The sequence below is a fragment of the Rhamphochromis sp. 'chilingali' genome, assembly GCF_963969265.1.
Source record: "Rhamphochromis sp. 'chilingali' genome assembly, chromosome: 12".
NCBI classification, from domain to species: domain Eukaryota; kingdom Metazoa; phylum Chordata; class Actinopteri; order Cichliformes; family Cichlidae; genus Rhamphochromis; species Rhamphochromis sp. 'chilingali'.
The window spans coordinates 27,125,762-27,192,393 of record NC_137939.1 but is presented as its reverse complement, the minus strand read 5'-3'; the positions used below and the strand labels follow the sequence as shown (position 1 = coordinate 27,192,393).

General features: G+C 40.7%; 1 protein-coding gene across 1 annotated transcript; it reads left to right on the top strand.

The window, feature by feature from the left end:
* Positions 1-44,318: 44,318 nt before the first annotated feature.
* On the top strand, positions 44,319-57,275 carry samhd1 (SAM domain and HD domain 1). Its single transcript, XM_080898318.1, has 16 exons — positions 44,319-44,680; positions 44,805-44,871; positions 45,869-45,941; positions 47,204-47,364; positions 47,845-47,960; positions 48,195-48,265; positions 49,446-49,604; positions 50,313-50,413; positions 50,527-50,635; positions 50,732-50,823; positions 50,935-51,050; positions 51,786-51,925; positions 53,121-53,216; positions 53,405-53,509; positions 53,654-53,791; positions 57,057-57,275. The coding sequence occupies exons 1-16, from the start codon at positions 44,500-44,502 to the stop codon at positions 57,198-57,200; spliced, it is 1,869 nt and encodes a 622-aa protein (XP_080754444.1). The 5' UTR covers positions 44,319-44,499; the 3' UTR covers positions 57,201-57,275.
* The last annotated feature ends 9,357 nt before the right edge of the window (positions 57,276-66,632 follow it).

Below are 66,632 nucleotides of genomic sequence, written 5' to 3'. Positions count from 1 at the left end.
TTATTTAAAATATATATCAAACCTAGGCAATTATTTACATGTAAATATAAATACAGGTTTCTCTGTAACATTTGATTTTAGGATGTCCCTTTTGACTATGGGATGAAAAATAAGGACCCCCTCAGAAAAGTATATTTCTATCGCAAGTATAACCCAGATAAAGGGGAACCAATCCCCAAATCAAAGGTGAGAACTCCATCCTTTATTTCCATTAACTGTGTGTTCTTTTTCTTGGTATCTCCATAAGACAACGTTGGCTGTTTATTATGTGATTTTATGTTGCTGTCTCTGATGTCAGGTGTCCAGGCTTCTCGTAGATAGTTTTTCTGACGATATGTTCCGGGTTTACTGGAAGAACAATGAAAACCTACAAGGGAAAGAGAGAGAAGAGAAAGAAAAAGAAATCAAAGAAATCTTCAAAAAGTGGTGCAAGGACAATGGCCTTGAGGTACTACTTTATTCTATTTTATTGCATTGATTGGCATTATTGTAGCAAATCTACTTAGCCAGAAAAATGGACAGGACATCAGTTGTAGAAACGATAGTCTTTATATGAGAAAATGTTTCTAGCTAAGCATGAGCACCATCTCAACTGCAACGGATTCTGGGAAATTCTGTCTTCTAATGATAATATGCATAAAGTGCTCTTTATTGGCAGCAAATTAAATCCATAATTAAATTAAATCTCAATAAATCTGTTGCTGGCAATAGAACACTTAAAAAATAACCTAAAACATGCTGTTATCAAATCAAATAGACTGCAGTAGTTGCAACAGGCATTACTATATAATAAGCTAAATGATGCGTGTGCAAGCAGGAAAGCTGCAGTTAAAAACTGTCTATCTTGTTAAAGACCTGAGATCATATTATACGGTGGCCCCTAGAGACAAAGCACATACAAACTCCAAAACACTTGCAAACTCCAAAACACTTGCAAACTCCAAAACACTTGCAAACTCCAAAACACTTGCAAACTCCAAAACACAATGGAAGTGCCCCAGGACGCTAGGGGCAGTGTTGAGCTCGATTTGCAAAATAAACGGCAAATTTGTCTGTATGGGACGGTCTAGTCTCCGTTGTGCTTCCCAGGTTGGCTAGCAACCATGATACTAACCGCTGGAAACGTGTCATACAACTTGGTTTGACAGAAATGAGGAAGAACATATTTTGTTCATTTGTTTGTTTGTTTCTACAAGAGCTTTGTGTGATTTGATAAGTATCTGAGGCTGAGACCACAGGACAGTAAAACATGATTTTTGGGCTTAATTTCTGTACTGAACAGTCATTTAAGATTAGTTAGTAAATAACAATTAGCTAATGTTGTTCATGAGACTAAAGTCATATCACTTTGGTAATGTAAATATAATATGGCCAATATTATAGTTATTATATTAATCATTATTAGCTATTACAGCAGTGAACATGAACTCTGTGTCAAATACTGAGCCTCAGTACAGATTCAAGTTGCAGTTATTTATATGTCTTATCACCTTAAATCTTCACTCAAAGACAAGTATCTTTGACAGTGCATATATAGATGTATCATATATAAGAGACAAATGTTGTTCCTTCAGTATGTTGGCATTACTAAATTTGACTCATTGCTTACCTATATTTATAAAAAGAAAATGTACAAGCTGTGATAACTGTTTCTGATAAAATGAAGAGTAGACTGATATATTAAATATTCCTTTATTGGGTGTGAAAATCAGACCATGTCATAACTGCTTTAAGTCATACAGAATAGATATCAGAGCCTTAAACAGGCTGACTTCTGCTAAATGGGTCAAACTGGGCAGAAAGTATACAAACACATAACATCCTTATAGAATATGATGTAACACTATAGATCAACTTACCTCAGAATATATAAAGCATATAAACAATTACAGCAATATGATGCAACAAACACAGGAGTGCTACTAATCCAAAATACTCAAAGCTTCATAGAACTGTGTTAAGAAATATACTCTAAAACACTTCTTCAGTAAAGACTCAGAGAAGAGAAACACACAGAACTTCTTGCTAGCAAGGGCAGCCTCCAGACTGAGACTCGCACTGAGAAACTGCCCCGGTCTTTATTTATACTTCAGTGGGTGCTTGTGTGTGTGGGGGTCGGGGGGTCCTGCTGATCAAAGGGTCATATAACACGACAGCACAAAAGGAACATCCTTGGTCAGGAAGAGGGTAGTCTCCCCCTCACCCTAGATGGTTCACCCTAGATAACACAGTGAGGAAGTCCAGCAGTTCATCTAAACAGAAGGCACTTAGACTAAAACAGACATAGCTACGTTAAAACAATAAAACAAGGTACGACCTCTTCCTATGCTCCCAGGATGTGGGGGTGGACGTTAGAACACGTTGAAGTGTTACATGCCCCCTAGGATGAGATATTCTTTCAATATGCCACCAACTATATACTTCTACACACAAATGATTACATGCAGCATTCTACCATATGCAAACTTATATCATTAAAAGATTATACTGACTACTAAGTACAATTTTCCTATTAACAAACTGAAACAAACATTTATTTTTAGGTCCATTCTGCTGCTGATACATACTTTAGGTTTCTGAATATTAAACTTGTTGCTGCCTTTCATAGTGTGTAACTTGAAGGCCTTGAGTACTTTCTCCCACACTGAAAACACTGGAATGATAACATTATTTGAACATTACCTAATAAGACTGATTCAGGACAGACAATTAGTTATGTTAAACTTTCCTAGCAGTCCTTCACAAACAGGGAACAGTCTGTCTATTCTCTCCATCTGTCAGCTGCTGCTGGCTCTTCCTCCTTCTCTTCCTCACACACTGCTGAGTTTGTCCTGGTGGATCATCAGGGGTGCAGAGTGTCACAGATGATGTGCAGCAGTGGGTCCCTCAGTCTGTCCTCACTCTGGACACTTGCAGTTGTCACACATGGAAATCAAATGTGTGATAAGCTGCAGGATTCAAACACAAGTGTAACTTATAAATACATGTTCATACTTTTATTACACAATCAGAGAGAAAGAAAAAGAGAGAGAGTGAAGGACAGACAGACAGGTGACAGTCTCAGGTGTATACACTGCTACAAAACAGCACAAAAGAAGGAGGATTGTGTTATTACGAAACAAGAAGAGTTCCCAGATGGTACAGTGGACACATGTGTGACTGCTGTGATTAAAGCATCTTTCTTTCAGCGTAACGAGTGAACCGTCAGCTCGTTCAAACACACGTTAAAGTCCGTTTAGCTCGACACCACCGAACAGAGGCAGCAATATAACATAGCTAACATTAACAGTGCAGTGAATCCTGCTTGTGCCGTGATATTCAGGACTGCAAACCGAGCAGCATCACTGACTTTCAGCTTGTTGTGTTTGTGGATATATGACTGACTTTAATTATTCACAAAATCATCACAATCTCTGTAAGATTAAAGTCAACTATTGAACGGCATATATTTTGAAGTAAAGGCTTTAAAACCAAGTTAGTACAAACATTGCTAATGTCACATAACTTTGCCGACATGTGGCCAACAGTAATGTTTTAATGTTCTTCATTCTAAAAACATTCGCGCATAAATAAGTGACATAATATTCAGTACTTACTTCTGAAAGTTTACTCTTCGGCGGCTCCGCTTCCGCCGTTTTTTTCGGCAAAATTATCCACACCACCACCGCGCTATGAAATCTGGGATATGTTGGGCCATGAAGGCTACACCGACCCATCCTTAAAATTCAGGGAAATTAAGGACACATTTGAGGGCCGCATTTCGAGCAGCCTTTGAATTGGGAAAGCCTTCGTCGTGTCGCTGTGACGTAATCGGCCTTAAAATGCGGCCTTTAAGGCTGCAGACCCTGAATTGGGATACAGTCCAAATCCGGTCATTGGTACTTCCTGGCTTGTGTAGTTACTAGGTAACAAAAGCTCAACACTGCCCCTAGCGTCCTGGAGCACTTCCATTGTGTTTTGGAGTTTGCAAGTGTTTTGGAGTTTGCAAGTGTTTTGGAGTTTGCAAGTGTTTTGGAGTTTTTACGTGCTTTGTCTCTAGGGGCCACCGTAATATTACACTTCATAACTCTGACATCTTGGTGGGACTCATAAGCTTTATTTATATTTTTTATTAAATACAGATTGTAGAAGAGAGATGATGACGATGACACCAACACCAGCGCTACTAGTCAAGCAACTCCAGGAAATGAACTGTCGATCTGAACATGTGAAAGATTCAGATATCATGTTTTTGGGTGACTGTAGGGACTGTAGGGATTTTTATATTTGTAATGTAGCTGGTTTGAATCAATTAATGTAGTTTGGGTATTTTAAATGTTTAAATGTTAAATGTTTTCCATTTCTGATTTAAATCTTTACAATATGATTTAGTCTAGATATGAAATGTTATCAGAATGCACATTTTCAGTAGAATCAAACTAAATACGTCAATACTGGTTTCAGTTCAGGCAGTTTTGGATACTGTTGTGTATTCCTCATTGTGGGAAAATGTTTTATTTATCATATCATCCCTAAATTAATCCCCAGATTTTTTCTTGTTCCAATTTGTTTACTTATAATTTCTGGTAAATTTAAAATAAAGCTCTTTTTCTCTTGTGTTTTGTGTCGTCGTGATCTTTCAACATAACATGTATCACATTGTCCATCCCTCGGGGGCTGCTGCCTGAAAAAGGTAACCAGAATGCAAAACCTCAGCACAGAATTATATCTTCATTATCAATTTTTAAACTATATCATATAGTTAAATTAATTAAAGTCAAAGTAAAAAATTTACACTTTACAAAGTTGCACGTAATCCATTATATTTTTCAGTAATGCAGTAACACCTTACTGTACTAAATTCAGTAGTTACATTAATTTTAATTATTTTGTTAACTGAGGAACTTTAGTAACACAAGTATCTGAACGACAAGTGGATATAAAGGAAAAAACCTCAGACCAACATCCTTTTTCTTCATGTGTACTTGTGCTACAATTAGCTGATTTCAGTTGATTTGTGGGGAAAAAGAAAATGCTGGAGCAGTCTACAGCAGCAATATGGAATTGTTTTTTTTTATTGCACAACTTTTATAATCCCTCTTGACCTCTACGACCACTTTATGAGTAATTTTTTAAACTTGAATATACATACAAATTAGTGATGGGATTTCTGGCTCTTTTTAGAGAAACGTCTCTTTCAGCTCGGCTCACTAAAAACAGCTGGCTCTTTCGGCTCCCAACCGGCTCTTCAGGTTGTTTTGTTGTTTGTTGCTTTAAGTAATTTATTATTAACAATAATATAAAATTATGCACAAAAGGAACTACTAATGTAAAAAAAAAATTTATATATTTATATATTATATATATATATATATATATATATATATATATATATATATATATATATATAACTGAAAAAACTGAAAGAATTATTTTTATTTTACATTTCCGGAAATGGAGAACTGCAGCACGAGCACGCATCCACAGTTCTGAAAAAATCACAAGGTGAATGTTTATATGTTCGGCTACGTCACCCGCTAAGTTTCGATCAAAACAACTCCTTATATGGTAGCAGTTCCTCTTTCTTTGTGTCTTACTTCCTGTGCAGCTCTGCACTAAACTTCCCCTTTTCTTTACTTCTCCTTTCTAAAGTCTGTTGCCAGGGCAACTTGTCAACCTCTGACCTAGTTCTTTGTCACATCTGGGCCTGGTTTATAAAGGCCTCTATTATTAAAATACATAAAATGGTAAATGGCTTATATTTGTATATCGCTTTACTGGTCCCTAGCGCTTTACACTACACTTTGGGGTGGCTGTAGCTCAGGTGGCAGAGCAGGCCACTAATCAGAAAGTCAGTGGTTCGATCCCAGCCAGGAGGCTGCATGCCAAATATCCTTGGGCAAGATACTAACCCCATGTTTGCCCACTGGTGGTGGTCAGAGGGCCCGGTGGCGCCAGTGTCCGGCAGCCTCGCCTCTGTCAGGGCAGCTGTGGCTGCAATGTAGCTTGCCATCACCAGTGTGTGAATGTGTGTGTGAATGACTGAATGTAGTGCAAAGCACGTTGGGGTCCTTAGGGACTGAGTAAAGCGCTATACAAATGCAGGCCATTTACCATTTACACTTCATTCACCCATTCACACACTGGAGATGGCAAGCTACATTGCAGCCACAGCTGCCCTGGGGCGCACTGACAGAGGCGAGGCTGCCGGACATGGTGCCACCGGGCCCTCTGACCACCACCAGTAGGCAACAGGTCATGTCTCTTGCCCAAGGACACAACGACTGAGACTGTCGGAGCCGGGGCTCGAACCGGCAACCTTCTGATTACAAGACGAACTCCCGAGTCTTGAGCCACGATCGCCGAAGAGTACATAAAAATACATAAAACAATATAATGAGCAAATAAGCATTAAGAATATATATTTAAATCCTAAAACTTGTTATCATCTATCGTCCACCTGGGCCTTACACAGAGTTTCTGTCTGATTTCTCAGACTTTTTATCTGATTTAGTGCTCAGCTCAGATAAAATAATTATTGTGGGTGATTTTAACATTCATGTAGATGCTAAAAATGACAGCCTCAACATGGCATTTAATCTGTTATTAGACTCAATTGGCTCCTCTCAAAATGTAAAAGAACCCACCCACCACTTTAATCACACTTCAGATCTTGTTTTAGCATATGGAATAGAAACTGAACATTTAACAGTGTTTCCTGAAAACCCTCTGCTGTCTGATCATTTCCTGATGACATTTACATTTACAATAATTGATTACACAGCAGTGGGGAGTAGACTTTGTCACAGTAGATGTCTTTCTGAAAGTGCTGTAACTAAGTTTAAGAATATAATCCACAAACTGTTATCATCTTCAATGCCCTGTACCGACATAGAGCAGAGCAGCTACCTGAACGCTACCCCAACAGAGGTCGGTTATCTTGTTCCCTTTTTAACAGGAATACATGCCCAGTAAAACAGGGGGAGTGGTCATCTGCTGTGGCCAGCTGGGACGAGGAGAAAGAGACAGGGCTAAAAACATGCTGTGGAGGAGAGCCAGAGATTGATAATAACTAATAATAACTCCAAAGAGAGACCTAAAAACATGGAGGGCCAGCTTCCCATTCTACTTTTACATATTCTAGTAAGCTTAAAGTTTGAGAGTGAAGTGGGGAGATACAGTACTATAGAAGCAGGATGGTAATTAAAAAAACAGATTTAACAAGGAGCCTATGAAGAGAAGTCAATAGGAAAAATATACTCTGTCATTCTAGTCCCTTTCAGCATTCATGTTGCAACATTTTGATGTAGTTGGATGCTTTTTAAGGAGTTACAATGTCAATAACATAACAACATAACAACTTACCTGATAATAACAAATTACAGTGGGCCAGCCTAGAAGTAATGAATGCATGAACTTGTCTTCCAGCAACACTCTGGGACAGGACTTTAGAAATATTGCAGAAATCGAAGAAAGCAGTCCTTAAAAAGTGCATATTAGAGCATATTGGGCCAAGAAACCTCAGTGTTAATGGAGACCAAGGTAATGCCATTCAGAGCATTCCTTTAGGTTGACTGACAGGTGTGTGTTGTGTGGCTTCATGGATGGATGAGAGAGAGGATTTCATCAGCATGGCAGAGGTATGTTGTGTCTTTTGTGGTATTACCTGAAGGAGGCATGTGTTATGTAAACAGAAATAAAATCATGTGAAACTCAATGGTTAGTCTTGTGTGTGTGGGAGGATTCTTCGAATAACATTTATGGTCAACAGTATCGAACATAGAGATCAATCCACAGCATATAAATGTGAAATCTGCCTCAAATAGTGTTTAAGAACAAACAGGATCTTAAGAGAAGCCAACAGAACCCCAATAGTGAACTGTATGAAGAGGCAGTAACCCACCTAGTAGTCGCCCTAAAGCTCTCTGGTTCTGTGGCTGTAATTAGATGTCTTGATCACCAGTAGACAGACACATTAATAGCTAGGGATGGGTATCGAAAACCGGTTCTTGTTGAAAACCAGTTCCCACTGTTTCAATTCCTTGGAATTGTTTGCCATTTTTGCAAACGATTCCCTTATCAATTCCAGTCGCCCCGAATGACATCACCACGTTGTGGAGCGTCATTTACCTGGCAGGGAACATGGCGCCTAAGCGGCTTAAACGCTCAAAAGTTTGGTCATACATTACGAGAACGGGTGACAATAGGGGAAGTTGCAATACTTGCAAAGTAGATATTTCATTTAAAGGAGGAGCATTTGCTCACAAAACACACGATAACCTTAAATGAATGTCGTGTTTTTAATTCCGCTCCGGACTCGTGAATCTCAACCCAGCAGCAGCGGTAACGTTTGCACGTCCTCTCCCGTTAATGTGGCAGGTAAATAATCAACTAACAGTGCATATTATGTTTGTGCGATCTGCCTTATTACAAAACCTGCCATTACTGTGCATTTAGGTGGCCATGATGAGAGAGACAGACAGAGTCTGGCTGGCGCTCGCTGGCAGTTCTCGCTGCACTCTACCGGTAGCGTCTCCTTTCAGGCCAGGATAGACGAATGTCACCGAGCAGTGACTAAGTTTGTGGTAAAAGGCTTGAACCCATTTGCCACAGCAGATGCCCCGATTTTCGGTAAGTGAATGTGTTTAATTGTAGGCAGGGACATTACTGGATATTCTTGTGTAATTGCTACAGAATAATTTGTTATACTTTGTTATTGCTACAGAAGAATATTTATTTTATTATTTTACATTTACAACTTTTTTCCCCGGGGACCTTGTGACACCCCATTGAAGAGCCATAGGCTGGATCTCTTAAGGATCTCTTCAGATCTCACTGTTGGGTTTGTAAGGCCGTGCTACTCCTAAATTTCTATCGTGTTCAAAGAGAAGATATAAAACAAAGTTCTAAGCTAATCGACCTTAGTGTTCTCCTTTTTTTTAAAAAGAATCGATAAGAGAATCGATAAAGAATCGAATCATTAAACAGAATCGAAAATGGAATCGGAATCGTGAAAATCTTATCAATACCCATCCCTATTAATGGCTAAATGAAACAACCTGGTAGATGAGCTAACTCTAGGTACGCTTGTGGCAGCTTTACTATGCACTTTCTGAATTGATAGCTAGATAAAGATAAATAAAGCTTTCACTTTATAACAGCATTTAGGACAAACATTCCAAAGTGCTTCACAAAATAAAGCAATGAATTGGAATTTGCTAAGGAAAAGGTTAACTGGGTACAAATATTAACTTTAGTACTAAAGTGCATGCAGTTGTGAACTAACAAGACTTAAAACAACTAACATTGCATGGCATACTCACAAAGATCCATAGATAAGTCCTTATAAAGGGCCTGTAGAGGTAACTGTGAACACAACTAATGCAGTCTGCAAAGCTATCTTTCTGCAGGTGGAGATGGCATCTGGATAATAGTTGGAGATGCAGAGTTCCTGGAGCAGGTGCTGGCGATCTGATCACAAGTGCGAGGGGACAACAGAGTGAAACAGGCTGCTCCAGACAGCTGAACTATGACCCATCCAGTAGCCGTTGAATCTGCTGCAGAGCCTACAGCCCAAGTGGAGCTGTACAGTGCCCAAACCAGCTTCCGAATGATGGATGTGCAAGATCAACTACTACCCATCGCCGACCCTGACTTTAATCAAGAGTAGGGCCAAGACATCTCGAGTATTCTTAAAAGTTATGCAAGATCCAGCAGTCAAGAAGTACCAAGAGAGACTTTTCTTGGACATTTCAAAGCCCACAATGAGAAGTTGTTCAGAAAAAGAAGCAGCACCTGACCAAGATGAAATCCAAAATTGGGAATTAGTTGTTTAATTGTATTATTTTTAATGACACATATGGTATTGTGTAAACCGTGTATGTATTATGTGTCTTTGCTGATGTGTTTTATGCCTTACTTTCATTTTCCTGTAATTAGGCTGGTTTTAAGTTTCTTGAGTATTCTGTTAAGGATACTGTGTAGTATGATTTGCAAATGAAGAGGAATCAATTTGTCTTAAATTAATTGACTAAGAGAAATGGAATGTTTCACACACACACACACACACATACTTTGAAATACACTGAAGTATTTTAATCATGTAACTACGGAGCCCCGCAGGGGACATGGGAGAAAAAAAAATTAAGACGGGTGTTAAGTCTAATTGTTGAATGTTGCCATTGTGTTTCTTAAATTTGTATAGTCTTAGTTCAAGCAGTAGGATCAAAGCCATTCCTTTGATCCTGACCACCTCTCCAACCACTCTGTGCTGGGGGAGGTTTTATTGTAGATACATCCTATCTGAAAGATCTGTTTCTTTTGATGTAAGCTTCCTGGGTTTACGACCCTTTGGTCAGCAGGAGGTCACTCACACACACACACACACACACACACACACACACACACACTCTTACAGAAGTTCACACATATACATAAAATGCTTTGTCTTAGAACCAAGGGGGCGTGGCTTTGTTCTGACGTGTTTTGTGTGAACTGTCTCTCAATAAAAGGTAGCAGTAGGAGGTCAGATCTGGGGGTCATTTTTCGTGGTGGACACAGACGAGGCCTCCCTTGCGCAAATAATCGATCGATCGACTGTCTTGTTTTCTTCATGATGAATAAGTCTCTAGAATTAGCGGGGTTTGGGGAAACACAGACCCAACAACGGACTTTTGCGAGATCTCGCAAAATTTATAAGCGAAAGACATCTGAAGAGAGTTCTTAGTGCAAGGGGACACACTCGTCACAAAGCGTACTCTGACCTGGCCATCTTGGTTGAATTTATTGACAACCAATTGCAGTACTCTGGGCAGCTTCACGGGTACCGATGGATGTACACTAAATGCAGGGAACATGGACTACGCGTGAGGAAAGAGGATGTGCGCTTGGTGTTGAAGGAGCTGGATCCCCGAGGCGTCGCACTAACGCAAGGTGTCTGTTGTCAATTAATGCGATACTTCCTTCTCAAAATGCCGACACAAATGGATTACCTATGGATGGTTTCCTGCTCCCATTGTCTTCAGCTAATGGCTTGCCCACACCCCATATGCAGTCAATACAGGAGGAAGAACCCCAGATTGCACAGGTAAGATGGATCAATTCAGGCAACCATAAACACCTATCTTTACATACTGTAGAGATGCCAAAATTGCACCTCGGATGAGAGGTGAACCGTCTTCAAGCAACTTAAAGAAGTCCAGACGCTTTTCTTTGCAAGCTCCTTTGACCCCAAAATTGCATGCTATTTTCTGAGGATATGGCAGTTTGTGGGTCCATTTGAATTAAAAGGATATTGTCAGTTGAGAGACAATTCCAGTGTTTAACATTAAGATAAGATTAAACAGGAAATTTAGTCTTGAAATCAAATTATTTACATAACACAGCAGTGACACGTTGTTTTGGTGTCACTATTGTGTTCTCTACCTTTTTTGCACAGAAGTGAGTCTTCTCATACATGTATGAGCATGTAAAGAATATATATGTATAATTTTCTGTGAGGCATACAAGGATGCCTTCAGGCCAAAATGTTAATGTTATATATAAATTGTCAGTGCAACCATGGTTTGGTAATGTAGAGCCCAATTTGTCTAATTGTCTAAAATTAGACAAATAAATTTCAAACTTTTTCAGAACATTGATACTGTTTAATCTGTACAATTCATTTGCATTTCTTATGGAATGTGCATGTTTTGTCTTTTACTCAGGACCATGGACTGAATTTCATCGCAAAAGGTTTGCCTTTTAGATTCAAGCAACCAACTTTCCCCATCAAATTCAGGAGACCCACAGAGCCCCCTACATGTATCAATTCACAGGATAAAAGTTGTTGATGATCTTTTGGCTGTATTTATGGACAGTAGCATTATGAATGAGACTTTAAAGATGAACTTTGTAAATGAAAAGGCTGTTGATGATGCTGGGGTGTCAAGGGAGGTTTACACTGCATTTTGGGATCAATTTTTGGAACAGTGTGAAGGTGAAAATGAACGAGTTACAAGGCTGAGGCCAGACTTTAGTGAGGCTGAATGGCAAGCAGTTGGGCAGATATGGGTGAAAGGCTTACTAGACCATGGTGTCTTTCCAGTGAGGCTGTCAAAGGCTTTCATTTTAGCCTGCATCCACGGAATGGACTCATTTGATGTAGACATTCTGATTGCATCGTTTCTCAACTATCTCCCTCCTGTTGAGAGATCAGCTGTTGAGAAGGCTCTCCAAGGCACAATAGATGAAAATGATGAAGAGGACCGACTTGACCTTTTTACAAGGATGGGTTCCCACTTTCTACCACCTAAGAACAACATGCAGCCTGCCATTGAAACAATGGCTCATAAGAATAAAAAGAAATATAAATGTTTTAACACACTATGAGTCGGTTTTCTCTGTTCTATCACGGGGACAAAAGAATCGGGGTTAATACAAGGAAAGTGTGTTATCTCTGTATGAAACAAAGAAGGCCACAGGCAAAAGACTAGTGCAGCTTTTTGAAACAACAAAATTGACGCTGTTTCACGGAGAATAGACAACCTTTAACCATCTTCAGCGTTATGTTAAAAACGCTGATGAAACCAAAGCTGAAAAAATCCTGCGCTTCTGCACAGGATCTTCTGTGATATGTGTTGGCAAAATTTTGGTGCGCTTTAATGCTGAAACTGGGCTCAACAGAAGGCCTGTTGCTCACACCTGTTGAGCTACCCTTGAAGTGCCATGCACTTACAGTTCTTATCCTGAATTTCGCATCGAGTTCGACAATGTCCTTTCCAGCAATTACTTTGAAATGAACATCATTTGAACTTCATGAGTGTACTAATGGTTACAGCTGTAATTGTTATATGTATGATTATCCTTGAGTTCATAAATTCTGTCTTTTTTAATTTGTCATTGAGGCATTGAAAATTAAATTTGTGACTGCTTATTATACGGCTGAATATATCATTCAGCCGTATAATAAGCAGTCACAGATTTAATTTTCTGATGGTTTAGTTGTATGTTAGCTCAGATTTCACAAGGACTCTTTATTGTTTAAAATTCTTTGAAAATGACCGCATCTTTAACTTCTGTTGAAAACAAGGTTTGTGTTTAGCGTTAGAGGGACAGATCACATCAAAATCTGCTGTACACATTGTCATTGTTTTCTTTTACTCCTGCCATCAGCCAGAATAAAGGCTCGCTTTTGTTTTAAGTTCAGTGTCCTCTCTCTCTCTGCTTTTGGGTACGTTCTCTCAACAAACCTGCATACCCCGCAGTGACACACATTGGCCTGCTGTTTATCCATCTAGAATGTTTTGTCATGAGTTGCCTAGTTTTGGGAGATATTAGCTGTAGAGATCTCGTCCTTGTTGAAAAACTACATGAAGCTACATATAGTCTACATAAAGACATTGCTATTAAGCATTAAGTACCATGTGAAACAAGAGAAAGGTAGGCTTGTACAGTCAATATCTCTAAAATTGGGCAACTCACACTAAAACAATGTGGATTAACGAATAACACAGGTAGCGAACAAAAAAATGTGTAAATTTGATTTTAGGGTGAAAGGTCCATTAATACTAGTAAAGAATGTCACTATGGTTGTGAAAAAAGTTATTGAAAGTTAATGATAAGATCCTGTTTACAAATTATTAAAGCTGATGTGGCCTATAAACATCATCTTGTAACAATAAGTCCTATTCCCCTTGATTAGCTTCCAAAATGTTTACTAGTTGTTTTGTTAAAAAGCATATTGCCATCACAAGTTATCTTTTTTGAAAGGACTTTGGCATAATGTGACATACAGATGATCCACAATTCTTTACACTGTCTTATATAATTACAAATTACCAAGCAATGATTATCAGATTTAACAGTTTCTTGGATAAACAAGATTGTAGGCCAGGATTTCTAATTAGATTAAATAGTATATATTGTCATGGTCCTGGGCCATGTTGGCCCAGTATTCTCAGTTTTGTGTGTTTTGTATTTTGTTCCCTAGTTATGCCTTGGTTCCTAGGATTATTTAGTTAAGATGTTCCTTATTTGGTTACCTCCTGTGTGCCCCTGTGTATCTGTGAGCCCTCGTCTCTCCTTGTGTTTTGTTCTATGTTTTCCCCAGCCCGTTATGTCTCTGTTCTCCCCGTGCTCTCTCTCCTCCTGTCTGAACCTCTGTGTACTTCCTGTTTTTCTCTCGTCAGTATACGTCATGTTATGTTCACCCCGCCCTGTCTCGTTATGGTTATCTGTGTCAGCTGTGTCCCCGTGTGTTCCCACTTCCCTCGTTAACCCTCTGTGTATTTATGCGCATGTCTCCCCCAGTCCAGTGTCGCGTCGTCAATGTCTCTTCCCCGAACCTGTGTGGCTTTCTGTTCCCTCGGTCTTCAGTCTATATTCCCAGTTTAGTTCTGTTTCGTTGTGAACCCTGCAATAAAGCAGTGATTTTGAGTTCAGTTCCGGCCTCCGTGAGTTTTGCGTTTGGGTCCTCATCTGCCTCCACACAGCCAGTGCATGACAGTACGACGCGACCAGTAATGGACCCAGCAACTCACAACCCCTCCGCTGAGCTCCGGGAGGATTTGATTTATACAGTGGAGTATCACTGTCAGGAGTGGGTGGCGCTGCCAGAGGATGAATACCGGGAGACCGTAGCCGTCCGTCTTCAGCGGATGGTGTCCGGACTCCCGTGGCTATTCGGCGCGCTCCGCCCCCACATCCAGGACTTCCTTGTCTCCACTGTAGGCATCCGCCCGGAGCAGCTGCTCCAATATGAAGAGCCGGAGGATGTTCAGCCCGGTCCCCTGGAGGATTCGCGGCCCGGCTCATCTCCTCCCCCTTCTCAGCGAAAACGGCGTTCACGCCGCCGTCGCGCTAGTACTGCTGAGCGGGCTGCACCTGTGGGAGAGAGTGACTGTGCGTCACACTCTCAGCCCAAGTTTTCTGATCCCGGACTTCATGACCTATGCACTACTGTGAGTAACTCTGTTTTGCCCGCCATTGTGTTACCTGAATCGGATAACTCCGCCACTTTGTGTTTGGACTCTAGAGACACTATACAGCGAGGCACCTCGGTGTCGGATCATTCACCAGTTGCTAGTAACCTTTGTGTTTTTGAGCCCTCTGATTCTTGTAATGATCGCAGTATTTCCTTTGATTTAACCGATATGAATGTGTTATATGTAGAGACAGCTGAACCTAAGACTGCTATCCTACACCAGACTCACCCACATACTGCTACCAGCATTGCAGCCCCGCAGAACTGTCTTACTCAGCCTTTGGATTCTGAGGTTTCCCAGTCTGAGCTCAGCCACACACCATCAGTATCATCAGCTCTAGATGTAACAGTGCATGCTGAGAAACACATACCCCCTGAAACCGTGTGTTCTATAGCTAATGCTCCTCCTAGTGACTGTTTCATGTTCCAGCCTATTTTGTCTTTAGACATTCCTGATATTTCTCAGCCAACTCCTCAACCAGCCATTGCTTTCTTGGCTCCTCAAAGAGTTACTGAGAATGAGACCTGTGTTGCTGAGCCAGCCAACTTAACGTCTACGCCTAGCGTTCTGCCTGAGCCAGGTGACACAGAGACTATTAGCCATTCCTCTGCTATGAACAGTTTAATCTTTAAACCAGCTCTTGTACCTGTGACTCCCAGTGTTGTTCCTTCAGTTTCTCGGGCTGTGGTTTTTTTTGTGCCACAACTTGAAAGTGCTAACTCGGATGCTACTTGTGTAACCTCACCTTCTCTCGTGCCTGCTAAGCAGGAGACTGTTTCTGTTTTTCCTCGTGGACTCCTTGAAACTGTGTATTCTATGCCTGCTAAGGTTAAAAGCCGCAGGGTTTCGTCTGCTATACAGAGACTGGCAAAAGATTTTGGTTTGAGCACTGCAGAGCTGTTTGCACAGGTTAACTTTTCTGTTCCCCGGTCATGTCAGTTTAACTCTATGCGCCGTGCTTTTCGGCCAGGTTTCATGGACTCTGTGTGTACTACGTCTCGGGCTACATCCTGTACGACTGTGTGTAGTGTTGTTTCATATCCGGGTTATCCAGACGCTGCCTGTGTGAGTTCTCCAGTCCCTGTGGCTGCTCCTAAACTCACTCTTCCTAAGACTGCTAATTATGACATGGACAACTTAAGTACAGCAGAGTTGCTAGAACCAGCCCACCATAAGTCTCTGTTTGCTGAAACTGTGTTTGGCACCATTAGCCTTGTTTACCCAGTGACTGTTATCGCTTTTGTGCTTCGCTCTCCGCCTCCAGTTCCTGTAACCAGGGCAGCGCAGGCCCAGCTTTCCCCTGCTCCCGTATCAATTCCTCGGGAGAGGGTGGCTGAGGTCCAGCTGGTCCCTGCTTCTGTCCCCAGCCTGGCAGAGGCGCCGTTCATCCCGGCACCCGTACCTGCCCCTCGGGTGGGGTTGATGGACGCCCAGCCTGTGCCAGTTCCGGTTCCCTGCGTGAGGTCTACTGTGACCCTGCCGACTCCTGCACCCGTCTCAGTCCCTCGGGTGGGAACAGCAGAGGTCCAGCTAGCACCTACACCGGCCCCCAGGGTAAAGGCAGCCAGAGCCCAGCTTGTCCCTGCACCCGTATCTGTTTCTCGGGTGGGGATGACTGGTGTTCGGCCAGGCCCAGCACCCATTCCTGTTCCCCGGAGGAGAGCAGCCAAGAGCCAGTCACCTGCTCAGTCACCGGTTCAACTACCTGCTGTCCCACCATCACTACAACCACAACCACAACTACAACTTGCACTTCAATCGATAGCACAGTCATCAGCTCAGTTCATTGCTCAGCAACCGGTTCAGACACTGCCCACCTCAGCTGGAAGCTTTGGTGAGCTTTCTCCGCCAGCTGGGGACTGCGTGGTGCTGACAAACTTTGGACAGACTGTTTGCCCTGCACAGCCCCAGCCGTTGCATCCTAAGCCGACTGCGTGCCCTGTGCAGCTACAGTTAGCGTCCCCTCAGCCAGAAGTCTCTGCACCTGCTGGCTCTGCATCTGTTCTCGCTGGGGGTTCAGGGGAACCTCTCCAGCCGCTCCTCGTCTCCGCTGGGGGTTCAGGGGAACCTCTCCAGCCGCTCCTCGTCTCCGCTGGGGGTTCAGGGGAACCTCTCCAGCCTCTCCTCGTCTCCGCTGGCGGCTCAGGTCAGCCCGGCCAGCACCTCCTTGTCTCCGCTGGAGGGTCCGAGGGGCCCGTTCAGCCTCCTGTCTCCGCTGGAGGGTCCGAGGGGCCCGTTCAGCCTCCTGTCTCCGCTGGAGGGTCCGAGGGGCCCGTTCAGCCTCCTGTCTCCGCTGGAGGGTCCGAGGGGCCCGTTCAGCCTCACGCCGCGTCAGCTGGCGGGCCCGAGGAGCCTGGTCCAGCTTCTGCCTGTGCTTCGCCTGGTCCAGCTTCATCCGAGTCTTCATCCTCGTCTGGTCCAGCCTCTGCCACGCCTGGTCCAGCCTCCGCCTCTGCCACGCCTGGTCCAGCCTCTGCCTGTGCTTCGCCTGGTCGAGCTCCAGCCTGTGCTTCGCCTGGTCCGGCCCCGCCATCGCCTGGTCCGGCCCCACCATCGCCTGGTCCCGCCTCGTCTGGTCCGTCTGGTCCCGCCTCGGCCGGTCCTGTGCCCACCGGGCCTCGGCCGGTCCTGTGCCCACCGGGCCTTGGCCAGTACGCCTGACACTGGAGAGCCGCCGCTGCCTTCCGCGCGGCCGGCCTCCTGACCTGCTCCGTCGTCTCCTTCGCCGCCGCCGCTGCCATCCGCGTGGCCGGCCTCCTGAACTGCTCCGTCTCCTTCGTCGCCGCCGTTGCCTTCCGCACAGCCGGCCCCCTGAGCTGTTTCCACGTCGCCGCCGTTGCCGTCCACATGGTCGGCCCACTGAACTGCACTGTGTTTGGGTTGTTTTCTTGGGCTCCGGTGTTTGCTGTACTCTTTTGTTTTCTGTTCCGAGCCCTCCGTCCTGGGCCCCCACCGCCCGCCCTGGGTTGTTTTCTGTTTGGTTTTGTTTTTCTGTGTTTGGGCTGTCTGGTGCCAGCCCTTAAGGGGGGGGGGTGATGTCATGGTCCTGGGCCATGTTGGCCCAGTATTCTCAGTTTTGTGTGTTTTGTATTTTGTTCCCTAGTTATGCCTTGGTTCCTAGGATTATTTAGTTAAGATGTTCCTTATTTGGTTACCTCCTGTGTGCCCCTGTGTATCTGTGAGCCCTCGTCTCTCCTTGTGTTTTGTTCTATGTTTTCCCCAGCCCGTTATGTCTCTGTTCTCCCCGTGCTCTCTCTCCTCCTGTCTGAACCTCTGTGTACTTCCTGTTTTTCTCTCGTCAGTATACGTCATGTTATGTTCACCCCGCCCTGTCTCGTTATGGTTATCTGTGTCAGCTGTGTCCCCGTGTGTTCCCACTTCCCTCGTTAACCCTCTGTGTATTTATGCGCATGTCTCCCCCAGTCCAGTGTCGCGTCGTCAATGTCTCTTCCCCGAACCTGTGTGGCTTTCTGTTCCCTCGGTCTTCAGTCTATATTCCCAGTTTAGTTCTGTTTCGTTGTGAACCCTGCAATAAAGCAGTGATTTTGAGTTCAGTTCCGGCCTCCGTGAGTTTTGCGTTTGGGTCCTCATCTGCCTCCACACAGCCAGTGCATGACATATATAGTTAATTATAAAATATTGCTACATTTTTGACAGATTATGCACTTCTGTCTACCCTTCTCTGAAATTAAAGTGCCTGGGAACACAGGCAGTCAATACATAGATGTTGTCGATATGCTTTTGTCATTTGCAATTTTTTAATTGTCTGTAGGGGAGACCGGGGACAGTTGTAACATTTTTGACATTTCTGTCTGTAAATTGGAGCTCTTTTAAGGTAGTGGATTCAAAATTTAATGCAAAGTATTTACATGTCTCGGCTATTAAATAGTGCAGCTATTTTCTCTGCAGCACAATTACCCATTGCATGGTATGGCTTCAAACACAAAGAGTGAAATGTTACAATTAACCCCATAGTCTGGGTTAGTTGTAACATATCCTGGGGTGAAATGTAACACAATGAAATTAGGGTACTAACAAAACATTAACATGTAATCTTTGTTTATTCAACACATGAATGCACTTAGAGCCATTTATGTAGCTGTGTGTGTGTGACAGAATGCAGAAATCCAGCTTTTGAACATATTCCAACCCCCCAAAAAAGACAAATTATGGAATTTTCTGCAACTGAATATTTCATTAATTTTGGTTGGTCTTCCTTGATTTTGGCCTCATTGGCTCAGTGGGCATTATAACCTACAACTCTTGCACCAATTTTGAACATAACAATGAAGCTGAAAAAATGTAGTTGTTCACCAGCATCGCAATTCCATTACTTTTTATCATGGCTTACCTTGGTGTGGTTTGCAAAGTGCTTCAGAAAGATGAGGAAATCTGTTTCTTGCACCCATCCTGATTTATTTCCACTACCAGTACTTCCTGACACAGTGGTCTGCATAATATATGTGTGGGAACACAAACAGTGGAGGAATTGTGTTGCCAATGGCATTAACCGCATATACAAAAGCGACCAGTGAACCTCTCTCTGCTAATGTCATTGCCCCAACTTGTTTAATATAAGTTAAAGTAATAGTGTGGTAAGTTGTAATATACATTATTGTTACAACTAACCCAGACTGTTGCTGTTACAACTGACCCAGACTCATATAGCCATGAACTAGCTAACATTACAGCCAATGGCTAAAACATTAGCACTAAAGACCTACACAGAATATATCCCCATAGACATACAAGTAACACAATTTAAGTTTGATGAGTTTAACTGCAAAGCAGATAATGCTATTAGAAATTGAAATAAAGTAGAAAAACTTACTTTTTGGTATACAAATTACTTTTTTTCGTGTTAAATTGTCTGTGTTTGACAAAATGTGCTGACTGACTGATAGCAGAACTGAATTGGGCATGCACAGGATGAGTCACATCATTTGAAACTTAGCCCTGACTGGAGAAATTGGAAGTGTTACAACTGACCCACGTTACAACTATCCCCGGTCTCCCCTACTACATAGTCCAAAAAAAAATTAGAAATTGATTAGATTTCAGTTTATTTGTCTGGTAGTTCAACAACACATATCATCCTTTCAGAAGTGGTGAGTTTTGCAAAAATAGCATTCGAATGAAATTGCTGTTCATCAACAGGACATGTGGGTGCAAAGAATTTGTTATTCAGCTGATAAAATAAGCTTCAGATAAATTCAGTGACCAAAAAGGAATGTTTATATCTATTTGAAATTCTAAGGTCTCGATTTAGTTCTTTATTTTTTTCAGTTTTGTTTAACCAACATTAAAAAACTAAAGCTCGTCTGGAATCAGAATAAATAGTTTAAAAAAAAAAATAGCAAAAATGACATGAAATAATTATATTTTTAGACAGAGAAACTTGAGTTTAGAAAAATGCCAAGGTGCCCCCCCTCAGATTATGATGCCCCTTAGTACCATTTCATGTAAACTGCCAGTGTGACAGTTGGAGTTATAATATATATATAAAGCAACAAGGCATAATAGAATATCGCTTCGATTTTAAACTGTATTCTAGCCAACATCAACAACTAAACATTCCCATCATTAACAAATAGAAATGGTGTAGATAAATACCAACTCACCATTTAAAAATTATTACAAAATACTCAACATAAACCACCACTATCTGAGTAAACACTGTACATTAAAACTCCTAACACATTAAATTAAGACTTGTCTTATGTTTTGATCCATGTATCAAGCCAAATAGACAGTTAAAGTAATTCGAAGTAATACACATAGACATAGAACTTGATAACATTTGACAGAACATTACAATGTTTTTGTGCTAAAGAACACTCAGAATATCATTAACAGGCAGAGACTCCCCTTTATACTTTAGTTCACTGACCCTCCTGGAACACAACAATAAATATTTCTATATAAGATATTCTCATAAATGACTGTGTACTAGAAAGCATACAGTTTACAGTCTGTTTAATATCCAGAAGTTAGCTTTCTCACATATAGCACAGGTCAATTTTGAGAAATGTTCTCTGCTGCAGTGTATGCAATTTACACTAATGCCATGATGTTCTCTCTTAAATGCATGTACAAGTTCACAGCCTGATATGGGTCTGTTGGTGGAGTCAGATGGGACTCAGTCATGATGATATTGCACAGTTCATATACATCGGGGTCACATGGTTTGGTCAGTCGAAAAACACACTCAGTTTTACACATTTCAACATGTTCTTCTTCAGTGGGGCAAAGGAAGTCTCTCGTCCCGTAGAGCTCAGGTAATGTATACATTACATTAGGTTGACCACTGGGGATATTGATGTTTGTTGATGGCCTGATGGAGTGTGTATTCCAAACCTGTGCAGTGTCATCCAGCTCACCCTGTTAAAAAGAATACAGAAATTTAAGAAATGCGATCGCATGTACGTATATACACGATCACGTATAGAGACAACTCACTCACTGAGAGGAAGGTTTCTTATATTTATGCAATTTATTATTTTTAAACAATCATGTGAATTTTTGTAATCATGTACTTTACCTAATGTCATCTGTACAAGTGTTTCATACACTAACTCCTGTTACTGTTATGCTGTGATATTTTACATTAGTACTATTAGTCTTATTACTACCTGCTTGGCTCATCTACTCCCCTCATAATAATCAATTTGTTTTATGTCACTGATCATTGTATTTTGTATTTGAAAGTTACTTGGATACTCCAATCAAAATAATTCCAAATTTTAAATACTAAATAGTATAGATAAGAAATTTTCATATGCCATGTCAACATCTTCAACATAGATGTTACTGTAGTCTTGGTTGTTGAGCTCTTCCTTAAGGCGGCCGATTGCTAAAGCCTAAATTATAGTATTTACACAATTTTTCATTTCATTTACTCTCTGCTCCTCTCAACCTCTTCTCCCTGTCTTGTCTCTTTCTTCATGCAAGTCTCTCCATTCCCTAAACCTGGCGCAGGTCTCATCTCTCACAATTACCTCTCTATCACTTCCTCAGTTTCCTTTATCTCTCACTCACACACGCATGCATCCATACACGCAACAAAACATATTTTATTGACTCACCTGGATGAGTCCCATGCAACAAAACTGAAGGAGGTTTTTGTCCAGAAACCCACCATCAAAGTACCCGTTGTCTCTGATGCCTGCAAATAAGTATAACCAGAACTCCAGACACTGGCTGCGAAGAAAACGCCACCAGTATTCAATCCTTTGATTGGCGGTACTTGCTCCCTCCAAGTAACTCTCAAGGGTGTCGTTAGGAGCCATGGGCACAAGGAAACGCTGAAAGCCTCTAACATGGCCATTTTCAGTTCCAAGATCGCCCCTCACAACTCTAGGGAAGCCCTTTAAACGCTGCACCGCTTCTATGTAATACCCCCCGATAACTTTCGGATTACTATTTGTTGTGTACGCATTAAGCCAGATTATTTTTCTCGAGAAACCGTCAATACTACCATTGATACAGATGCCATATGGATTCAGTTTGTCGTAGGAGTCCATGTGCCAGATGAAGTTCGGCCCTTTTGAAAAATAGTTCCTTCACCTGAAACGTCTTGCTTGCCTCAGTGCGACGCCTCGGGGATCCAGCTCCTTCAACACCAAGCGCAAATCCTCTTTCCTCATGCGTAGTCCATGTTCCCTGCATTTAGCGTACATCCATCGGTATCCGTGAAGCTGCCCAGAGTACTGCAATTGGTTGTCAATAAATTCAACCAAGATGGCCAGGTCAGAGTACGCTTTGTGACGAGTGTGTCCCCTTGCACTAAGAACTCTCTTCAGATGTCTTTCGCTTATAAAACTTAGAAAACTGTGTCTACTGCAAAGCACAGTTTTGATGTCTTTATAGTTTAGTCCAAGCTCAAAGTAAAAATCTATGAATCGCTCAAATGGGTGTGTGTCCTCCATCGCTGTGGTTGTTTCTAAGGGTTTTTTTTTTTTTTTTATTGAAAGAAATTTTCATATACAAAACAAGTCAAGGAAACAGACCATAATTGTAACAATTTACATTATAAAGATGGTGAAGCAAATCATTATAACTTTACAGGGAGAAAATAAAGGTTTCTAGGGTAAAGTAATAAGGAACAAAGACCTTTTGACACAGGCAGGAAAATTAGAATAGCAAGTATTTTGTGATTTTACAGTATAGTACAGCAGTTTTTTTTATTCATATTTGAAATAAGCTTAAGTGACTTAAAATATTGACAAAAGTAATTCAAGAAGACGGTAAACATAGGAGAGGCATTCTTCCACTTACATAAATGAATGAAAAACTTACATAGCACTATTACAAAATTGACAACATCTGAGATTTCAGAATCCAGATTGTCCATAAAGTAAAGAATATCCTTAGATGTGAAGGCAGGTATATTGGAAATTCTGAGTGAAACCCAACAGTGTATTTCAAACCAAAAAGCATTAACATACTGACAAGTGAAAAATAGATGCTCTAGTGTTTCTGGATCGGAAGAACAGAAAGCACAAGAGTCGGCCTCAAAATTAAACCTTTTATACAGGAATTCTCCAACTGGATAAATGCCGGATATGATTCTGAAGTGTGTTTCTTTCATTTTGGGCTCAAGTGGGTATTTTAGGTAAAAAGTCAATGGCTTTTCTTTCAACATGCTATCAAGGTCATGTCTGACATTGACATTGTAGTTGCAGAATACCATTTGCTTAAAGGTATTAAAGATTAACTTATTATTAAATTGTTTGTCCTTTATTGAGGTATTACCTATCGTCAGTGAAGGTAAGCATGTTCTTATTAGTGAATACTTTAAAGTATTTACGATAAGAACGTAAATAACAACGGTGTGGGTAGTGCTTTACAAACTTTATTATAATTATTAAATGAAATGTCTATTTTATACTTATCAATAAATTCTTCATAAGATAGCAAGTTTCCGTTTTTATCAAGCAGATCAACAACAAAACATACACCGCTATCATACCAGTCTGATTTAAATAAGGACTTCTTATTGATGACTATAACCCTATTATTCCACAACACAGAATTGTGAGGTGAAAAATTGTGGGTGAAAATTAGTTTCCCAAAATTCAAAGCTTGCTTATAGAAACTAGACAACTTAAGAGGAATCTTAGACATTTCTTAATCACATCTGAGCAGAAAATCCAACCCCCCGACCTTATTAAAGAGTTTGTTTGGAATATAGTACCACATAGATTGAGGATAGGAAATGCAGTCTTTTATCCATCTGAGCCTGAATGCAGCAATAATGGATTCAAAGTCTAAAGCTTTCAAGACCCCATTTTCATAGTCTTTAACTAATTGTGATTTGCGTATATAATGTGTTTTATTCTTCCAGATAAAGCTGAATATAATAGAATTGGACAGTTTAACCATTTTAGGAGATGTAAAAATTGAATAACAAGGGTATATGAGTCTTGAAAGCCCTTCTGCTTTAGACAGTAAGATACGACCTAATATGGATAAATCACGTGTTAACCAATGATTAAATATTTTTTTTAACTACATTTAATCTAGAAGTTATGTTATTATTCTCTTGATCATTAGTATTTTTACTGATTATTAAACTAAGGTATTTTACCTCCTGTTTTACTGGAATATTGTTAATAGTACTTTGATTACAGCTGTGTTGTCACGGTTCTGGGTCCGTTGGACCCAGTATTTTGAGTTTATTATATTTCGGTTTAATTCTGCTTCATGGATTGTTTTCTTATTCTCGTAGTGATGATGATTATTATTAGTTTCTTGTTTCTGTTTATCCGTGCTTAAGGATTTGTACTCAGTTATATCTCACGTTTAGTTTAGTTCAGGTTCCATGTGTCATTCTCTGTCTGTCTGTCTCTCAGTGTAAAGTCTGCATGCTTGTTTAGTAATTCATGTTTCCTGTTTTATTGTGAAAGTCTTTGTCTTATGTTAGTGTGTGCAGCTTGGTTCACCCCGTGTCGTTAACCTTCTTGCTGTGAGACAGCAGTGCTAACCATGTACTTGTCCATACTTTTTCAGTCTTTTTCTAACTGTTGTGTGATGAACTTTAACTTGAATAATAATGGATTGGATTTATATAGCGCTTTTCAAGGCACCCAAAGCGCTTTACAATGCCACTATTCATTCACTCTCACATTCACACACTGGTGGAGGCAAGCTACGGTTGTAGCCACAGCTACAACCTGGGGCAGACTGACGGAAGCGAGGCTGCCATATCGCGCCATCGGCCCCTCTGGCCAACACCAGTAGGCAAGTAGGGTAAAGTGTCTTGCCCAAGGACACAACGACCAGGACAGAGAGCCCCGGGATCGAACCGGCGACCTTCCGGTTACAGATATGCTTCCCAACCCCCTGAGCCACGGTCGCCCCCCGTGTCGTTAACCCTGATCTCTCCCAGCTGTGTCTCCCTCCTGTTGCCCATTCGCTGATTACCACCCTGTGTATATTAGCCCTGTGTTTTCCTGTGCTCAGTGTCGCGTCGTACCCTCAGATTATGCCTGTGTGTTCCTGTTCTCTGGTTTCAGTGGTCACTTCATGTTTTGTTTTCGTACCAGCAATAAAGCTGAGGTTTTTGAGTTTCACGTTAGTGTCTGAGTCCTGCGTTTGGATCCTCCTCTCCACCCATAGCTGGACTGGCCATCGGGCATACCGGGCATTTGCCCGGTGGGCCGCTGGCGATTTTTTGTTTTTATGGGCCGATGGATTTTTTTTTTTTTTTTTTTTAAGGAAGGGTGTATATATAATGAAAGGTGTTGGATTGGCCAATTGGTCATGATCGACTCTGGGCTGGACCAATTACAGCCGAGGAGGCCGGATGCACCCTCCCCCTTGTTTAGCAATCACGTGATTTTCGCGCATTGCATGCCGGGAACTCGTGGCAAAACAATCCAAGTACCGCATCAAATGCAAGCGTTTGTAGCACCGCAAAACGTTCATTCTCCGGTTCCAATACCTTCTTGTTTTTTCTTTGCCGCACAAAAAAGGAATGTACAAAACAAAAGGAGAACAATGCTGGTCCGTAAAAAGACAGACTCGACGAAAAGACAAAGAAAAGATACGAGGAAAAAAAATCAAAGGAGTGAAAGGGTCAGACCACACCGAGTGGACAAAAGACATTAGCATGCTGCCCAACTTTCACCACGCTCATATTTATAATTATACGGTTCTTGGAGTGAGTGCATACACTCGTGAAGTTTAGTAACTTCAGGTCACTGCAACAAGCCCAGGAACAGTTTACCGACGGATGGGTACAGGACCTTGAAATGCACCGTGTAGAACGAAAGACCATCGTACGAACAAAGGTAAGTTTACCAGTCTCACAAATCGTCGTCATAAATACACATTCGTTAACCGTTTATTAATATAACCTTTGAGCTCAACGGTAATTAATTAGTAGTGGAAATAATTTCTGGTAGCATTACAGAAATGTAGCAGTGACAATAATATTGTATCTTGTAATCGTACTGGACAATTAGTGATACAAAACAACGGTTTTACCCTGTGAATAAAAGTATATGTTTTTGTCAATGTACCATGGTAATAACAGAAGCGAAACGCAATATTGTGTCAGGACAATTCACTATTTATGCACACTAAACAAAGGAGCATAGCGCGACAATTTCTGTTCAGCGCCAGACTTGCTTGTAACCTATATCACCAATTATGTTAAGAAAAATGACGTATTAACTACTACAAAACTCTGACCTTTGTGGGAATGCTTGGAGCAGACTAACATGTGAGCTGGAGTGTTCTGAGACGTTATATTTGGTATATCCAGACCATCCGTCGGCTCTTACTTCGGAAACATGGCTTAAAAAATGTCTCTTCAACGACGTAATCCGATTAAAAAAAAAACGACCTCTCTACCCGTCGGCTTCCCGTGGCTGTCATGCGACCGGCAGTTAATAATACAACAGCTTCTTGCCATTTTTTGGCTTTCTTTTTATCGCTGTGTAACTGAGTTCAATTGAAAGCCTGCGTGAGCTAGTACCTCTTGCCACAAGTTCCCAGAATCCTTTGCGGTTTTACCCCTGAATGACGTCACATTTTCAATCTTTATCCTGGTGGGCCGGTCTCTAGTCAAAATGCCCGGGCCGATTTTTTGTCCCAGTCCAGCCTTGTCTCCACCTGCCCGCACACAGAGCCCTGACATGTGTACAGCTAAGAGTTCACATTTTTTTAAGGTTTAGTGTTAAGCTGGATGCTTTTGAGAATGAAAGGATTTTATTAATTGCAGTAGAGACCATATTTACATTCCTTAGAAATAAGGCAGTGTCATCAGCAAATTGGCTCATTTTAAATTCTTTATCAAGAATGTTTATGCCTTCCAGATCTGAAGAGAGTTTAATATAAATGGCAAGCATTTCGGCTGCAACAATAAACAATAACGGGCTAATAGGGCATCCCTGACGAATACCACGATTATTTTTAAAACTATTAGAAAACCCTTGATTGAGTGCAATACTACTTGTTATATCTCTGTACAACATTTTCACTACACTAACAAATCTGGGACCAAAATCCACAGCCTCCAGAGCTTTAAATAAAAAATTATGCTCCAAAGAATCAAAAGCTTTAAAGAAATCAAGAAATAAAATAAGGCTATCATGAGGAATTAAATGATTGTAATCCAACATATCTAATACTAAACGGGTATGATGATGGATATGACGTCCTTTTATAAAAGGCTGACTGTGTCTCATCTATTATTTGAGTTATTCCTGTTTTTAATCTGTTGGCATAGACATGAGCTAACAATTTGTAATCACAGCAAATCTCCAGTTATCTAAAAGGATAGAGTCCTTGTTTGGTTTAGGAAGTAAAGAAATTATTCCTCGTTTCATAGTTGGAGATAGCATCTGATTATTTATACATTCATTAAATACCTCTAGTAATAAATCTTTAATGTCACTCCAGAAATATCTGTAAAATTCAATCGTGATTCCATCGGGACCTGGTGATTTACCACTCGCCAATTGGGAAACAGCAGTATCCAATTCAGCTAAAGTAATTTCAGACTCATTGAGATTTTTAAAGTGTGTGTCAATTTGAGGAATTTTTTCATGGATAGAGCTAAAAAAAAAAAAAGAATTAGTCTCCGAACTGGAATAATTTGTAGTGTAGAGGGCTGAATAGAACTCTGTAATATAGTTGTTTATAGTCTGTTGGTCTTCAGTCAGGATATTATTAATTTGTAACTTCATTATAGTTTTTTTTGTCTGTCTAGTTTTCTCCAGGTTAAAGAAGTAAGGAGAATTCTTTTCCCCCTCCTCAATCCATTTAGCCCTTGAACGAATGAAGGCACATTTTTCTTTGTTTCAGTGCTGATTTGGAGTTGTATGGTACGGACTTTTGCGAGATCCCGAGTTTCTTTTGCGAGATCCAGAGTTAGTTTTGCGAGATCTCGCAAAAGTCCGTCTTAATTTTTTTTCTCCCATGTCCCCTGCGGGGCTCCGTATGTAACCTATGTGGTTATAAGATTATATATTATAAGATTGTGCCACCTGCTGTGTAAGATTTAATAATTAGGATTATTAATATTAGATTATATTAGATTATTATATACTGGTCCCTATATATTATGGGACCAGAGGACACCCCCAGCACTTTTTTCCCCGCTGCTGTTACTCTCTGTCCATCTGTGTTGCTCTACTGTCTGTGCTTAAGGCTGTACACCCCGGGGTTTTGCTTTGCTTGCTTTCTGCTATGTAATTCTCTTGCTAAATGTCTGTATGTATTTTTCCTGCTGTTCATATGATTCAGTGTATTAAACTCTGTTCCAAGAAGTCTACTCTTTTCCAGAGCATCTTTTTGAGTGGCTTGATTTTAATTGGCTCTAAAGAGGTTGGACCTCCACATCGTTGGTGGGAGAAGGTTATCAGGATGGCTTCAAAATTTGCGGCCACACCACTGCTTCATATAACTGAAAAAATATGGACATTTATTTTCAGGTGCATTCTGCTGCTGATACTTAGATTCATTTTCTGAATATAAAACTTTTCACTGCCTTTCATAGTATAACTTTAAGTCCCTTATTGTTTTCTCCCACACTGAAAACACTTGAATGATAAAAAAATATTTTAACATTACCTAATAAGACTGATTCAGGACAGAAAATTAGTTATTTTAAACTTTTCTAGCAGTCCTTCACAAACAGGGAACAGTCTGTCTATTCTCTCCATCTGTCAGCTGCTGCTGGCTCTTCCTCCTTCTCTTCCTTACACCACTGACTTTCACTGACTTTCGGCTTGTTGTGTTTGTGGATATATTACTGACTTTAAATCCTCACATTCTCTGTAAAATTAGGTTCAACTATTGAACGGCGTATATTTTAAAGGGTTTAAAACCAAGTTGACGCTAAGGTACTAACATCACTAATGTCACATAACTTTGCAGACATGTGGCCAACTGTAATGTTTTAATGTCCTTCATTATTAAGCATTTGCACATAAATAAATGACATAATAAGCTGTGTCCCAAAACATAGGCTGCATCCTCCTGAGGCCGCATTTGTAGATTGTTAGGTTTTGTATTGTTGATTGTCATTTATGCTTAGAAATATTTAACCATATATGCTTAGAGGTGTATAATCAATTGTGTAGTGATAGGCTGTGTGATCTTTAGCAGGCTACAAAGGCTTGGTGTGTATTCCACACTAGAATGCACACCTACATCCTGGGAGCATGGGAGAGGTCGTACCTTGTTTTATTGTTTTACGGTAGGATAAACATGGATATATCTGTTTTAGGCTAAGTGCTTTTTGTTTAGATGAACTGTTGGATTTTCCAGACCAGCAGGTTAAGGGAAGTCGTTTATGGGGTCTCTCTCTCACACACACACACACACACACACACACACACACACACACACACACACACACACACACACACACACACACACACACAGTATTCTTTGTTCACATGTATACCTGTGTAAGATGTTATATGTTAATGACCCTATGCATATTCATGTAACCACAATAAAAGGAGTGCTATGGGGAACCTGGCTGAGAGTCTGACGGAGGTCAAGTGGTGGAACGACACTTGGCTCCAGGCAGGTCTCCCTCATGCATGAGTAACAAGAAGAACTTTGCCTACTTCGTGTCTTGCTTGCTGTGTAATTATATTGTCTTCAACGTTCCAGCGAATAGGTTCAAGCTACAAACCTATCATAGACCGATTGCGTCACAGCGACACAACGAAGGCTGTCCCAATTTGTAGACTACTCCGAATCCGGCCGACAAATGCGTCCTCCCTTTCCCATGATTTGAAGGATGGGTCGGGTATATCCTTCGTGGGTTTACTTGAACGGTTAGGAGACAAAGCTAGAGATGCAAGCCTGAGACAATTTGAACATGTGAAGAAGAGCGAAAATTGATATACTGGACAAAGAATGACGAATATGAGGTCGTCAGGTATGGAGGAAAAGAGAAATATAACAGAAAAGATTCATGGATATAGTGAAGGACATGAAAGGACATGAGTTGTTTGTCACAGGAGGCAGCCAGGGATGGGAAAGATGAAGGCAGATGATTGTTAGGTTTATATTGTTGATTGTCATTTATGCTTAGAACTATTTACTCATATATGCTTAGAGTTTTATAATTGATTGCATAATGATAGAGGTCTGATCCTTAGCAGTCTGCAAAGACTGTGTGCCTCCCACAGCACTCTGGCATACACACACAGTTTATGGTGTACTGCTGGACTCCTGGCACCAGCTTTGTGGATTCTTCACAGGGTCAGATTTTGACCCCACCCTCCCCTTGGGTCTGTGCTAGACAGACCCAACAATGATCCACTGTGAAGAGGACGACACATTCATGAGAACTGACCTCATCATCATGAGTTCATTTTAAGGTCTAGTTCTCAAATGTGTGGATTTGCTGCTTTGCAGTTTGATTTTTTTTCTAATACTTTGAGGTCTTAACTTTTTTTGATCACTGGGAAACTGTAACAGGTGTAAAAGCAGTCCCTTGCTTCCATCAGCTGGAATATATTTAGAGAAGGATGAATTGTCAGACTTCAATTAATCTTTGGAAAAAAAAGAAGAAGAAAAAACTTGGGTGCTTTACTTGTTAATTTTTGCAAAGTAATACAAGTGTTTTTTGCCTGCTGTACATGTAGTGGAAAATTATTCTTTGCAAAAACTGAAAATGCTGAAAAAGCCTGGAGGTTGTGTTTTTTTGCTGGAAAAAACAGATGCTTTCTGAATTAGGGTCAAGATCACATTCAAATGCTTCTGTCTAGTGATGCGCAAATCATGAATGAATCGTTCAATACTCGAGAATCACTTTAAGTAAGTAAGTAAGTAAGTAAAATTTATTTATATAGCGCTTTTCACAGATAAAAATCACAAAGTGCTTTACAACACAGAAAATGGGAATATAAAAACAATATAACAGTAAGTAAAACAATGTAAAACAATAAAACTATAAAAACAGCATAAGAAGAAATTAATCAAATGCTTTTCTAAATAAAAATGTCTTCAGCTGTTTCTTAAAAGAATCAATGGAGTCCGTGCAGCGAAGAGACAGTGGGAGAGAATTCCACAACCGTGGTGCCACAGTCTGAAAGGCCCGATCACCACGAGTTTTAAAACGAGTGCGTGGTACCACCAGCAGTCTCTGATCTAATGACCTTAAAGCCCGAGAAGATGTATGTGGTTTCAGCAGGTCAGATAAATATTGAGGAGCCTGACCATGCAGGGCCCTAAAGGTTAGAACTAAAATTTTAAACTGAAACCTAAAATTTACAGGCAACCAGTGAAGGGAGGCCAAGACTGGAGTGATATGCGATCTTCTCTTGGTGCCTGTTAAGAGACGTGCTGCAGCATTCTGCACAGTCTGAAGACGATTTAAGGCTGATTTGTTAAAACAAGTAAAAAGGCCATTACAATAGTCTAAACGAGAAGAAATAAAAGCATGAATAATCATCTCAAGTTCAAGCTTTGATACCATTAGTCTGAGTTTAGAAATATTCCGTAAATGATAAAAACAGTTTCGGACCAGCTGCTTAGAATGCTGCTCGAGCGACATCGAGCTGTCAAATAAGACACCGAGATTTCTAAGGCTTGATTTTACGTAACTCGTGAATCATGATTCACAAGTCCAACTGACTCACTGACTCATCCTGTTAGCAAACTAATTTCCTTAGTAGAAATATATCTAGCTTATAATTAAAATTGTGGGGGGGGACAACAGCCAGTTTCTTAATAAAAACATTTCTGCTCTGAACTGGAAGAAAAAACCCTGAGTAGAAGCTCACATCAAGACAATAGCTCCTCGGTTCACAGTAGCATCGCTCTGCTAACATGCTAACAGCTACTCACCCCCTCCCTTCCTAATAAAATAAAATAAAAATAAATAAAATAAATGTTGCCTTTAGAAAAAAAAAATTTGCTCTTTTTTGCTTCATAAAAATAGTTGTTTTTCTTTTTCAATCACTCATCTTAGCAGTAGGATATGCATGAAAAGAGAAACAAATTAAGTTTGAGTGAAAATGTACATTTTTGCACTCTGGTCAACTGACTCAGTGACTCAAAAAACACGTTTCACTTTGGTGAGTGACTCATTCAAACTCGATTCAGTAGAAAGAATCAAATTTACCATCACCACTTGTGTCAATAACTACTAGACTGCAGTACTTTAAACATTTATTTGTGTAATTTAAAGTACCACATGGGCTTACACATTGAATTAAAACATAGATTTGAGGGGAAATGTACATTTTTCACACACATAGAATGCTACCTGAAATAACTCTCATTTTTTGAAATTGCCTTTTAAAGGAGTAACCTAAAACAATAAAAGGAACAGGAGGCAAATATATATATATACAATGAAGTGTCAATTCCATGTGCATGTAGCAGAAATACAGCTGATCTGTAAACCTGGATCTGCATTTTAGCTGATACATATCTTTCAGTAAGGTCTTCCTTGAATGAAAGGTAAATGTGGGGTGGTATGGACGCACAAATTAACTGATCTGCTGCACAAAAACCATTAAAGATCCTGCCACATATCATTTTGGGATGCAATAAGACACCACATGCGCATCTTTGTACCAGGTCTCCTGATTCTACAAATGCTCTGTGATCTGTGTTTTAAAAAAGCATTTTTTTTTTAAACTAATACACCGATACAATAGTAATACTGAAAAAATAGGCGTGATCATATTCCTGTCCATACCTGCTGTTAAAAAAATTCTTCACTGATCATAGTGTAAGTGAACAGGGGGCTTCTTTTGTTCTAAATTGTGCAGTTAGTAGTAAAGTTACGTCTGTGTCGAGCCCTGTATCATCGTTCAGAATGTCGTTTGACCAAAGACAAACGAGGCCCCCTTTCTCTGAAACAACGAGACTCCCTCGTTATGTGATTCAAGCTGTTGAAAACACATTACAGAATTACAGGAAGTGTTAGTGCCATTTATAGTTATTACATGTTTTATTTTGAAAAGCCTGGAAAGGATATGGTGCTTTTGCTGTGAAAGGTTTGTGAGAAATAAAACAAGCGAATGGCGGAGTGACACGATGGTTTTACCGTCGTTGTTGCACAAGCTGAGGCGTAAAACAGCCTCTTGTCCATCCAGACTCTTATTTTAAATATAAGAGAAATAGAGAACTCCAAGAAGAAACAAAGATAGCCATTACATTAAGTAAAACCATCATGCTCCCGAGCGAGACGACTGCATCGTTATGAGATCTTACAAAGTTCGATACAGCAAGTAAGTTAAGTGCACAGAGCTGTATGCATGAAGAATCTAAGAAAAGAAGAAATAAGCTTTCATGGATAAAGTTTTGGACTATGATATGCTGCCAAGCTACAAGTCGTGCTAAAATTGAACAAATGCAATTCTCAGCTTCTTACAAATAAGTCAGTGACAGTGTTTTTGGTCTTAAGAAGATGACATTAACCATGAAAGCCTCAGCTTTGTGTCATAGACCATTTGTTTCATGAACACTTGTTGAATAAGAAGTTGTGTAAAAGGAGCAGAGATGGCAGATGAAGACCCACAAGGTTCCAGGCCCAGGGCACAGAGCTGCAATAGCGGGACTGGCCACAAGAGGGCACAAAAGTACACGGAAAGAGGTTTGGAAGAACAGCTCGGCAGGCACATAAACGCAAGAAGGTCCAAGCTGTCACAATTAACTTCAAAAATGAATAAAATTAGCGGACTGATGAAAGAGAATGAAAGCCTTGACATTGTTGATGAACATTTAAGTAACTTTTCAAAGGTGCATGAAGAATTCTTACGGGCAAATGATGATGTACTGTCGCTGTTGCCAGAAGATGAAAGGAATGTGGACCAGATGCTCTGGTTCAATCCAAAAAAGGAGCAGTTCAGTGCGTTTATGACTGAAGTTGAGAAATGGATCATTGTAACAAGACATCAGCATCAAGATGACATGAGCCCAGATGACAGCGTGTCAGTGACTGCTAGACCAACTGCAAAGAAATCAGGTACCAGTGTTGGAAGAAGCTCAGTCAGTAGCCGCTCATCGAGGTCGTCCAGAGCTTCTTCGGTATCATCTGTACGGCAGAAAGAAAAAGCAGAGCACGCTGCTCTGCTCGCACGAGCCGCATCCTTGAAACAGAGACAAGTCTTGGACATTGAAGAATGTAAGTTAAAGGCAAGAAGAGAACAGCTTGAGATCGAGACAGCTATTGCTGCTTCTACAGCCAAAATAAAAGTGTTAGAGGACTGTGAATATGAGAGCTGTAAAAATGATGTGGAACAGTGTGAATCAGCTGTTAAGCAGTTCAGCTTCCAAGAGCCAAAGGTACAAGGTGAACATGATGGGCAGTCAAAGGTAAACAGTCACAGTGTAAAACAAGAAGATGACTTGCACCAAACTGATGCCAGTGTTATTCCAATGAATCTATGTGAAGTCATGTTGAAACAAAATGATATCACTGAGGTGTTAGTCAAACAACATAGACTGTCACATTTGCCTCAAAGAGGCATTCCCATCTTTAGTGGTGATCCACTTGAGTTCATACCATTTATAAGAGCCTTTGACCATACAATTCATGATAAAACTGACAGTGACAGGTTATATTACCTTGAACAGTTCACCAGAGGTGAGCCCAGAGATTTGGTAAGAAGTTGTCAGCACATGAATCCTCAACAAGGCTACAGTGAGGCAAGGAAGTTGCTGTTTTGTCATTATGGTAATGAACTGAGAATTGCAACTGCCTACACGAACAGAGCATTTGATTGGCCACAAATCAAAACAGATGATGCAAAGGCTCTTCATAGCCATTCACTGTTTCTCACTGGTTGTAACAATGCAATGCAAGACATCAGTCAACTGCAAGAGATGGAGAGCCCCACGAACCTCAGAGTTATTGTCTCTAAACTGCCATACAAAATGAGAGTCTCTGCTTTTGACATTCAAGAAACAAGTGGAAGGAGAGCAAAGTTCTCAGATCTGGTCAGATTCATAAACAGACAAGCAAAAATAGCTGCACATCCTTTGTTTGGTGACATTAAGGATGCTGAAGATAAAGCAAAGTCGTCTGCAAATGTGAGAATGACTAGATCATCCAGGCAAAGGGGAAGCACATTTGCTACAAGTGTAACACAAGCTGCAAATGAAAGGTCACCTGAAATTAATAAAAGTGCTTCTTGTTACACTAGCAATGCCTTCCAGAAACCATGCATATACTGTGAAAAACTGCATACACTGGCAGAATGTCAAAAGGTCAGAAACCAGCCTTACAAAGAAAGACTAGAGGTCCTTAAAGCAAAGGGTCTGTGCTTTACATGTCTGACACAAGGTCATCTGAGTAAGGACTGTAAGAAAAGATCATTGTGTGAGTACTGCTCTAAGAGACATCCAAGTATGCTTCATTGGACAAGGGAGGAGGACAGTAAGGCAGATGATTGCATCCAGAGAAATGTCTCAGACATTCCCACAACAAGTGATGAAACACACACTTCAGGCAGAATTTGTGGAGCCACAGGGGCCGGAAAAGGCATTCATGTGTTATCAATTGTTCCTGTGTGGGTTAAGTTAAAGAAAGGCAATGCATTCATGGACAATGGGAGCCAAGCCACGTTTTGTTCAGAAAAGCTGATGAGACAACTGGGTGTAGAAGGTAAGAAGACAAAATTCATGCTTCGCACAATGGGACAAGAAAAGATGGTGACAAGTTACCACCTGTCAGGATTAGAAGTGTGTGGTTTAAATGAGAACAGCTATTAAGATCTTCCTGACATTTACACTCATGCAGACATTCCAGTGTCTAGAGAGAACATTCCTACGCAGGATGACTTAAATAGGTGGCCACATCTTCGGCAAATTAAGTTCCCACATTCAGATGCAGACATTGGACTTTTGATAGGATGTGATGTGCACAAGGCTATGGAACCATGGGAGATTAATCATAGTAAAGACAACAGTCCATATGCTGTTCGAACAGTCCTGGGTTGGGTTATCAACAGTGTTGGTCAAGTTACTTGAAAAAAGTAATCAGTAACTAATTACTGATTACTTCCCCAAAAAAGTAATCCCGTTACTTTACTGATTACTTATTTTCAAAAGTAATTAATTACTTAGTTACTTAGTTACTTTTTAAAAACACGATTTACAACCTGAAGAGGTGATAAAGCGATAGATCTTTCAGCCCAATTCTACTTTTTCTGCATAATCCATCATACAAAATGTAATCAAATGGAAAAGTATCTTTTTTTTAACTTGTTTTATCAGTTTTAATCTTTTATCTTTATGCATCAAGCAAAAATTTAATTATATGCAACATTCTCTGACTTGAATAAATTAGTTTAACATTTAAACCTATTTTCTGCACATTCCAGCACATAAAATAAAATATTTTTTGTGTTTACACTCAGTCTTTCAAATAGATGCAAGTAAAACACAGCAGAAAATAAATAAAGTCAAAGACTCAGCGGTCCTGTTGCTCTATTTTCACCTGTAAAGCAGGACTGCGGTAGGCGGAGGTTTACCCTGGTGCAGGTGTGCCGCGGTCAGTTAAAGAATCCGCGAGTTTCTCTGTGAATTTCCCATTACGTCGTTGCGCACTCGGTGCTTGTTTAGGGGTTTTTTTCGCTGTAAAAAGAAGTTTTCTTCCCACGCACGATGGACGCTAATGTTTTTGTCACTTTTTATGGAATCAAACTCAAAGTAAGGTCAGTGCTTCCACGCTTTAAACGCTGCACGCTCATACTCTCTCCCACAATCGATATGTGATCCACTGTTGATCTGCACACAGCTGTTGTCACTAACGGCGCACTCGCTTACATCACTGTCGTGAGACATTCTCACAAAAAAATCACGGTTTTAGTAACGCAGTAACGCAGCGTTCCTACGGGAAAGTAACGGTAATATAATTACCGTTTTTGCAATAGTAATCCCTTACTTTACTCATTACTTGAAAAAGTAATCAGATTACAGTAACGCGTTACAAGTAACGCATTACTGCCCATCTCTGGTTATCAATGGCCTTCTCAAGAGAGATTCTTGCTCTACTCCTCCTGACAGAGAGCTGAGTGTTTCAGTAAATCGCATCTCTGTCACTAATGTTGAGAATCTTTTGATACAACAGCTCAACTATGATTTTCCAGAGAAACCTTCTGAGGAAAAACAGGAAATGTCACGAGAAGACATCATGTTTATGCATTCTGTCAATGGCACAGTTGAAAGGATTAATGGTCATTATAGCATAGGTCTTCTTTTGAGAAACAAAGCTGTCAAAATGCCAAACAACCGCAGTGCAGTAATGCAGAGGGCAGAGAATCTGAAAAGAAAATTAATCAGAAACAGAGTTTCACAAGGAGTATCAGAGCTTCATGTCTGACTTGCTGAATAAAGGCTACGCAGTTCAGGTACCAAACAGAAAGACTACCCCTTAAAATGAGAGAGTTTGGTACATACCACACCATGGGGTGTACCACCCCCAGAAAAAAAAACTCAGTGTAGTTTTTGACTGCAACATGGACGCTCCATTTGCAGACCCCCCATTCATCTCACCTGAGACACCTTTGTTCTCTGTCCCTGGAGGCCGCAAACGCCGACGCAGAGGGAGAAGATCTGGCGTTCTGATTCGACTGAGACGGCGCACTAACAGACCACCGTTACCCAGTTTATTACTGGCTAATGTGCAGTCTTTGGAGAACAAGCTGTGCGAGCTTCGGGCATGGATCTCATTCCAGCGAGAGATGCGGGACTGCTGCATGATCTGCCTCACAGAAACCTGGCTATCGGACAAGGTACCGGACTCCGCAATACAACTACTGGGGTTCTCTGTGCACCGCGTGGACAGGTCACAGGATCTTACTGGGAAAAGCAGAGGCGGTGGTGTATGTTTCATGATCAACAACAGCTGGTGTGATTATGCGAACGTGCACCCGGTCAAATCCTTCTGCTCACCGGACCTGGAGTACCTGATGATTAAGTGCCGGCCATTCTGGCTACCGAGGGAATTTACAGCAGTGATTATTATGGCTGTTTACATTCCCCCACAAGCCGACACTGACCGAGCACTCGGGGAACTGTACAGCGCGATCAGCAGTGAGGAAACCGCACACCCAGAGGCAGCGTTTATCACAGCCGGAGACTTTAATAAGGGAAACCTGAAGAAAGTCTCACCAAAACTCCACCAACACATCCATTTCAACACTCGTGGAGACCGGCTACTTGACCACTGCTACACCTCTTTCCGGGATGCGTACAAAGCCCTCCCCCGCGCCCCATTCGGCCAATCAGATCACCGCTCCATCCTGCTCCTGCCCACCTACAGGCAGAAGTTGAAACAGGAAGCTCCAACCCGGAGGGCGGTGCACTGTTGGACGGACCAATCGGAGTCTACGCTGCGGAACTGTTTTGATCACACGGACTGGGAAATGTTTCACGTGACTGCTAGGGACATTGATGAGTACACAGACTCAGTCTGCGGATTTATCAGGAAATGCGTGGAAGATGTCGTCCCATCCAGAACAGTTAAATCCTTCCCAAATCAAAAACCCTGGATTAACGGAGATGTTCGCGCGGCACGGAGCACCGCCTTTGCCTCCGCGAACACATCGGACTACAAACACGCACATTACCAACTCCGGAAGACGATCAAAGCAGCCAAACGTGAGTACAGGGACAGGGTGGAGCAACAGTTTGACAACCCTCGGAGTATGTGGCAGGGACTAATCAAGATCGCAGACTTTAGAGGGAAAACCAGCACACCGCAGACCACGGCCTCTCTGTGTGAGGATCTAAACGTATTCTACGCTAGATTCGACACAGCGAACACCATGAGACCGGACAGTGTGCGCACCGCGGATGACGTCAGTGCGCACACTGTGTCTGAGGAGGATGTGCGGAAGTTTTTCAGGAAGGTGAACATGCGCAAAGCTACTGGTCCGAACGGGATTCCCGGCCGCGTCCTCAAGTCATGTGCGGCTCAGCTGGCTGGAGTGTTCACACACATCTTCAACCTTTCCCTCTCTCTGTCTGTAGTCCCAGCCTGCTTCAAAATGGCCACCATCGTCCCTGTACCCAAATCCTCCACCATCTCCTCATTGAACGACTGGCGACCTGTAGCCCTGACCCCCATCGTAAGCAAATGCTTCGAGAAGCTGGCCAGGGACTTCATCTGCTCTGCACTACCCGACTCACTGGACCCTCTACAGTTCGCATACCGCCACAACAGGTCCACTGATGATGCCATAGCCCTGACACTACATACTGCCCTGTCACACCTGGAGAAGAGAGACACGTATGTGAGAATGCTGTTTGTAGATTACAGCTCAGCATTCAATACCATCGTTCCCTCGAAGCTGGACAGGAAACTGCAGGATCTAGGACTGAGCAGCTCCCTCTGCAGCTGGATCCTTAGCTTCCTGTCTGACAGACGCCAGGTGGTCAGACTGGGCAGCATCACCTCATCCCCCATCACACTGAACACTGGTGCTCCACAGGGGTGTGTACTGAGCCCTCTCCTGTACTCACTCTACACCTACGACTGCACAGCCACTAACAACTTCAACATCATTGTGAAGTTTGCGGACGACACTACAGTGGTGGTTCTTATCACCAATGGTGATGAGACGGCTTACAGGGAGGAGGTCAGCGCCCTGACCCACTGGTGTCAAGACAACCATCTCACACTCAACGTCACAAAGACAAAGGAGTTGATAGTGGACTTCCGGAGGTGCAGAGAAGTACACACCCCCATCACCATCAACGGCGCTGCTGTGGAGAGAGTGAGCAGCTTCCGGTTCCTTGGTGTACACCTGGCTGAGGATCTTACGTGGTCAGTACACATAAACAAAACAGTGAAGAAGGCGCAACAGCGCCTCTTCTTTCTCAGGAGACTGAAAAGATTCGGCATGAGCCCCCGCATCCTCAGGACCTTCTATCACTGTGCCATTGAGAGCATCCTCACTGGATGCATCACCACCTGGTATGGCAACAGCACCGCCTACAACCGCAAAGCTCTCCAGCGAGTAGTGCGGTGCTCTGAACGGATAATTGGAGGTGAGCTTCCCTCCCTCCAAGACATCTACAGGAAGCGCTGACTGAGGAAAGCGGGGAGGATCATCAAGGACTCCAGTCACCCCAGCCATAAACTGTTCAGACTACTTCCCTCAGGAAGGAGGTTCTGCAGCATCCGGTCCCGAACCAGCAGACTGAGAGACAGCTTCTTCCACCAGGCCATCAGACTGCTGAACACGTCATAGACACCTCACCTTCCCTACTGGAACTTAACATTATGCACTCCATACTGTACAGTAATGCCACTGTTTTGCACATGTCTCAACTCTGTATATTTTTATCTATTTTATTTTATTGTTTACTCTATTTAATTTGTAAAATATGTGTATACACACACACACACACGTAGAAAAACATTTAGTATACACATCCAGAAATGCATATACTATTATATATTGTACATATATTTATTAGTTTCAGATTTAGCCATTCTTGTATTTTGCTTGTTTACGTTATTGTATTTTGCACAACTCTGCTGCTTGTGAAGCTCGCACACAAGAATTTCACTCACATGTACTGTACCAATGTACCTGCACATGTAATGGGACAATAAAAGTGATTTGATTTGATTTGATTTGATTTGACTGTGCAGCATCCTTTCAAGGGAAATCACTGAACGAAGAACTCTTGCAAGGGCCAGACCTAACAAACACACTGATTGGAGTACTAACAAGGTTTAGGTGGGATCACATTGCCTTGATGTCAGACATCTCCAGAGGACAGTGATCTTTTGCGTTTTCTCTGGTCACCAAATGGGAACTTGAATGAACCTCTGCAAGAATACAAAATGATGGTGCACTTGTTTGGGGCAACATCCTCCCCAAGCTGTGCAAACTATGCACTAAAAAAAGCAGCAGAAGATGCTAAAGAAAAAATGCAGCAGTTAATGCTGTTCTGAACACTTTTTATGTAGATGATTGTCTTCTGTCAGTTTCAGATGAAACAGAGGCATGTACTATGGTCAGGGACCTGACTGCATTGTGTGAGAGTGGAGGATTTCACTTAACAAAGTGGATGAGCAACAGCAGAGTTGTCCTTGCTTCCATTCCTGAAAAGGAAAGAGCAAAAGAGATTAACCTCTTAAGCCCCAAGCCTAACTGATCTCCTGCCTTTTGCCCCCATATCAGGGGGCGTTGGGGCTTAAGAGGTTAACCCTGCCTGGACTGACAAATACTTATTCATTTTACCGAGTTTAATAATCTTACAACCGGAGTTGTACTACCATGGTGAGGGTCCTGTATAGCCCAAGAGAGAGCTGCAGCATCTTCCCTTCCTGCTTCTTGGCGAAGAAGAAAAGGCCTTTCACAGATTCTGAAACGGTGAAATACTGCATGCTGGCCGTGGTGGATGCGGTGAAAAGTGATGAATAAATTAAAGTATGTGTGACATCTGCTATTAAAAACGTACCCCTGTAGGACAGTTCAAATATTCGTCACAGCAAAATCTCCAGTGTTAAATTAACACTAGAGAGTGTCTATATGGGTCCACACCTCTGAGTGTTAAATACAACACTGTTGAGTGTTAAATTAACACTTCTGACAGTGTTATATGTTTAAAAGTAACCTAGTCAGTTTTGAAGATTAACAATGGCTAACACTGAGCAGTGCTGATTTTCTAACACTGGAATATTTCTAACATTTTGAGTTATTTTCCAGTGTTAGAAAATCAGCACTGCTCAGTGTTAGCCATTGTTAATCTTCAAAACTGACTAGGTTACTTTTAAACATATAACACTGTCAAAAGTGTAAATTTAACACTCAACAGTGTTGTATTTAACACTCAGAGGTGTGGACCCATATAGACACTCTCTAGTGTTAATTTAACACTGGAGAGTTGAAGTTCTGGCGTCAGACGAGTTTGAAATGCTGTTAGATGACCTGAAGAAAACTGATGTAATGTCTATAGCAGGAGATCACAGACAGAACTGATAATGCACAGTTGTGCGTATATGTCCGTTTTTTGGATGGGAAATTGCTCGGCTTACTACCGTTAGAGGGACACACAGCTGGCGAAATAATGTTTGAGAAGATTTCAGCTCTTTTTGAGGAAAATGGTTTGGATATGAAGCGTGTCTGTATACTTGTGACGGATGGGGCTCCATCCATGGCAGGAAAAGTGAGTGGTCAGCGAAATATTTATTTTAATTTGAAAGGGAATTATCAAAATGTTTTTTTGTTATTATTATTATTATTTCAAATGTGCAAAAAATAGTTTAGTTATGGCCCCCTTTTTTAAATGGACCTTTTGGTGTGCATTTGTGAGGTCACCAGATTTACAGGGGAAAAGGAATAAAAAAATTACTTGTTTTTCAATACAGTTGTGTGGGTTTGAAATTGATCATGATCTGCTGCTTACTGGCTTCAAAAAAAATATCTGGCCCAGATAAATTCCTCGGTTTGAAAATCTGGCCCAACTAACTTCGTAGTTGAATAGCCATGCTTTATGTAATTCGAGGCTTCATTCGCTTCATCGCAATTTGCTCCGCCCCCTACTTGTCATCCAAGTACTTGGCACGTGCATCAAGCTGTCTGCAAGTAGCGAGTTATAGACCGGAAGCAGAATGTGTTGCATATTTTTTAAATATGTATCAAGAAGATCTTCTTCATTTATTTAATTATTAACCAATACTTTAGCAGTACTCTTTATAAGGGATTATTGATCTATAAAATTTAACAGGGAATTAGTGAGCGTATCAGAAAAACAGGAATAAAATTGTTGTTTTTTCAGTCATCTTTAGTCATTGGATACTTTTATAATTCAACATCATAATCTTTGGTGTATAAGTGTCTGAGTTACGGGCTTCTGGTTTTGTTTTGTATTCAGAGTCTGCTGTCATAAAGACCCAGAACTTTATGGAAATACTTTTTGAGGTAAACACAGATATGTCAGGCTCAAAAGTGGCCCAAATGTGCCATTCCTATAAGTCAAACCTGACCCTGAGTGATATTCTCGATTCGGGTCAATATTAGGTCAGCTACAAGTCTGCCGTACAGTACAAGCCAGATGTCAGAGATATCAGGTGTTTTATAACATTTGTCTCCAAAAGTTGATTCTGTTCATCTGGACGTAGCGTTTTGTGGGAGAAACGTTTCGTCACTCATCCAAGTGACTTCTTCAGTCTCAGCTGACTGCAGGTTTCCCCAATGTCAGTGGTTGTTGATCAATGGTCATGAGAATTTGCATAATTAAGATTAAGGAACTGACCTCCCAGCCCATTATTCCTTCAGTGGGCTGGTTTCAGTCATTATGCAAATGTACTGTTTATAAGATTGGGGAAACCTGCAGTCAGCTGAAGAAGTCACTTGGATGAGTGATGAAACGCTACGTCCAGATGAACAGAATCAACTTTTGGAGATTTACTTACGTGGATGACTGAGCATGCATCAAGACCTTCTAACATTTGGTTATAGCAGACCCAGATGGCACTTGCCATCACATATACCAAACCCAGTTCATAACTTCTGGGCCTCATGTGGAGAACACCATAGACTTTTAGCCCAAATAACAATTTAGCAGTGCCATTACTGATCAGTCAGTAATAAAAAAAAAATAGCCCAGATTAGATGGGGGATGGAAATGTGGAACGATAATAGTTTTTGGGGGGATCTTTGCTTTTGGTTATGCCACCCAAAAAGCAGGGCGTTAAGATGGGTTTTATGCTGCAATGTCCCATTAAAATGGCATACTGAAAACATTATTTGGACACACAAATGTTGTTTTCACATGAAGAGCAATTAAAAAAATCCCTATAGCTGAGCATAATATAATTTATCTTTAAAAGAAAACAATGAGTCATAACGTCTTGGTCGGTCAGCCATGTGAAAAAAACAGTCTTATTTTGAAAGGAATCCCCGGAAGCGCTGTTAGTGTTTCGCTATGTTTTGTGGCTCCCTGGGGAAAGTCAAAACCCCGGCATTTTTCACTTCTCTCGTGTCTTCTCTGCACAGTTGTCAGATCAGCTGCAGTAGTCGACGGGAGAACGGCTATCGGCTTTAATTTGTCGTGCCTTAACTTGCGCATCTAAAGCGAAAAGGTGCCAGTTTGTTAGCTCACCATGGAGAACCGAAAGCGACCATTAGCAGCGGTTTCAAGCCCAGACGATAGCTTCAAAACGCCGGAAAAGAAAGTGTCAGTGGTCCGGGTGTCGGATTCGGACTACATGCAGTGGGGAGTGGAGGAAATGTGCCGGTACCTGCGAAGAGAAGGTCTTGGAGAATGGATGGATACATTCAAGGGTTGGTTTTCTGCTTTTGCCATCTTAAATTAGGCGCTCGAAGCTAAATGTTATTAGCGCTAATCTGCGGACTTCTGTTTTTATTGTAACATCTAAGCTAACATTGAAACTGTTGTGTTATACAGCACAAAAAATCACAGGTGTCGGGCTTCGGGATCTCAGGGATGCTGACCTGGAGAAGATTGGCGTAAAGTAAGTGCGTCCTCTGTAAAACTTGGGTTGGGCGTGTGGACTGGGGGAAGTCTGGTGTCCTGCCAAAAAGCAATTTCCGGTTTCTTTGCCAGAAAACGATTACCAATATTTAAACCACTGTAAACTACACGCTGAACTGTAAGCTGTCACATACATACGTACATGCATACATTTTGACTCAGAGAGAGCATCCCTGTCACAGGGTACAAGCTGACTTTTACATATCTTTCATGTCATTGAGATTTAAAATGTCTCTTTCAAAAGCGATCTGGCTGACAGGGCTGTATAAATTGCAAGAAATAAAACAAAGCACGTATATTAATATATTTAAAAGTACTGGGTTGGATTACCGTGTGGAACTTAAAGTAGGTACAATAATGCAGTCATAACAAAACTTGCAAAAATGGTAATTTCAACATTTTCATATAACCCTTCGTAAATCTTCTTACTACAGGCTATTTATCAATATAGTCAAAGTTATTGGACCTAAAACAAATGCATAGAAACATCAGCAATCAGTTTGTGTCACAGCTGGTTAATCCATTAAAGAGAGCAGTGCACACCTGTAGTGTCAAAGAAGGGCAATTTGGTGTGTATGTACAGCACCCATAAAAAAAAAACACCAGAGCCAGGCTCAGGGAGGAGCAGCCATTTGCTGCGGTATAACTAAGGTAGGATTCAGGATCACCTGATCCAGGCCGAACTATGAGCTTTATCAAGTCTCATCTTAAAAGAAGAGACTGAGAAGAGTGTCTGTTTCCTGAACCCAAAGTGGAACTGGTTCCACGGGTGAGAACTCAAAAACTGAATTCCTTGCCTCCCGTTCTGCTTCTGTTTTCACAGCAACCTGGTGGACTAGTTTTTCAGCATCACTCTAACACAGGACGTTTCTAATTTTATCAATATTACGCAAGACATTTTATGCATCTCACCAGATATTCCTGCAACTTTTTCACTTTTATTTCTACCTCTTCTTTTTCTATTTTATTCTTCCAAGGTGTCTGGGTGACCGTCTGCGGATCCTAAACAGCCTCAGGAAGCTGTGGCAGATTGAAACTGAGCCAAGCAAGGTAACAGTTGTTTCACTGTTTTGTGCGCTTTCAAGGCTGTGGAGATAAGTAACGCACAATTTGGGAAACGGAAACGTGGAGCACTGCAACCCTGATTTGGATAAGCTGTTAGGAAATGTGGCATAACACCACAGTCTCTGAATGAAAGACATTCTCTGTCCTCACTGGCAGAAGGACCTACCTGATAGTTCTACTAAGAAAAATTTAGAACTTTTTAAATTAACCAAATTCCTGTCACTCTGCAGCCATATTGATAACACCTCTTTTGCCATTTTTTCAGGCAGGAAATGTTAAGAATTAATTGCTGTATTTCAGTCAAACCATAAAAGATTAAAATTGAACATGTGTGCTGAAAACAGGGTTTCAGAAAGTCTTTTTGGTTCTGGAAGTCATCTACATTTGGACTATATAAATATATCCATTGGTAATCATAAGGTTTTTTGTCTGATTGTTCACGCTACAAATAAAATGTGACAGCAAACGCGCTCTAGTGTGAACCGTTCACGACCCTCAAAGCGGCCGCATGCACAAAAGAAGACGTCACACACAACGTGTTCTGTTTACACCCAGACCAACAGTATTGTTTGACTGATGGCCCTTAATATAAAGACTTGTTTCAGACTTTACGTTTCCCAATTTTGCTTTAAGTTATAAAGTTATTTTGTTATTTACATATGGCCTAATAATCATCCTTATTGCTGTTTTAGAGGAGCGGTGCTTCAAAGGATAGTTGCAGATTTCTGTCAGAATCTGCAGATTATACAGTACAAATAAAATGTTCACGTTTCTCCAACGTTGTCTTCCCAACAGTTTCACTAACATCTACACTGGATGGCCAGGAAGCGTTCACAATGTCTTCTCCAGCGCTGATAATTGGCGTCTGTCATGTGTCAGTGACGTAAAAGACGGATTTAATGGGACATGACCGTTCAAACAGCAGTCGCTTTCTAAAACATCAGATATGTATCAGATTCAGCACCACATACAAAAGTGACCCAGATCGGATTTGAAAATATCGGATGTGTGCTGTTCACACTGTCATACCATGATCGGATATGGGTCGCATAGGGTCAAAAAAGTCAGATTTGATGCGCTTTCGCCTGCAGTGTGAACGTAGCCAAAGAAATGTTTGCCAACATTTCCACTGAAGTGTAAACTGAGCATATTTGCACACTGCTGTGTTGAATATACTGTATGTACGGCCACATAAATGTCTTTTGTGGTGGTATACTCATACTGTTTGTTATTGTTTGTGCTTCCAGGTGTTTAACGATCCTATCCACGGGCATGTGGCGTTACACCCGCTTCTCATCAAAATCATCGACACACCTCAGTTCCAAAGATTGCGAAACATCAAGCAGCTAGGTGGAACTTACTTTGTCTTTCCCGGAGCGTCCCACAACCGATTCGAACATTCGCTTGGGTATGTTTTTAGTTCAACAGACTGTTTATTGAGAAGTGTTAAACTGATCTTGTTTTGCTGTTAACTACACATAAAGCTGTAAAATCATACCGAAGAGCATATCCTTCTCTCTAATATAATAGTATTAGAGTTTTATCACAGGTCACACAGAAAAATTAGCTCCAAGTTTATTTTACAGTGACAAACAACCTATTCATCCCTGCCTGCCTCATGGCTAATAACAGCTTTCTGTTATACTGGCAAATATGGGTGTGGCAGAAAATAAGTGGAATAACAACACACAAAGTCAACATTTCAATGACTGTTAAACATAGATGTGTTGCACATTTTTAAACCTTGCCAACCTTTTTTTTTTTTTTTCAGATAAACTCATTGCTTGAAACACCTGAAATTGCTAAACTAAAAGTGAAATTTATCACATAATCAAGTTTCACTGTGTATCTTGTTTAAAATTAGTGGTTTTGTTTTGTCCTGGCACAGTGTGGGTTACTTGGCTGGACGGCTTGTAAAAGCTCTAAACGAGAGGCAGCCGGAGCTCCTTATCTCTCGCAGAGACATCTTGTGCGTGCAGATTGCTGGGCTGTGCCACGACCTGGGTAAGTGGTGTTATAAAAGAAACTTATTAAAACGTGTCACATGATACTGATGTAAATTAAAATGGACTAAAGGCAATTTGCTCAACCAATGCTGCGTTTACCGTGATTACTTACTGGGTCTCAGCACAAGTTAAAATAAAAGTGAAGCTGTGTTATTTTATTCTTATCATCTGTTTACCAGACCGCAGTGGAGCAAAGTTAACACAAACACATTATGTACTTTTCCCTTCCTAGGACATGGACCATTTTCCCACATGTTCGATGGTGTGTTCATCCCCAAAGCACGTCCTGGTATAACCTGGAAGGTACTGAACTCTGTGGCACAAATGTTAAATGAAAACAGCAGTTAAGGAGAACACACAAGGTCGCATACAGGGCAGTATCAGCCACACAGGGAGTCGCAGTAGTTCAGCACCACTTTATTCTGAGTAACCCAAAATAAAAATATATAATTACATATTTTTGTAGCTCCACTTTTTCTCAGTAGCAGCGTGGAGCCTCTCTATGTCCTCAGTTTCATTTTCCCTGAAACTACTCTTGCATTGTTGACATGTTGTTTTCTTGAGGTTTTAGCTGCTGCAGTGAGTCTTAATAAAACTATTTGGCAAACAAAGAAATGAGAATCAGCACCAGTGAGTCACATCTACAACCTACTTGCCAGAACTTGCATTTAAGCATGCAAGAAAAAATACTTTTTTTTTCAAAAGCCATCATACTTGACCTGAAGTCCTGAAGCTAGTTATAATTTCTAAAGGAAATAATGTTTCTGTTTCTGAGTTGTTTAAAATTAGGAAGTTACTGCTTTAACAAGATGTTTTTAAAAATAAAACCACACTGGATCTGACTTTTTCCAGACAGATGATGACTACTGTCTGGAAAACAGGCGATCTTTGTTGTGGCTCTTTTGGGAAGTTACAGGAAAAGCCTCGAGTTGTCTAAGTCATCTCACTTTGGAGGATAATGAAGCTTGAGTGCTATTGTGTAAATAATTTCACTGCTACCTAAAGACATCCAGCTAATGTTAACATTTAATTGGTGATGTAGGCTTTTAAAATGCCTACCTGCTCAACTCCCTTCATTCTATCGATAGTTGAAACTGTTTTTTAAAATCAAATCATAGTTCTGAAAATTATTTCCACTTGACTTTACAGTGAAGATCAATTTGCAGCAGTTGCTGGCGATTTTTGTTTACAGAAGCTCTTTATTGGCAATTATAACAACTGCGGGTCAAGACCTAAGCACAAAGCATTATTTGATTTGAAACTTTCTCAGTTAATGGCAAAGATAGCGATTGTAGTGTTCAGACTGATAAGGAGAGCTGATAAGAACACTAAGCACACGGTCATTGTGTACGTTATGACCACAGGCATGCTGTCTGGCAAACGTGAAAGATAAGACGAGCTTTCACGGTTGTTTCCTGTCATGTTTATTCTGAAGTCAGCACTTTCAAGTCACTGATAGTTCAATCTACTGTGTATCTCCCAGCATGAGACTGCCTCTCTCTCCATGTTTGACTACCTGGTGGAGGCCAACGGGCTGAGGCCTGTGATGGAGGAGCACGGGCTGGTGCTGCCTGAGGACCTGGACTTCATTAAGGAGCAGATTGCTGGACCATTAGACAAAACAGCAGCTAAGGGCAAAAAGGTACCTATCAGTTATTCCTGAATGGAACATGTCAGTAGCTTCAACGCTCCACTGTCAGATATGTGATTTCTGTATGAAGTAAACCAGGATTTAGAGCCCTGCTTTAAATCTACACTTTAGTCTGTATGTATATTTACACGCTGGTGTGTGTGTCTGCAATGCATTGTTATACCATCACAGGTGAAACTGTGTCTTTATGTTGAGACTTCTGTTAGAGTTTCTCTATATTGGGCACATCAGACTACAGTGTAGGCTGAAGGTTTAGACTAATCCAAAATCTTCAGGTTCAAAAAAACCTTGTTGAAGTTTAGTTTTTTATATTTAACCTTAACTTTTTTTTCTTAGATTCTTTAGATGAATTTACTTTGAAAATGTAATTATTGAAAGACAATTGGAAAGTCTCCTTTAGCATAAAGTGCAAGTTTATTAGGTTAACCATTAACCTGATTTGGTGCCATCACATTAATTGTGAACTTACACACACACACTATAAAAGTTGTTTGTGTGTGTGTGTGTGTGTGTGTGTGTGTGTGTGTTTTTTGTTTTCTTTCCCCTAATGTTTTCCTTTGGTTGTCTGTTGTTTTTTTTTGTCTGCTTGTATATTTTTTTGCATTTGTTTTTGACACTATAAAAACCCAGCAGCTGGAAATTGAGGCAGATAACTGCCCTGTTTAATCACACTTCTGATATTATCAATCATCTCCACAGTGGCCGTATAAAGGCCGTCAAAAAGACAAGTCCTTCCTCTACGAAATCGTGGCCAACAAAAGGAATGGCATTGACGTAGATAAGTGGGACTATTTTGCAAGGTGGGGCTTATTGAGTTAGTGTTTTGTTTTAAAATGATTTCTTAGTTTGTATATTTTCTATTAGATTTAATTACCTATCTCCCTTATGTTTCTCTTTCTCCATCTTAACTCAGGGACTGTTACCACCTGGGCATCAATAACAACTTTGATTATAGCCGCTTCCTAAACTTTGCCAGGGTGTGTGAGGTGGACGGGCAGAAGCACATCTGCACTCGAGACAAGGTGCTAGATTTTGTTGCATCTGTTTGCTTACTTTAAGCAGCAGTTTGAGTTTTAAAAGATATTTGGTCACTAAAATACATCCACTCCCTTCAACAGGAAGTGGGAAATCTATATGACATGTTCCACACCAGGAACTGTCTTCACAGAAGAGCCTACCAGCACAAAGTGTGCAACATCATAGAGACTATGTGAGTAGCTGATCCCTCTAATAGTTTTGCTTTGCTTCATGCTTTATATTCTCTAACTGTACACAGCAAAATGTCCTCACATGTAAAAATCTGTTGGACATGTTTCTCCAGGATCACAGAGGCTTTTTTAAAAGCAGACCCACACCTTCAGTTTGAAGGTAAAGAAGGGAAGATGTTCACGCTCTCCACAGCCATTGATGACATGGTGGCCTACACCAAGCTGACAGGTGTGTATGAAGGGGTGTTGTTAGCTTATATTTGTAGTGCATCAGGACAAAAAACGAGGCGAGGTCAAGACTTCATCCCATCAAAAACTATCTGTATAAAAGAAAATTTAATTTCTTTTTCAGTCAAAACCTGTAACTTTCAAACTTGTGTTTCAAGTGACAGTATAGTAAAGGTGTTTATCGATATTGATAATCCAAGAAAATTCTGCTAAATTAAACATGATCAGTATTTATTACTTGTGCTTGTCATTACTTGTTAATAATCTGCAGAACTAGCTGGCTTCTTTTAAGTGTGCACCTGCAGGTTTAGTGACTACAGAGTTTTGGCAAACCCTCAGTAAATATTTTTATTCTCTCAGACAACCTTGATCTGTTTGTGCACTGTGTTAACTGCCTCTGTGATTAATGGTGAACTTGTGGAAATACCAGTTTGGTTTAAAGAACCTCGCTTTTAATATATGGAGAGAAAAAGAAACATTATGATTGGTGTTAAGGTACAATTTCTAATCAACTAATTAACTAACTAATAAACTCCAGCCACTTATGCACTAAAATACAGTTTGTGTTGTGCTTGTCAAGTAACTCAGATGAGTAGAAAAAGACTAATTTGTGTTTCTGTGATAATCGTGTGCATGAGAGATTGAACCGTAAAGCCACATTTTTATTGAAGGATCTTTTTAAATACTGACATTTTTGGTTCTTTATTTACCTGTACCCTCTTTGTTTGCCTGGTAGATAATGTGTTTGAACAAATACTCAACTCCTCCTCCCCCGAGCTTGCAGAGGCGAAACAGATCCTGCACAACATCGTCTGCCGGCGCCTCTACAAGTGTCTGGGTCAAACTACCTCAGAAACTTCCATACTTGTCACCCAGGTATTTTTTTTTTCTTAGAGGATTTCTTATAAAAGCAAAAGAATTAGCAACAAAGCATGCAAAAAATTAAAACAACTTTGCTCAATAAAATAATACATAACAAAATAGCTCAGAAAGGTTAAAAAATTGCCTTCAAAATTGAAAGTAAAATGCAAAAGATGGCAGGGGTGTTTGAGTAAATCAGAATCCCAGTAAAAAGGAGCAGGTTTAGCACGTTTATTGGCCCGACAAGGTTCTCCCACCTTTGTTTTCTCTCAACAAACAAATTTTATAATAGAAAAAAATATTGAAAATGACGCACTTGCTTTCAGTGTTATTTGTGATTGAGCTCCAGCCTCTACTCTACACACACGCAGAGGGATGAAAAGAGGCTGCATCCAAGTGAAGTAAAAGATGAGCTGAAGTTAGTAATTAATTAAACTCCTTGTGGTTAAAAAAGCCAAAAGACTTAATTTTAAGTTCAGACTGAGCTTAAATGTGGAGGAAGGTGATCTTTTCACTTGTTTCCATTGATAATGAGCATGTTCTGCAAAGCAACAGCACAAATGATGTAAGAAGACACTAAAACAACAAACGTGTATGCAGTTTGTAACAATCTTCCTACTTTGCAGACTAACAGCAGCCGTCTTTCTGTCTTATCACTGCAGCATGCAGGGAGAAAGCATGAACTCCTCCTAATTTAACTTCCTAATTATCTTTGCACTTTGAGATGATGATGATGGTGGTGATGAGGGGACATTATGTGTCCTGAAAGTAAAGACATAATGTTTCAGTTAATACTGAAATGAACGTAATCTGACAGCTGATAACGTGAGTTGCAGTCCGAGCTTTCCCGGTTGCTTGTTTTGTGCAATCAAGAAATAAAACAAAACAACAAAACACAGAGAGATTCTCTGTTCGCCGACGCATACAGAAAAGAAAATGATCAGTACTGAAGTTTCAGCCAAATGTTGACATTTTGCAGTTCGCTAATTAAAAAAAGAAATGGAAAAATCTGCCTGTTATGTTTCTGCTGTTTTGCCAAATGGATTTGATATGAGAAATTGCTCATTCTGTGGTTCTATGTTTGTTAGTTGTTGTTTTTTTTATTTATTTACATGCTATATATAGAATTTCAGTTATTTATAATATGTAACAAAAAAAATATGATACAATGATATATCTGTTAACTCTGCAATTTCTTGCTGTTTACAAGGAGACGATCAAGAGCTTGGAAGCTGACCTGGCCCGATCCATCCCTCAGAGCGGCACCCAGGACGTCAATCTACAGCCAGAGGACTTCGTAGTTAGTGTGAGTTTTTAATTAATGTAAATATATTCATCATATAATTTGCTCATGGCCTTAAAACTGGGAGATTCTTTTTAATATGGATATGCTTTTGTTGCTTGTCATTGGATTTAGTTATATTTGGAGTCAGGGTGTTGCCTGTACTTTTGGGGCTTTAGGCTCTTCACGATGTAATACTTTGTCTGTTTTAGGTTATTGTCATGGATTATGGGATGAAGGAGAAGAACCCCATCAACAATGTGCGTTTCTATTGCAAGAACGACATGACTAAAGCCATCCAGATACGCAAGAATCAGGTCAGAAGTAAAGCAAGATGCGAAAAATTCAATTTTTGAATATATGAGCACGTTTCCTTTGGTTTTTCATTTATTCTTCTTTTAAAAAAACAGTGTCTCTTTCCCTCTGCCTCTGTAATTTGTGGCTGCTGTTGTTCTTGTCAGGTGTCTAAACTTCTTCCAGAGCAGTTTGTTGAGCAGCTGATCAGGGTCTACTGTAAGAAGACAGATGATAAGACTTTGGAGGCTGCCAAGAAGCACTTTGTTCAGTGGTGCATGGACAGGAACTTCTCAAAGCCTCAGGTACTGTTTATCTGCTGCACTGTAAAGAATTGCAGTTGAATGCAGCGGCAGTGGTTAAAATATTGAATGGAGTCACATAATGAATAGGTCTGTGTTGTTACCTCTCTGCCACGCCTTCCAGCCTTGCAGCGGTAATGCAAGAGTCTATGTGGATTGCATGGGCTTAAGTGCTAATTGCTTTTATCCATATGTTATTATGTGTGGATAAAGGCATGTGTAACAGTTGTCCTCTCCTTGCTGCAGTCATACAATTTATCTCCAAGTTTCGGCTGCAATTATCTGGTGCTTTAAATTCTAAAAAGAGGCCATTAGTAGCATGTTATATCTGCAGAGTGTGCAGGTAAGTTATGTTAGATTATTAGCTGATTCAGTCAAGCTATAATAGATGTTTTTAACATTTGTATCAAGTGTTTACATTCACAGAGCTTTATACGTCCCACATAACTGTTTAGCTGCAACAGTGTGCTTTTTGTTTTCTGGCTTTGGGACACTGATCCAGCTCTGCACCCTCTCCAGGAAACTTGGAGAGGCATGTTCTTTGTGGACTTGGAAAAGGCTTGGTGTATCCTCCCACAGTGTGCCCTGTGGGAGTGTATATCGGGCCCATAAGGGCACAAGACTTGTTCACTGAGGGCGTAGAACTCTGTCAGACCTTCTTTTTGTCACATATTCTGTTCATCACTCTTATGGACAGAATTTCTTGGCTGTGCCTAGAAAGTGTGTCCATAAAACACTGGAAAGCTTTCCAGTGTGGTGGCCTCAGGATGGAAGTCAGAGAGCTGCTTCTCTACTCCTCCATGACAAAAGGAGCCAATTAAAAAAATAAAATTGTACACAGAACTTTTAAAAGACTGTGTGGTTTGCTTGTAGGTTAGATATAATGCCACTTCTGTTTTTTAACATAATGAACATACAGCTCATTGGCATTCGTGTTTACGAAGTATTATGTATGAATTTGAAACCGATATGCTGTTAAATCCGGAATAAGTAGCATCACTTAACAGTCGAACTCCCTCTCGTGACTTGCATATCGTTCCTTCCACTGCAGCTGGCAGCTCCTCATACACTGTACCAATAGCAAACAAAAGCCCTTTTCATGAAGGATTATTATTTCCAGGGTTGGTCATGTGACTTAGAAATGTTTTGTCACATATTTGAGCTTGTGATTCCTGTAAAAAAACAAAAACAAAAAAAGTCTCCATGCTTTGAAAGGACCAAAACCTCAATTTGCATCCTGAATATTTTCCAAACACCAATATATTCTAAAACAAACTCCCTAATTTTGTTATTCAGTATACTCAAAATGGTGATAAAGACAACCTGAAACCTTGTGGAGGGAAAACAAAGAGCACAAATAGCTGAGATGCCATCTGTGAGTTATATGGTTGGGAATTTGTGGTGCAGTTTGTACAGAAGAAGTAACAAACATGTAAATAAGGCTAAACCTGGTGACGAAATGATGAAGAGCTTGGATTTAGCAGCTAAAAAGCCAAATATACAGACAAAAAAAATCGAGTAGAAATGTAAATACTGAGTTTACACTTGCCACGTGGCCAGAAACTGCACTATAGAGGATCTATAAAACTGCTCTGTGACTGCTAGATGATTTAGTAATCAGCTGTTTTCTAAGCAGCAGGCTGAAGTAAATAAAAGGTGCTCACAGCTGGCTCAGACCCTGAACAACCAGGCAAACATCTCCCCATATTAGAAAGGACATAGAGGGTAAACACTAATCTTTTGTTGCTGAAGAGAAAGCATCTCCGAGGCAAGCTTTCCCAGATGAATGTGCCTGATCCCATCTGCCGGTGGATCACTGACTTCCTGACGGACAGGAAGCAGCACGTGAGGCTGGGGAAGAATGTCTCGGACTCCCGGACCATCAGCACCGGCTCCCCTCAGGGCTGTGTTCTTTCTCCTCTGCTCTTCTCCCTGTACACCAACTGCTGCACCTCCACCCACCAGTCTGTCAAGCTAATCAAGTTTGCAGATGACACCACCGTTATTGGACTCATCTCTGACGGGGATGAGTCTGCCTACAGGAGGGAGGTTGAACGTCTGGTGTCCTGGTGCAGCCACAACAACCTGGTGCTGAATGCCCAGAAGACAGTGGAGATTATTGTGGACTTCAGGAAGCACACAGCCCCACTCCCCCCCATCATCCTGACTGACACCCCCATCACCTCTGTGGACTCATGCCGCTTCCTGGGTACCACCATCACCCAGGACCTGAAGTGGGAGCCCACCATCACCTCCGTCATCAAGAAAGCCCAGCAGAGGATGTACTTCCTGAGGCAGCTGAAGAAATTCAACCTGCCAACACGGACGATGATGCAGTTCTACACTGCAATCATCGAGTCCATCCTCACCTCCTCCATCACCGTGTGGTACGCTGGAGCCACTATCAGGGACAAACAGAGACTGCAGCGTGTTGTGCGCTCTGCTGAGAAGGTGATTGGCTGCAGACTCCCATCTCTGCAGGACCTGTACACCTCCAGGACACTGCGGCGTGCAGCCCGGATCTCAGCTGACCCTTCTCACCCTGGACACAGTCTGTTTGACCTGCTCCCCTCAGGCAGGAGGCTCCGGTCCATTCGCACCAGAACCTCTCGCCACAAGAACAGTTTCTTCCCCTCTGCTGTTGGACACATGAACAATAACCACATGATTGTCCCCGCCACTCACACATGACCCTACGCTGTGTCACTGCATCATCTCATGTCTGGCACTGATCACCACCTGCACTCATGTATATATCCTTCTACGTAGCACTCTTAATTCTTATTCTCATGTATATATCTCATGTATATCTCATGCACATATCTTTCTTTCTACATAGCACTTTAATTCTTATTGTTTGCACTGGAGCACCGCAGCAAATTCCTAATGTTGTAAACCTCAACATCTGGCAATAAACCCATTCTGATTCTGATTCTGAACTGTTTGACAGCACTTCCACTGACTAACAGCAGAGAGACATTTTCTCTGTGCATTAAAGGAAGTGACAGATCGAGATATTTTAGTTTTACTTTACATCTAGTATCAGTACTAATCATATAGAACATGCTCTGAGGCCTTGTTACTTTAGCATTTTTGCATAATTTAAAAAGGCATAAGTTGCTTGCTGCTCCTGTCTTTTGCTTAAAGACTGTAAGTCAATGTCCTAGAAAGGAAGAATTGTCTTCCAGATCCTTCAATTCCTGCAATCACTTGTTTATTTCCACCACTTGTCTCAACATCAGTATCTTTTGTTTCTGTTCTCACGCAGGATGGAGACATAATAGCCCCAGAGCTGACTCCTCTGAAACCCAGCTGGTCGAACATCAACGAGGATAGTGAAGAGGGCGCATCCACAGAAGCAAACTGTGTCAATTTAAATGGAAAAAAGACGGCCAAAACGAAGCTTTTCTAGTGAGAGAGGGAGATTTTACATATGGAGAAAGATCAGATGAAACAGTGTGCTATATTTTTCTGTGAGGAGTGTGCTGATGAACACAGCAAGTTGTTTTATATCAAAAAGGTTTAAAATATTCAAAAAGAGAAGAAGCATAGATGTCTTTCAGAACTTCTCAGGGTTTTTTGTTTGTTTGTTTTTTGGTTCGGTTTTGTTTGTGAATATGGTTTTAATTTAGACTTCTCTGGGGGGGAAATGTCTTATCATGTCATTAGATACCAAATGATGAATCAGGTCAGTTCAAATGTTACACAGACTACATTTCAGGGCAGTATATCTTATAGCTGGGATTTAGGTATTTTATTCAGCTTCAGCTAAAGTTTGAGGCTGTTTTCAGAACTCAGGCTTTCACGCACAAAATGTTACATATGAATCTGTGATGATATTTAAAGTGAGCATTTGCTTTTACTCTTGGGGTGGTTTGGAGAGTTGGTTTGACTTTTGTTTTGTGGTGTTTTATTTATTCTCCTTATTGTATCTCAGATTGCTCACTGTCATCTTCACCTCAAAGTTCAGTGAGACATTTTATTGGTAATGTGTTTGGGACGCCTTTTAAAATGATTCTTCTCTTGCCACGATATGGGGCATCATCATCAGATTTTTGCTGTGTTTAAAAATACATGTATTTTTAAAACAATCAAAATGATGGAGATAATCCTGTCAGAATAAATACTTTCCTTCAACCATGTCCTTCTGTATGAAATTTTTATTGAACAGTAGAGGGCAGCATGCTCCCAGTCATGGCAAGGCAAGGAGTTTAATAAGTAAATGGCAATTTTGTGGTGTGATGGATCCAGCTCAGTGTATGAGCATGCAAATCACATGTCAGATGGCTGGAGTGCAGCACCTGGGTTCAACTTCTCTCTCTATCCACACCCGTCTGTTTATTGACTAAAATTAAAGAAATAATAATTATATTTCCATACACATAGAAGCTTTATATTGTATTGAATTGAGTGCTGACTTGTGGATGTGGCAAAAATTGTTTTGCAATACATATGTAAATGTCAGGTGTGTTGTTTTTTTAAAAAAAAAAAAAAAAACTTAGCCCAAACTGCAAAACATTTTAAGCCAAGAGTAACAAGTTAATATTTACCAATAAAAGCAGAATAAATGTTTAAGGAAGTCTAATGTTCCCATAACTAAACTAGGTTTTGTTTGCTGTCATATCTTCCTATCTCACAATAATTTAAAAAAATGTCTTTTATACATAAATTTAGTAGTCTAAAGCAGTGTAAGCATGGTAACTTAAGGAGGAACTTTATACATGTAGAACACCTTTGTGAGGAGCACGCTACAAACACTTTAGACATCATCAGTACTCCCAAGATCAGTACACACCTGTGTTTTTGTTTTTGTATTTTAAATTATACAGTAGACCAAATATGACAGATTTTTTCATTCATTTACAGAATTATAGTTTTTCAGATATTTCATTGCAAGCACAGCAAGGTCTGCAGTTTTTCAGTGTCGCTAAACAGATTTTGTTCTGAATAAAACAAACATGGTAAGACAGCTGTATCAATAGATAGCTAGATAGACCAACTTAATACTTTGCTGAATAGTGAAAAAGTGGACTTTCTCAAAATAAATGTTGTATACATCCAACAAGTTTAAACATGATTCTTGAAAATTATTGGCACATAGTTCTAAAATGTATTTACAAACGTTTTAAATGGATTTTTTGCAAAGTTTATCTGAGTCTTGTCAAAAATGTACATTTAATGTTATAGTGTGGGTTGTTTTAGGGTTTTTTTAATCCACTGAGTCGTTTTATTTCTTTCTGATAGCGGATCATATCCCGTCCATGGTCCTCCGAAGAATAATAGTAAAAATAGAAGAAGAAAAGTGCTTGACTCGTGCATTCAGTAACGGGTCACTGACTGTTTTGATTACACAGCCAATAATATTGCAGTCATATGATCTTTGTGGTGGCCTCAGGGTCGGCAGCACATCATAGGTTGTGATATTTGCGGCTTCAAGATGAACCCATTTTATCGCCGTCTTCTATAAATCACGAGATAATCTAAGATTATCCGCCTTTAAGCAGGTGACTGTTTTGACCCAAATTTAAGAATGGTTCATCGTCTGAGTTATCCAAACGTTTTTTGATGTAACAAAAGTTTTTCACTGATGTAACAAAGAATGTTCCAGGTTTATTGTTGTATTTATAATAGTCATGTTTCAGTTGTTTTCATAAGAATTCTTTTTAAAATAATGAATCTGAAAATTATTTAAAATTAAATTAAAGTAGTTGTTTTGACGTGTCATTAGTTTCTGTGAAAGATTCTCTTTAAAAAGAAGAGAAGTATTATAGCGCCATCTGGTGGGTTGTTTATGGACCCATCTGCTGTTGAGAGTAATCGAAATAGAGAAGTGAATGAATTGAGGTATTCATTATATTCTAAAACAAAGTGACTGATTTATTATTGAGGAAAAATATCTGCAAAAGAATGAATCAATCATGAAAAGTCTTTCTTTGCGTGCTGTCAAATATGAAGTTCAAAATCTTCTGTCTTTCTTTTTTATCTCTTTAGATTGACATTTTGTTCTTCATATGATAATTTTGGAATTTGATCAGTTGTTTTGTTTCTTAAATAATTTTTGTTTGCTATGGTACAGTTAGTGCCAATAATGCAGCGGTCCCCAACCTTTTTTGCACCACGGACCGGTTTATGCCCAACAATATTTTCACGGACCGGCCTTTAAGGTGTTGCGGATAAATACAACAAAATAAAACTAGTACCGGTACCGAAAAAAAGAAGATTTATTCATAACACACGTGAAAAGACCCAGGAAAACCGAGTTAACGATAAAAACGATAACAAAATGGTGCTGAAAACCGATAAAAACCCTGAAAATCATACATTTCACACCTGAGCCTCAACTCTCGCGACCCGGTACCAAACGACTCACGGACAGGTACCGGTCCGAGGCCCGTGGGTTGGGGACCGCTGCAATAATGGATGTATTTAAACTGATAAATCTACCTTATGAGTCAGGATTAGTTTAGGTTTCAGTCAGTGTAATCTTCTGATCGATCTGTACAGATATACCTCTTTGCCTTAAGTTATAGCAGGAAGGAAACTATTAATAATACACTGTGGAGTCTATTGTTTAATCTATTGTCACTGGGGTTTGGTAAATGACTTTGTAGTGGATATTTATTAGAATTAAACTGGTTTAGGTAAATAAATATTTTGTAAGATTTTAACCAGGAAGCCCAGTCCTCCTCATGAAATAACAGCTACTAATATCAGCTGCTAAATAAGATGTTAAGCATGGAGAAAGACTTGGGTTTATTAAAGAGTTCTAAAAAGGGTTTATGAAATAAGTTGTCTGACAATAACTGAGGAAAAAAAATTCTTGCAAATTTATTAAAAGTAAAAAGCAAAAATATAACATATTTATAAGCTTAGCAAACCTAATTTCAGACAGTTTCTCCCATTTGTCTTTGCACAACCTTTCGGTTCAATCCTCACTGCATCCACTTGTATTAAACTGTGTTGAACACAAGAGGGAATCATACACTCATCTTTGGCGGCTGATCAGGAAATGCTGCTGAACTTCTTTCAATATAAACAATAATCATTTGATACAAAATACACAACACTTACCAAAACTCTGTGTTTGTTTGTTTTTCACATTTTAGAAATATGGGGACTAAATGTCTCTAAATATTTGTATTTCATGTAGGAAAGAAGCACTTTTGTTCTTTGTGCCAGAAAAAAGTAAACGATTGATTTGAATTCAAAACTTTACTGATTCACTAAATATCATTTCAGTCATAGTCAGTCTGGGGTCTGACTGTGATTGACTAAAACATCATTTTTGTAATCTTTTTCTTTTTTTAACTACCTGAACAACTGGTGCAACAGTAATTGATTAAAAAACAACAACAAGGGATGAGCCCCTGTTACTCAACCAGGAAGGTTATCTCACAGGATGTATGCAGAAACACCCGCCCTGATGCACCATGGGCACTCTTCCACATCCTGTGGCACTGCGGCAGGCAAAGAGTATCTGCCACACACACTCACACTGTGCACCGGCAGGACCAAGGCCAACTGCCTGCTAGTATTTTTATAATCTTCATCCTCTCTGACCTGTTGCACCCCTCCTGGCGCCACTGGTCTCAGCCCTCCCCCTGTGATGCCTCAGCTTTACACACATGCACACACATACACACACATGCTCCTGTACACTCAGCAGTCACTCCATGTATAATTGAGACCAGCTGTTGCAAGGTGCCTCTTCTCTTGACCCTATACCCTTCCCTCACCCTGCTGCTGCTGCTGCTGCACTTGCCTTTCTGACTTAAAGCTATTCCAAAGCCCTCCTCCCCTCCCCTCCCTTTCCTTTCTCTTGCCTTACTCACCCTCCTCCTATCCCCCCCCCCCCCCCCCCCCCCACATGCCTCCGAGTGTGTTTACTATCAGTTGTTGTGCTGATTGATAAATTGGTGTGATTTTGTTTTTGTTCTGCTCTTTTGTTTTTGTCTTCTCTCATTGATGATGCCTCTCAAGGAAAAAAATGTTGTTGTTTTTTTTAGCTGAAGTTGAATCCCGAAACAGATTTTTTAAAAATTTAAGAGAAGACATTCAATCCACACATTGTAATAGCCGTTTAGAGTCACGGCAGACTTTACTGATCTCTCAAAGCAAACTTTTCTGAGGCTCATCTGCAAGGTGGATCTATAACCCTCAGCTTCTCTTTGATTTTTTACTAATTTCAGCCCAGTTTAAGTTTAAATTGGTGAAAAGGCTAGCACACAAACAGCAACACTGTACAGACATTAAATATAATCTGTAGCTTTTTTTAATAACAAGTAATTTAAGTTAATTTTTAAGCACATATTTTTTTTTAAAAAATTCATCTCGTGGCAGATTTAGATTATTTTTTAAGGTTTTGGCAATTCTTTGATTAAATGATAACTAAATAATTACTTTTAATTTCTGGACATTTCTGAGGACTATGCAAAACATAATCAGAAGTAACTTTTTCTTATGAAGATGTAAAGATTTTTCTTTACTTTTTGACAACTTCACATGAAACAGTCACTTTATTTACAAAGTTTTGGCAAACAAAACTCCAGTTAAAGTAATCCTTCCTGTTTGATAGATATCCACTGGATTGAGGTATGTTAGGGAGGTGAGATGTAACTGGCCCACTGGTGACGGCGAACTGCTGCACTGGGTCTGGAATGTGTGGATTTTTGGCAGAGGAATGAAAGAGGCAAGTGGAGGAAGGAGGGTGAGGAGAGGGCAGTAGGAACAGACATGTCAGACTCTCTTTTCCAGCTGGTCGTGAGGGGTCAAACTGTGCGAGGATGTGTGCATGTCATGGCCTCTCATTAGGGGGTGAGACGCTGCGGCTCCAGACCCCCATGGTAGGATTGCTGGGTGAGTCTGCGGTGATCCTGCCACTTTGATGCCCCTGACCCCCACACCCCCCGCCAGGAGGTTAATGAGCCTCAGTGAGCTCCTAAACTATGCTGTTATTGTGTGTAGCTGTGGGTGTCTGTGTTGTTAGATTTGAGCTGCAAAGACCCTCCATAGTTTGCAGTGGTTAGATCACATGACCGGGTTGCATATGTTTGGTTGTGAAGCAGGATGTTAGAATCATTTCCAAACAGCTAAAGTAGCACCTGCTCCCCGTGGCGGCGCCATCCGAAGTATCGCATTCTCGTATCGCATTCTCGTATCGCCCATTTAGTTGTATTTGTTGTCTGTAAGCTGCTGTATGTGTCACTGCAATCAATAATCACCATCTTCTAATTTGTTTTTCATCAGCATTTTGGCCATCATTGGACTTGAACACATGGAGTATGCATGGTTAACAAGCATTAGAAATAAAAAGTATAAAAAACTCAAATCATTTTTTTCTCTTTTGTGCTGCCAGTTTAAAGTAAAAGGCTTTTTCTCATATCTTTTGACACAAACATGTTCCAAACCAGTCATATAGAAAGTGAAATCATTTCCTGATGAGAGCACAATGGTAAGTATGGCAGTGTTATCACACCTGCAGTGTGTGCACAGATCACTCTTTTTTCACCTGCAGATGGTTGAACCTTTTTCAGAGCCACAAAATGCACCTGTTTGGTTTTCAAGCTAAAATAAAACAAACCTGCAGTTTGCCGTTTGTCTTCTCCCCTGTTCACGTTGCCTCACCATTAGGCTGCTCAACAGAATGAAGTCTGCTGTTTTGTGTACTGCCTCAACATTGGTGATTACTGACCATAATTGCCGGTCTTACTTGACTATTTTCCCATTTGTGTTTTCCTCTAACCCCTTGAAAATTGACCCCGGCATTACTTCACATTGCTGAGCAGGCACTGAGACGTAAATGTGTTGTTAAGGGCGGGGCAGAGCGAGCCCCAGCCTGCAGAGGGAAGGCACGGGAGTCCAAAACAGGTGCTCATGTTCCCTTTTTCTTTTTTTTCTCTCCTTTCTTTTCATCGTTCGTTCTCTTTCCTTCTTTCTTCTCTCCACACCTGTTGAAGTGTGAAGAATCATGCTGTTTTATCCAAGCAGCTTCAGCCAAGCAAAGCTATGCCAAAAACAGTGGGAGTCTGTGGGTAATTACTTAACTAGTATGTTTTATCTCCTCTGCCTCCTCCCCCCCCCTGTCTTCCTACCTAATTCCCACATTTTATATCAGGTGTTACTTCTGGGCTGATGAGTTGTGTGTCTTTTAGCAGGTCATGCCAAAAAGGGGGAGGGATGGGGCAACATGTTTGTGAGAGTGCAAATGGGAAACCCCCAATAAGTAAGAAAGGTTACATGGATAAGAACGAAACAGAACGCAACCTGTTACGTTACACCTGTGCCATCTGCTCAGAGCTCAGCACTGTGCACTCTTACTGCAGTAGAAACCAAAGTGGCAGCAGAGACCTTCAGTGATTTGATTGTAATGTGACTGATGTCTCCAGAGGCAGTGGCGGGGGGGGGGGGGGGGGGGTCTCTCAGGTGGAGCACCTTATGGGGCCCACAGAAAGCCCTCTGGCTTCTGTCTGTTGTCCCACAACAGGGGATCAAGATTTACCCAGCTGTTTGGGATCTGTGGTTATGCTTGACGAATGAAAGTTGACTCTAGGTGCAAAGCCCAACTGATGAACACTACTGTCTGCTGAAAACTATATAAATGTCTTGAGATTATTGGGGGTTTTATCAGGAGCGTGTGTGAGGAGATCTGTTAAAGAAGAATAAGATAACACCACATAAATAAATGATCAGCAGCCCTCACCAAACAAAGAAGGTCCAAGAAGAGTACAAGAGATGCACGATAACTTTTTTTGTGTAACATATGTGTATGATGTACACACCTGTTCATTAGAGTGTCTGGAGATCAGCAGCTGGTTTTCGTACCTGCAAGTGTAACCCGTGGATGTATTAGAGAAAGAGGTCAGGAAAGGTAAAGACTTTGACAAGACAAAAGATTCAGCTCAGACAGAAAAATACAAGTGAACTTTGACAGAAGGTTTAGTCTAAATGTGTCTAATTTTCACTGACAATACATCTGTCTGCAGAGTTTTCTGCAGTCTGAACCTGATATCAAAGCTTTGCCCTGAACCAAATGAACAACAAAAGAATAAAGAAAAATTAAATGGGAAGAAAAATTATTAAGGTTGTTTTTGTTTTCATTTTCTATAATCATCAAGTGACGTGTGACACACATTTTAATTAAATTGCACACCTCTGGTTCTCAGCTTAGAAAACGAGAACATCTTTATTGTCACACAAGATGACAATAAAGACCAAGGTGAGCACATTATCTACCCCGTTGACTCTCGTTGACTGTGCTACGCACATTGTTTATTGGATGACCATGGACGTTTATTTCAGCGACCTCTTATTTGATTATAAATTAGACATTTCCTGCAGACACAACCATTTTGCATTGTTTTGTTTTTTCCCTTGCAGTTTCCTTGCAAATGTTCTCATTGTTTTCCTTCACGCTGGCTTGAACAGACCAGTGAAATCAGGTGGAAGCTGACGTTGTTGCTGTAAGTAAATAGCACAGTTAAATTAGAAGTTAGAAGAATTAGTGTGACAATATCACTCACTTTTAATGTCTCTATATTAATATGGCCACTCTTCAGGAAATGATTGTGATGGAAAAAGAAGGTATGTATTTATACTTGATGACTAATCGTGAATACATGAAATAAAATATTGACAGTGCTATCAGTTTTATACTTTTATTTTAAGAATGATTTCCTTAAGGATGCTTCGGCAGTACTAATGTTTAAAACCAATGAGTTCTGCAGCCTGAAGACTGCAGCTAACCAGTATGTGGGAGCTAAATAATGTGGTACCAGGACGTGTTTATTGTGCTGCATGGACTCACAGCGGAGCAAATTACATATTGTACACTGAAATAAAGCTTTACAAATAAAATCAAATTATCCAACCACAAGTCACCTAAAGTCAATCATTAAATGAAACACGAACTCACACTACTGAGGGCTAAATACAACAACTTTTTGCATATAATGAAAAGTTTCAGTTTCTATAATAATACCTGAATGTAACTGCACATTCAACTATAAGTTATAAGTTAATTTTTACAATATGGCGATTCAGATGAGACAATGTGTAATTTAAGTTTGTAGAAACCGTTTGAAATAAATATGTTTACTGTAACTCTACAACCAAATTGACATTTATGCTTTCTGCGCTGATTTTCTTCTACAGGTGAGAAAAATAACTGCACCTAGTATTTGTTTCACTGATTAAATAACTGTGTTAAATCTAACGGTGGATGTTAAAGTGGCGTCATTGCAGTGAAAACTGACTTGGTCACATCTGGAAAGGCTTTGTGTGGAGCCTCTAGTTTCAAATGCTGCATTTTGTGTGTGTTTGGGTGGCACTGGGAGGCTGTCATGTGTGAATCCTTTCAGCATTCTCCACAGGGGTGTTGTTTTCTTTGGGTTTCAAAAAAACAAGCTCTCGGGTAATGATTTCAGCGTGGGGTTTTTTTTCTTTGTGCTACCAAAAGTTCTGCCTCATTCAGTGCAACGTATCAGGTGCAAATCTTCCATTAAAGTGCTGCGGCATCCGGCAATGTGGCGTGTTCAATCGATAAACCGACGGTGCATGTCAGATGATGTGCTGTATGTGTGTGTTCGGGCACATGTGCGTGCATGCATGCCACCCTGTGCTCCTGTCATCTGTTTGGCCCCTCTAGCTGGTAATCTGAGCATAGAGATTAGAAAGAAAAACACCACAGAAGAATGTCTTTGGTCGAGCCAACGAGGAATTTACAATGGCCTTCAGGCTGCTTTGACCTGTCCCTGCCTTTCTCTTGCTGACTCTTTCTCTCACACACACAAACACACATAAAAATAACAGAAGAAAATATCAACCTGCACCCTTTTTCAGTTTATCA

Coding starts and splice junctions, on each gene's coding strand:
- samhd1 (XM_080898318.1), top strand. CDS start 44,500: ATGGAGAACCGAAAGCGACCATTAGCAGCGGTTTCAAGCCCAGACGAT. Junction 48,266..49,445: donor GTCCTGGTATAACCTGGAAG/GTACTGAACTCT, acceptor TGTATCTCCCAG/CATGAGACTGCCTCTCTCTC. Junction 50,414..50,526: donor AAGTGGGACTATTTTGCAAG/GTGGGGCTTATT, acceptor ATCTTAACTCAG/GGACTGTTACCACCTGGGCA.